This window comes from Gymnoscopelus microlampas (genome assembly GCF_963454915.1).
Source record: "Gymnoscopelus microlampas genome assembly, chromosome: 16".
NCBI lineage: Eukaryota > Metazoa > Chordata > Actinopteri > Myctophiformes > Myctophidae > Gymnoscopelus > Gymnoscopelus microlampas.
In genome coordinates this window covers 8,178,032-8,250,120 of record NC_139953.1, presented here as the reverse complement: position 1 = coordinate 8,250,120, position 72,089 = coordinate 8,178,032, and the positions used below count along the sequence as shown (strand labels likewise).

The 72,089-nt window shown below is 42.2% G+C and overlaps 4 protein-coding genes across 4 annotated transcripts in view; all 4 read right to left on the bottom strand.

Annotated features, from left to right (window-relative positions):
• Positions 1-2,069, bottom strand: part of LOC311062815 (serine/threonine-protein kinase OSR1-like) — a gene marked incomplete at both ends in the record, with an annotated part of 3,694 nt that extends 1,625 nt beyond the window's left edge. The window contains one exon of the mRNA XM_084082034.1: positions 772-2,069. Coding sequence (XP_083938160.1) covers positions 772-2,069 — 1,298 coding nt within the window. The remainder of the gene's footprint in view (positions 1-771) is intronic.
• A 3,348-nt stretch (positions 2,070-5,417) lies between these two features.
• LOC311062814 (serine palmitoyltransferase 2-like) lies at positions 5,418-6,971 on the bottom strand (the record flags this gene model as incomplete). The annotated part of the gene is made up of 1 exon (XM_084082033.1): positions 5,418-6,971. One exon carries the CDS (start codon positions 6,969-6,971, stop codon positions 5,418-5,420), a length of 1,554 nt encoding a protein of 517 aa, XP_083938159.1.
• A 10,255-nt stretch (positions 6,972-17,226) lies between these two features.
• LOC311062589 (uncharacterized protein) lies at positions 17,227-24,316 on the bottom strand. The gene is made up of 3 exons (XM_084081734.1): positions 24,107-24,316; positions 20,755-20,862; positions 17,227-19,419 (listed from the first exon to the last, which is right to left on the bottom strand). Exons 1-3 carry the CDS (start codon positions 24,300-24,302, stop codon positions 17,975-17,977), a joined length of 1,749 nt encoding a protein of 582 aa, XP_083937860.1. The 5' UTR covers positions 24,303-24,316; the 3' UTR covers positions 17,227-17,974.
• Positions 24,317-28,233: 3,917 nt separating this feature from the next.
• On the bottom strand, positions 28,234-69,665 carry arhgap18 (Rho GTPase activating protein 18). The gene is made up of 18 exons (XM_084081733.1): positions 69,302-69,665; positions 49,034-49,277; positions 48,379-48,517; positions 44,627-44,709; positions 43,986-44,132; positions 42,675-42,732; positions 40,221-40,336; positions 38,387-38,458; positions 38,189-38,282; positions 37,562-37,653; positions 36,654-36,731; positions 36,084-36,243; positions 35,388-35,470; positions 34,248-34,454; positions 33,371-33,505; positions 32,914-33,035; positions 32,107-32,162; positions 28,234-31,491 (listed from the first exon to the last, which is right to left on the bottom strand). Exons 1-18 carry the CDS (start codon positions 69,442-69,444, stop codon positions 31,400-31,402), a joined length of 2,121 nt encoding a protein of 706 aa, XP_083937859.1. The 5' UTR covers positions 69,445-69,665; the 3' UTR covers positions 28,234-31,399.
• Positions 69,666-72,089: the final 2,424 nt, after the last annotated feature.

The window sequence follows — 72,089 nt, the reverse complement described above, 5'->3', positions numbered from 1 at the left end:
CTTAGGTCAACAGATAGGGCGTTGCAGAGCTTAGGGGCCCTGACTGCAAAAGCCCTGCCACCCTTTTTTGATGAGCTGGGGTGTGGGGGTCCCCAGGAGGCCCTTATCTGCGGATCTGAGGCTGCGTACAGGCTTGTAGGGTTCCAGCATGTCAGAAATATAACGTCCATTCACAGCTTTGAAGGTCATAAGTAAAATCTTAAAATCAATTCTAAAATTAACGGGCAACCAGTGAAGAGCAGTTAAAATGGGGGTGATATGGTCACGTTTTTTGGAGTTGGTTAAAAGTCTACATATCAAACGGTGTCCTTGAAAGTAGAAAGGATGAGAATCACTCAACTAAACTAACCCCAATCTACAGAGTAAAATCCTCAGTGTTCATTTACCTCTGAGTGTACAAATGGATCTACAAATAAACGTTCCATTTGTAAAGTCTCAGGATTACGGACCAGCAAGGGTCCATTTGGACCCCTGTTGGTCTCCTGGACCAGACGTCAAGCACCTAGTGTGTTAACCAATGCATAGTCTCGCGGGCCAGACTGTTGCCTCCCACATTTTGCAAATTCTCCTGTCATACAGTCTGGAGCAACAGAAGTTCTGAAAGCGATCAGAGGATAAAGTGGATGTGAACCCTCCTTCCCGGTTCCGTTTAGTCTTTACAGTCGTGCAAATGTGTCCTAATATCAATCAGAATAATTAAAGCATATATGTCTCGCTGCTTATCAGAAAAGGACATTCTAAATTAAAATGGAAAGATATTTTAAAATATACTTGATCGTGTGATTCCCCAGCGTCAGCACCAGGCTAATGGGGACACTGGTGCTTGATCGTGCAGCCGGTCCGCGTGAGGGACTCCCGGGCTGAGCAGAGGCAGGGGCCTGTGGTGTAGCCTCTCCACCCGTCTGGCCAGCAGACACCGGGCTCTCTTGGGCTGGAGCAGATGGCTGAACAACTACGGGCTGGAAATTCTCCAAGTTCTGTGGTCCGTACTTCACCACACTGGGTGACCGCGGAGCTGACACCGTGGCCTTTCCCCCCTCACTCTCCTTGTCTGTGGCCTTTCCACCCTCACTCTCCTTGTCACTCCACTCCCATTCTCTGTCCCCCGTCTTGCTGGACCCAGACACACAACCCGACATTGTCGGTCGCTTCTTAAGAAGCTTCTCGAAGTTCTCGTTGTTCTTGGCTTTTGCGAAGAATTCGTGCTTCATCAATTCAGCAGCAGTAGGCCTTTTGTCTGGGTCTTTCTGTAAACACTGCGAGATCATCTCCCTGAAGAACTTGCTGTATTTCGTCACCATCTCTTTGTCTGTGATGCCGGTCTCCAGGCAAGGAGGGTCGTTCTGCAGGGTCAGCATCAGCACCTTCATGGGTGGGTATTGGTGATACGGTGCGGCTCCAGTGGCGAGTTCAATGGCTGTTATACCGAAACTCCAGATGTCGGCTTTGAAGTCGTAGCCCCGTATCTGCTCCATGACCTCTGGGGCCATCCAGAACGGGCTACCGACAAACATCTTCCGCACTTTGTTCCCGGTAATGTCGCCTTCAGCTGCTAAGGAGGCACTCACACCAAAGTCTGCAATTCGCACCGAGCCATCGCCACCAAGAAGAATATTTTCGGCCTTCAGATCCCTGTGAATCTGCCCGTTTTTATGCAGGTATTCCAGTCCCTCCAACACTTTTCCGAGGATGGTGGCAATGCAGGTCTCGTCCAAGACGCCTTTCTTGTGTTCACCGTGCGAGATGGTGTGCCTGATGAGGTCCAGGACAGAGCCACGGCCGAGTAGCTTCATCTTCATCACTAACCAGGATTCATCCTTCACCACAAAGGAGGTATCGTAAGGGACAGAGTTTCGATGGTGACACTGCCTTGTCGCTTGGCTCTCTTTCGAAAGCTCATCAATGCTGGTCTGACACGTTTCCAGGTTGATACGCTTGGTGGCCACCTTCTCCTTTCTGGGCTCACAGTATGCTGCCTGGACCATGGCTGTGGCACCGCTACCTATCACCTCATTGAGAACATGATAATCCTTGTTGATTGACCAGGGTTGAGAGCTCTGGTCCTCCATCCTTTTACTGATTGTACACTGTAAACGGTGTGTTAAACTCAGATAAGTTGTCTTGTTCACTCGATTGAGCGGCAAGGACACCTGCTGGTGCTCACTACTCTATCAATCTTTATATAAATCTCAGACATTATATAAATTGACCAGAAACTCTATGGTCTGATGATACACACAACTCAAACCATAAACATGCATGGTTAACAACACTAATTTATGCCGGCGACCTTGCATTCCATCCATGAGTGCCCTGAATTTGGCATTATCTGGGCCAGCTGACCCAAGTAATGGCAGTAAACGGTGAAGTCATAAACTATATTGCCAGTCATCTTCATATTTGGGCACATTTGGGTGAGGACAGACACGTCATGCTCTGTCTGACGCCAAAATTGACTACAACATTGCTGCATGCCAGTCTGACCGACTTCACATTCAACATGGCACTTCTCATGGGTCGTCAGCAAAATACACACCAGGTTTGATGTTGACTGGTTAAAGCAATGATTCTCATCATTGGGTCCAGGGCCCACCAGGGGGTCCAAAAATGGACCCTTATGGGACTGTAACTCTGAGAATGACACTTAAGACTTTTACAGTATAGATTGGGGTAAAAATAAAAATGAAAAAGGGGTTCCAGTTGTACAGTCTCGGAGTTACAGACCCATAAGGGTCCATTTGGACCCCTGGTCGGCCCGGGACCGGACGTTGAGAAACAGTGGGTTAAACGTTCTCGAGATATGTGACGGACATAAATGCACACTCACATACACACAGAGATTTGTGGAATGCATAGATAGATAAGTAGATAATTTAGATAGATAGATAGTTTTTAGCAGTTACTCATTTTACTAAATCTTTTTAGGTTATATTCAATATAATCTCTGATGCTTTTAAATACTGGCTCTGGGAGAATTCCAATGCATTTGTGCAAATGACAAAGTCTCTTAAATCTTGATGTTGGCTTATGTTGTCTCTGATGTTCTCAGTCACAAAACACACATTTCTCACACAAAAACTGTTGGCTGTCTCATCTTACCCTATAGCTATATCTACTTGAATTACTAACATTAGTGTCTAACATTCCTGTCAAAAAAGGGAAGACCTAGGCATTGTTGTGGAAAATTAAAAAGTATTTTATTGTATGGCTAAATTGGCAAGAATAAAATCAAATAAACTATTATGCACCTATACGTTGCAGCACACAGCCTTAATCAGGGTGACTAAACATGTTTCCTATAGGTGCAATAATAATCAGATAAGCAAGGATGCAGTGCCATCATGTGGGTGGTGGCAGAATGTCATGATGGTCTCATGCAATGATTCTCTTTAGATTTCAAGGACCCCAGTTTGATACAATGTGTTTTTATCTCTAGGACCCCAATATCTAGTGTTATTTAACTCTGACAGTGAAATGTCAGTTACAGACCTGAAAGGTTCCATCTGGAGCCCTGGTGGTCCCCCGGACGTGACACTTGGAGGACGTGACAGCTTTTCTTTTTTGGTATTGGCATTGAATAGAAAATGCATGATGAATCCTGATCATAAAATATTTGATTTCTTAATAAAAATAATTGGAAAATGTGTACATATTTCAGGAGTGAAGGAACTACTCATGCCATAAACCATTGTGCATACCTTTCAAATGCTTCCAATCAAACAATCGTTTAGCTTGCGTCTTAACTTCTGATCATTATAGTATTATAGTATTGTAAAATGTTGTTGTAGAATTTAAAATGATTTGCCATGACATGGGTAGCAGAAACTCACATGACATTTGCGGAGGGAGTAACATTTCCATGGTAATCTTCCACAGATGTCCTTGCTACACAGTGGGTAGTGAAGTATTTCTCCATTACATCGCGAATGAAACGTTTTTCTTGAAACTAGATTGATTGCATAGTGCAGAGGTGGCTTCTACACAAGCGAATAGCATTGTTTTACAACCACGTCGCTCATGGTAAGTCTACATTGGATTATTATCTGCCAATGTTTTAACAATGCAATATAGACTTACCACGAGCCAGTGGCTCTTAAACTGGGGTCCAGGGACCCCCAGGGGTCCTTGAGAAGTTATGGATCTGTACCTGTGAGAGTTAGGAGTTTGTGTAGATTGGGGTCCCAGAGATAGACAATTATATCAAATGGGGGTCCTTGGCCTGATGTTTAGCAAACTGGGGGTCCTTGAAATGCAAGTCTAAGAAACACTGACATGAGTGATATGGTTGTAAAACAATGCTACTGTAGAAGCCACACATCTGTACTGTATGTGTTTATGTGTCTCCCATGCAGACCTCAGACTTCGGCCACTCTATGACGTCACTCATCTATTAAGTAAGACATATCTATGACGTATGACTCCATATTTGAACAAGGCTTTTCTGTTATAGATGGATTAGCTCTGACTGAGACTAACAAAAGTTACAGAAGACAGTCAAACAGTCCCAGTATCTATTATGTCAACATATAGGCTACTGTATGTCATCCGTGTCCAGATTTGGCCAATGTGAGCCCGGTTGACTTCCATTATAATATTATTATATTATAAAAAGTCAAATGTTTTCAGTACAGAACATATTTTTCATTAGTGTGAACAAGAAATTTGGCGTTGATCAGTCCAGTCCAGTAGCTCTGGAGAGAGACAGACAGACGGCTAGATGGCTTGCCTCTTTCACAGCCATGCCGTAAAAATGTAAGGAAAATCAATCACATTTATCTGGTTAGCATAACTGTTCAAGACATAAAGGTCAAGTGTCATTGAGCAGATAGACATTACAATTATATTGGATTTGGACTTCATGTGGCCATGACAGACATCAGTCATCTATGACAGATCTATGACAAATGTATGACTCCATGTTTGGGTGAGGTTTCAACTTGAACCTATTGACTCCCATTATTATTATATATCATATAAGAATTAAAGTTAAACATTTAAAAATAAAAAATCACACCCAGTGTGAAGTGGACGGTGTGTGGTCATCACAACATGACTCACTTAAAAAAAAGGATAAATTACTTTTTTTTAAGTCCATACTGCTATTCATAGGGCTGCACATGTGTCATGTGTTTCGCTAGCCAATCACAGTCCTGAATTTGCAAAGTCAGCCAATCACATTACAGCTATGGTGATGACACTAGCTGTAATGTGATTGGCTGACTTTGAAAAAGTATAGATTTGCATTGACTGTGGAAGGGTTAGGGTTGTAGACTGCGTTGTAGACTATTGGCCAATCACGGTGCAGGATTGGTCAGTGTCCAAAACTCACTTATAGGGGGCGGTTACACCGCCCCAAAAATCTAAACCATAAGTGAAAGAAAATGCATGGAGAGCTACTGACGGAGTGCACAAGTGGCTTAGTGCTGAAGCTGCTTGTCCTCAGAGATCCCCGCCATGACAGACCGTCTGGAATACTTGAGCTGCAAGAGGTCTCCCACCTCGCTGATGGCCTCCAGTGTCCGGTCGAGCATCTCCCTGGTGTGGGCCGCCGACACGCAGAAGCGTGCCCTACCCTCGATGACGGGCGTGGCGGGGAAGCCGACCACCACCGTGGCGATGTTCCTCTTCAGCATCTCCCTGCCGAACGCCGCCATTTTCGCAGGCATGTAGAGCATCAGCGGCACAACGGGGGAGTCGTCGTTGCCGTGGACGATGAAGCCCATGGCGTGGAGTATTCTGCGGAAGTAGGCGGTGTTCTCCGACAGCTGTCTGAGGCGATCGGCGCCCAGCATGGTCCCGTCCTCTCCCATGATGATCTTCATGGAGGCGATGATCTGCTGGGCCACGGGGGGCGACATGGGGGTGGCGTACAGGGCGCTGTGGGAGTTGCTCCGCAAGTAGTCGATCAGCTCCTTCTTTCCTCCGATGTATCCTCCCAGAGCGCTGAAGCTCTTGGTGAACGTTCCCATCATGATGTCCACGTCATTGGGGTCCAGGCCAAAGTAGTCGACTACACCTCTTCCGTTGGGGCCCAGGGCCCCGATGCTGTGGGCCTCATCCAGGTACACATAAGCCTTGTAACGCTTCTTCAGGGCAATTACCTCCGGCAGACGCACAATGGAGCCCTCCATACTGTATATGCCCTCAACAACAATGAGGATTTTCCTCCAGGGTTCGCGAGTTTCCGGCTGGCCGTGCACGATGGCATTCCTCAGTAGCTCCTCCAGGTTTTGCATGTTGTTGTGTTTGAAGACCCGAATGGTGGATCCAGAGAGGCGAGCGCCTAGCACCAAGGACGCGTGACTCAGCTTGTCACTCAGTATAAGACAGCCCTTCCCAGTGAGAGCAGGAATGTTCATGGAATTGGTTGCAAAGCCCATGCCGAAGACCATGGCCGACTCGACACCAAGGAACCTGGCAACCAGGTGTTCCAAGTCTTCATGGATGTCCAAGTTCCCCATCTCGGAGCGGGTGCTGCCAACTCCAACTCCATACTTGTGTGTAGCTTCTATAGCAGCCTCGGCACAGGTCCCGGTGTTCTCGGCAAAGCCGAGGTAGTTATAAGATCCCATGTTGATCACATCCTTTATTACCTTACCGGTATGCTGGAAGGTCCAGTTATTGTCGTGGGAAACTCTCTCCAGTAGGTCCAACTTTGCTCCCGGGACACTACAGACGGGTCGGTTCCAGTTGTCCCTGCACCTCATGTACAGGTTCCTAGTGTAGAAGCTGTCAAAGTCCTTATACAAGGGGACGAAGTCCTTCTGCTCGTCTCTCTCTTGGGCAACGTGACATTTCTCGATGTTCCAGAGGCGCAGGACGTCCCGGAAGTAGCCGAAGACCGTAAGAATGAAGTAACCCATGTAGGTGAGCACCACCACCAGTAGAGGCGTCTTCTCGAACGACTCCGTGAAGGGTCTCTTGTGGGAGCTGGGGTTGCACACACCATTTGTGTTCTCAGCATCTGGCATTTCTTGAGCGCCCTTTAGAGGAATGTCTCTGTCTCTCTGTCTGTTTATGTGATTACATATATAATATCTCTCTCTGTCAACATCTAAATGTGAATGGAATGTAGATTGACCAGAAATGGTCTGACTTCACACAACACAAACAGTCACCATACATGTCTAACAATGCCGATTTGTGCTGGCCCCCATAGAGTTTGTCAGTTGTGGAAAGTAACTACTGTACAGTAAGTATGTAAAACAGATAATCGGCTGGTTGTTTAACCAGATCCGAAAGCCGCTATGAGATTATCCAAGAGGTAGGTAAACCGATATGTAATGCTTTAGGCTGTGAAACCAACTACTGATGAGTTGTATTGATGCTTATTTCTATGGAGGGAGTTCATCTGGGTCTCTGATGGAAGTCAATTAATCAGGGAGTTCCGTTGCCTTTTATACCGTTGGCTGCGGCCCTGGTGTCATTACGGTGATGTCAGGAAACACATCTAGCTCTAACCTTATATTTGTTGCCAGACCCAAGGGGTCTGGCAACAAATATGCTCTGTACCTGTTTTCTTCATACATGGACATGCCCCCTTTGTCCTTAGGTCCCAGCCAGAAAAAGTCTGTCCCCCTTTCGTCCATACATGGGCATGTTTTGTACCCGTTTTCTCCATACATGGGCAAAAAACAGGTTTTGTCCCCTTTGTCCTTAGGTCCCAGCCAGAAAAGACTGTCCCCCTTTCGTCCATACATGGGCATAGACACAGGCTGACACGTCATGTGAAGTCCGGCTTAGCCTGGGTCTGGCAGAACCAGGTCTCCTGGTCTTGTTTAATACATGTGTATGCATTTATTTCATATTTACATGTCGATTTAAGCTCTGAAATTTCTGTCAGACATACTCTGGTATGTGAAGAGTCTAACTGGGCTATAAACTCATTTTGTGTAAAAAAAAAAAATAGTTTTTCACCTGAACAATGGGCACCAGCGAGATGACTGTCCTTCAGTCAAAAATGGTCACATATTATCATGTGCATTAGAGAGGACCAATTGCATGAAGCTATATGGAAAATGGGTGTGGTCCTTTAACTATTTACATTTCTTTGTATTTACATTACTTAATGCATTGATATTTAAAAATAAAATAAAATGTACTTTGTACTTTTGACGTCACTATGACTCAGACATAACCTTAAACAAAGCCGATGGTTCGGACAGGCGGTAGTCCAGAACCGAATATCCGACTTATATGGCCACATATTGGCATGCCATGGGCATATACTGATGACAGGATGTCCATATATGGGCATAAAAGGGACAAGAAATGACAGATACAGAGATCTACGTAAGGGCATAAAAAGGACACAGGTAGACAGATAGATCCAGAGATCTCCATAATGGGCATTAAAGGAACAGACAGGTACAACAGGTACTCTGACACTATGACTCACTCAAAAATTGGTCAGATCGGCAGTGCGGCGTAGATGTGAGGGGCGGCCTGAACTCTAGATGTGAGGGCCGCTACGCAGCCTGAACCTCTAGTATTTTCGAAATAGCGGAAACAGCCGATCTCCAGGATTTGCTACTTCCGCTAATTTTGGAAAATGTTTGAAAATGTATGAAATTCTTTCAACATGGAAACAAATGATTATCTCAAATAATTGTGATCAGGTGATCATGTAATAATTGTGACAGGCCTGCTATGTACACTAGGGCTGTGAATCTTCTGCTATCTCACGATTCGATTCCGATACTTGGGGTCACGATTCGATTAAAAATCTATTTAAGAAAAAAAGATTCTCATAAAATAATTATTCTCAATCAGTGTAATCCAAATTATTTCAGTCATATTGTTTTCATCTGGACTTTAACAACCACGTGTAGCCTAGGTTTTTCCAACAGCTCAAACAAAAAAATGATATAATACCAGAGAGGGTTGTGTAAAAATCATTGACTTTGATGGAATCTTAGATTAGGCATGATATAATGTGTACTGTGGTTATGGTAAGCTTACATTTCATATCACGAACACCGGCATAGAGTAAAAACTCCTGTAACTTTAACAGCAGATTTATTTTTTAATTTAAAATCAATTTTTGGAAATTGTGAATCGTTGATAACACTAAACTACACGACGCTTTTTACAGCTCCATACTACTTTACGGTTAACAGTGAAGGAATAGCTGTTTGTGTACGTTATGTGCGCAGCATGTCAACATTCACGGCAGACTCTGCTCGGCTTCGAACAGTTTGTGGGAGAATCCTGCGATCACACCAGCTTCTGGATATACCACTGAAAGCTTGGGTACTGTCCAGCTGAATTTCAGATGACACTTGTATCTGTAATTTGTACAAACACAATTTCTGTAACAACGTCTAACAAATGGTGTTCTGAATACAGTCCCTTCAGATATATACATATTTTTTTACAATTATCACACTTTTTAAATTTAATTTCCAACATTTATTTCTGCTCGAAAAGCAATGAGGTTACCCTCATTTACAGCGATGACGAGCGAACAAAATAAAACAACAGCAGCAGCAAATAATGAAACAAATAAGACAGGGAAATACTGTACAGAAAAACAATAACTAACAAGAAAGCACCCACAGGTGGGGAGGTCCTTGAGGATTGTTTGAAATATGTTTGTGGTCCAGAGCCCAAAAGGTTTGAGCAGAACTGGTTTACCTGTTACCCTCGTCTGACCAGCCTTCATTCATAAATGTGAAGAACGCACAGCCGGGGTCTTGGGTGCAGTATCTCTGGCACTGCTCATAGTCTGCTGTGAACAGCTGGCGGTAGTCTGCCCCAAAGAAGTCAATATTCTTGTACACCTTAGGCAGACAGACAGAGTTCGTCCCAGGACCTACCACCGCTGTGGGAGGGGGTGCGGTCGCCCGAGCACACTTCGAGGGGCTCTCTTCTGTCTCTGCAGGACATGCAGTACAGTACACACAGAAAGATAATTGTTATTTAATGGTTCTTTAAAAGGCTACATGGTTCCACAAAGAACCATCAACTACTAAAGAACTATTTGATCTAGAGAATGGTTCTTCATGTTCCTCATCTAGTTCTAGAGAACCTTTTTTTGTCAAAGTTCTTTGAGGAACCTTTGAACTCTTAAACCATATCTTAAAGGGTCTACACCATGACTTTAAAAGATAATACTAATATTTAATATCATATTGTTTATGTCCCTCAAACGTTTTTCAAAAGGTTTGAGCCTAAATCAAGCCTCAGATATACTCATTCCAACTAACTTCTCTCTGGCTTATAAAGCACTTTCACCTGCAATACCACATTGTCCTGTTTGGCACAGGGCGCTATTGAGCCACTTTGTATGCATGTTATCTCCTGGTTCTGTTTGGAAAAAGTAAAAAAAAAAAAAAAGAAGAAAAATATAAATATTTTTTAAAATATTTTTGTATTTTTATTTTTTTGGTTGGAACTGAAAAACGGGAGTGATTGTAACGCTAGTGACGTCACTTTCAGGGCCAAATCAGTTTGGCCAATTTACAGAAAACCCCAGATTTGCTGTGAAAGCCTGAGTGTTCAAACTGGGGAATTTTTGAGGATAGAAGGGAGGTAGGGGAGACCAAAAACACACAAAAAAGAAGAAAAAGTTAAAATTCATGGTGAAGACCCTTTAATAGGCGGACATTCAACGAAAATAGCAGATCGACAAGGTCACAACGCGACGCGTTGTGAGCTTGCTATTTTCGACAAACACATTTCAGCCGGTTGATGAAGTTTATACGGTTTAAGGGGTTTAGGTTCTTTATTAGAACCATTAAAATAATTGGTCTGAAAGGTTCTTTCTGGAACCAAAAATGGTTCTTCTATGGCATCACTCTGAAGAACCAGTTTTGGTTCTAGTTGGCACCTTTATTTGTCTGTGTGTGTATATGAAAGCAGGTGCTTGAGCAGGGCAAAAAGAATTACAGTATGAAGGGCAAACATCATCCTAGCAATGGACCATTTGTGATGGCGTGAAATGGAAAGCACCGGAGATGCTTTTACAGCCCAAGGTTCAAGGCTTAGAATTGCAGACAAAGTACACAGACATACGGGACACGTTTTGTGCAGAATAGGACACTGCAGAACATAAAGACTGTAGACTAAACAGCTGGTATAAAACCAATAGCTTAACCTGTTAAATCCTAGCAGTGCTTCCCAACGCGTTGGCCGGGGCCATGAGGATATTGCAAATGGGCCCCCAAATAATTGTCAAAACACAAAGATTTTATAATAAAACATTAATATAAAGAGAAAAAGTTATGGTATTTTCTTCTTAAAAAAATCTGAAAAAAAGAGTTTTCATTGTGATACTGATAAATACAAACTTAAAGTATACTATGTTCCATTGATCCAAGCCGGAACACAATTGATCGATTGATCATTAAAATAAACATTGTGGCTAAAATGGGGCTCACTGGTATAGCTGACCTTAGCGTTTTCACTTCAAGGGAAAGGCACGCTCAACTCAAAGGTCAGTCTTGAGCTATAGTCTTGAGGTTGAACTGGGTGCAGATTCTTGACAACATACACACTTCTCTGAAGACGTTTAGGAGTCTTCAGCGTTTATGACCACTTACCAAGTCCAGGGCCGCAAGGTTTGAGAGAGTAGCCAGAGGTCAGGCCAAGCTTCCTGGACTTCAGGAAGCATTTAAAATGCCTGGAGCATGAAAAGGTTCGCAAATCAAATGTCAAAATCTCCTAGACTAAAAATAAAGCTCTGGTGAGTAAATATCACAAACAGTAATGAGACATTTTTGCAACAACATATAGATTTCACAATGGAACCGAGTATTGCAGACAGTAATGAGTACTGACCATAACATGTAGATCTACAAGTTAATGTGTAATTAGCCTGCACTTTTTCCTCATAAAACACATTTCAGGAACAGAAAAACTTAAAAATACATACTGTAATAGTCTATGTATATAAGCCGTATAGGCTATGTATGAATTATCCCCATCTCTCCAGCTCTTTAGCAAACAGAAAATAAATGTTCAGGTCAGGATGCCAATTTCATACAACCATGACATAAAACTCATACAGGATGATAAAACAAGTGAAATGGGAAGTGATGAAACAAGAAATAAGCAGACACGATTGGAATTGGAATTCTATAACACTGAAGCTGATAAATCAGTACTCTCTCCTGATTGGGTGAAATTGGCAACGCAACTGAAAAGGTATTTGCTGTTTACCAAAGAGCTTGAGAGACGTGGCAGCGCCTGTTACTGAACAAACACTCCATTCCTTTCAGAATATAGGGCTTGAATGTAAAAAAAAAAACGTTTTGTTTTAATGGGTAGGATTTGGGTAGAATCATGAAAATTCAATTTAGCTGTATTTCAAATAATTCTATATTGAATGAATACATTACTTTTCACATTTCCTGCAGTCTAGGTCTAGGTATTTTCATGTAACTTACCTGTTATTGAACTGGATCCGGTCAGGTCGTACGAAGAGGCAGGAAGGATGCTGAGTGCACATCATCTGGCAATGTTCCACACATCAGGAGAAGATACTCCTGATGTGTCTTTTCCTGTGAACTCAGTGTTCTCAAGAAGGGTTCGATCACACTCTGAACACAATGCATAAAAGGTTAATACAGTTTTGACATTGTGCGTTTCATTTTTACTTTGTTTATTAATTTCCGTTAGTTTTAATTAGTTTGTAAATTGAATTTACTAGTTAAGTTTAGTTTTTAAAATTAGTTTTAGTGTTTATTGTAATATGGGGTATTTGTCAGGGGTGAGATTCCAAAAGGTAGCAGATCTACAAGCTCAAAGCTTGTGAGGTTGTAGATCGTCAATTTATTTTTAAACTAAAACTAAGGACATTTTCTCTATGATTTTTGTTTTTCGTAAGCACACAACACCGTTTCATTTTTTTGGTAAAGCCTCTGTGGGTTTTTTTTTTCCCCCAGTTTTGGTTATTTAGAATAACTAGAATAACCCTGACACACACACACAGAGAAACAACAAGAAATGACCAAAGTCATAATAAAGCCGCATGCGGCAGGCTTTTTTTGCCCCAATCTTTTCATAGACCTGATTACTTGTTTTTTGGATTGCTTGTTTCTCTCGCCAAACCTGGCAACATTTAGCGTTGCAGATTAACGCTCTAATGTTTTTTATATAAGTGGTGGCAACATTTTGTGACACCACACGGGTCTTCCCAACAATAGCTAAGATTGAAGTCAGTGTGAACATGGCCAAATAACAACTTAATAGCCAAACTAGGTCTAATGAAGCACGCTAGCATTTAGGCTAACCCTCCTGCCTGAAGCTCTCTCCCTTTCTCTCTCGCTGCTGCAAAGAAGGAGAGGCGGTGCTGCAAAGCGCCGTCTCCCCATTGGCTTAAAGGGGGGGAAGTGTGAAGGACAGCCAGGACAGCCAATGACAAATAGGTGTCAAAGGAGGAGAGGCGGGTGCTGCAAAGGACCGTCTCCCCATTGGCGGGAAGTGTGAAGGACAGCCAGGACAGCCAATGACACTTAGGTGTCACTCAGGTGTCGGACTAGGACTAGTGCTGTCTGTAGAGCCGCAAGCTTTCAGCAGAGACATCCTGACGTCTCTGCTGAAGTCCACCTGAAACCAGTCAAGATGCTTCAAGCTCAGCTGTACTTGGTGTGTTGGTTGAGAGCCAATGCTTATCCAGGTGACAGAGTCCCTGCTCTTTAAAGGCTTTGACTTACTGATCAATGATCATCCTATTGATATACAGATAGTTGCATTTGTTTCCCGTAACAGAGAAGGAGGCGACCAAACAAGATGGTGCAAGCTTGACCTGCACCCCATTTTCTTAACTATGTCTGTATTATACTGATTGATTCAATGATTGTGACCCCATACACTCTACTTTATCAAAGATACTGCTGAGTCAGTGACCCCAGCTGACTGTTTTTCGTTGCTGTCAAGTGGAAACATCGTATCTATCTCCATACTTCAACTTTTATATTTTGTGAATTTATTCCCTACTTTGGCTACTTCTTCATAATACAGTGTGGCACCAAAATAGCATATAGAACTGCTATTTTTTTAAGGGGCCAAGCACTTCAGTGAGAGCATACTGAGAGCACGATATGCTCTCAGTATAACATAACAAGGAGTCATAATTAAACATGCTTACGATGTAAAACTCCACCGTCAATTGCTTGTAATCACAGTAAACACTAAACAGACATGTGTAAATCACTGTAAAAGAGTTCATTCTGATGAGGGCTTGGTGGACAGAATGGACAAACCAAATATTGCAATTATGCAGATTTATTTTCAATAAAGTGTCAAAAATAATGTTCAAAATAGAGTTTAAAAAAATGTCAGCAAGCCCAGGCAAGCAAACGGTCTTGAGTTAAACAGACTCTAACAGACTGGGTGCCCATGTGTGAGGATATGGTAAGTATGTGTATTCATTTAGCAATAACAATGATGAACTTTAAACTTGTGAGATTAATAAAGGTGTATGTTTCAACCAACTATTGTACCTGTGTTGTTTGTAAGATGAATTAATATGAAATGAAATGGATGTGTAAAATGTAAACCGGGTCAAGATGTGAATACAAGCTCCCTGATTACCCACATAGCATAGCATTGTAGCAAACAGGTGTTTGGTGCTGACCATGAGGCTGTGACAAAACATAATGGAGGAGATCTCTAACAAAAGGTAATGGAGATCTGTTGCAATAATAAAACTAGACGCGTCGCAATTGGCAATTGCAAAGTGTGGTTGCGCCGACGCCGGTCGGGACTCGAGTAATACGCCGGGAGGAATACCGTCGGAGACTGCGCCAATTACATTGTCACGTCACTCCTGAGATCGCTTGCGTTTCATTTTGAGAGGATTGATCCCCCAAAAATCATGTTTTTGCAGCAAACGGTTACATTTTGAGCATTTGTGGCGCCCCCTATGGATTAAAGTGGAAATGCTTTTGGGGATTGGTTTAGTATACCACTCTTGACATGTGATTCAAATTTGGGATTGACCGGACGTTTCGTTCGTGATTTATGGCATTTTTGGTCAAACGGGCCCCTCCCGCTAACTTTGGAAGCCATTTACGGACGAACGGTACGGACTATCAAAATGCCGCTTGGATAGGTATATCGCATGGGTCCATAGATCGCGTGTACCGATTTTTGTGAGATTTGGAAAAAAAAAATAGGAAAAGGAGCAAAAAGTGTGTTTTGAAGAAAATTCAAAATGGCGGAAAATTTATACTGACGCAAATGGGCGTGGCCTATATGGGGAGATGCGTTGGGACCCAAGGAATCCAGGGAAAAAGAAATTTTGATATTACGACATACGGTTCAAGAGTTATAGGCCAAAACGTAAAGGGGGCTGTTATAGCGCCACCATGTGGCCGATTGGTGTGATTATTTTTCTAATAATTTTGGACTAAATTATGAACCTCCCCTCCAAATGTGGTAACTCTAGCTCTTACGGTTTCTGAGAAAAAAATACTTGAATGGGAGTTTTTGCAATTCCCATTAAAGTGGATGGGGAAATTTAATGCACAAATAAATCAATATAAAAAAAATCTATCCTGACGCAAATGGGCGTGGCCTATATGGGGAGATGCGTCGGGACCCAAGGAATCCAGGTGAAAAGAAATTTTGATTTTACGACCTACGGTTCAAGAGTTACAGGCCAAAACGTAAAGGGGGCTGTTATAGCGCCACCATGAGGCCGAATGGTGTGATATTTTTTTTTAATAATTTCAGACTAAATTATGAACCTTCCCTCCAAATCTGGTAACTCTAGCTCTTACGGTTTCTGAGAAAAAAATACTTGAATTTGAGTTTTTTCACTTTTACATTAAAGTGGATGGGGAAATTTAATGCACTAATAAATCAATATCAATTAAACTATTTAACCAATCTCTTAGCAAAATACAAGCGCACGATTCCCGGTCAAGACGGTCATTTTGATATATGGCACGACATTGGGGGATAAAAAAACTGTGGGAGGAGATGCGGTTTGAAATAAAGTTTATCCGGAAGAATCTGAAAGTCCAACTATAACAATAGTCTGGTTGCCCTGTTAGGGCAACCACACTAATAAGAGAACGGTGAATATGCTGCAGCATGAAATAATGGTAAATGAGTATGATAAGATGTATGATAAAAAACAAAATAATAAATACATATGTAATCATGAAAATCCTACATTGAATCCCTTTCTCCTGCTCACAGATCAGGTCGTCATTAACGGATAATATCAACAAGTTTGTGTCAAGGGTTATAAGCTGGCTTTGAGACAAACCTATCAACGTAACTGAGAAATAAACAATGATCACAAGAAAACCAAAGTCAATTAAGACTGATCAATCAGTATCATGGCATGAATATATCAGAGAAAATCTGTACTGTGTCGTACCAATATATACAGTATATATACATATATAAGCAGGTCAGATGTAAATGCAGTGGTATGACACAGGCACATGGGTGAAGTTTGCCCTCAATGCTTCCTGGCGTGGCAAGGCCAAGTTCTTACCTGTTCTTCCTTGTAACCAACTTCTTCCTTATGCTTTTGCAACTATGCCGAACCCTAACCGTAACCTCACAAAACTAAGCCTAAACTTAACCTTAGCCTCACAAAAAATATGTATGAACATTTTTCAGCAGATACATTTATACAGAGATGAAGAAACATTATTCTGATGATTATGCAAAATAATTGTGACTATCAAAATAAAATTGCGATTAGGCGATTATGTAATACAGTTGATTACATAATAGTATTATTTAACTATACATATAACTAGAGGTCCTAACTACGCGGCCCTCACAACTACGTCGCACTGCCCATTCGGCCAATATGCCCATATATGGAGATCTATATGGTCATCTCTTGTCCCCTTTAAAGGGTAAGACCACTTTGGTAGAGGTTTGGGTTGTATAGTTACCTTGCCATGATGTAACTCCAAAGGTGGGCAAGAAATAAAAAATAATTGCTCCATTGATTAGAAATTGATAATTCAAAATATGCTCCTCATTGACTTACATTGTACGGTAAAACAGCTCTCAAAGTCACTCTTTTAGCACATAAATGAACCCAAACATAGCTGATTCAGAGAATATAGAACCTCACCAAACCCAGTACTGTTTGTTTTTTTAATAAAATGTTCAACTTCCTGTTGATTTTACTATTTGAAGATCTGGATCCGGATCCGCCGATCCAGTCCGAGTTTTCTACTTATTAAAAATGGCAAAATCAACAGGAAGTTGACATTTTTATTTAAAAAAAAACAGTACTGGGTTTGGTGATGTTCTATATTGTCTGAATCAACTTTGTTTGCGCTCGTTTTTGTGCTAAAAGAGTGACTTTGAGAGCAATTTTACCGTACAATGTAAGTCAATGAGGAGCATATTTTGAATTTCTAATCAATGGAGCAATTATTTTTAATTTCTTGTCCACCTTTGGAGTTACATCATGGCAAGGTAACTACACAACCCAAACCTCTACCAAAGTGGTCTTGCCCTTTAAGCCCATATAGGGAGATCCCTGATCAGTATACGGGTGACGGCATCATGTCTCGGTCATAGTGACGGATCACCGGACGGCCTCTACATATGGTCATGTCTGAGTCATAGTGACAGTGTTATGTCTGAGTCATAGTGACAGGGTTATGTCTGAGTCATAGTGACAGGGTTATGTCTGGGTCATAGGTCCGCCAGCCCTCCCATTGGCCAACATTAATATAGAATTATGACAGGCCTACATGTCGGAGGAGGTACAGAACTAGATCCTTCACCGCCCGGACTGCACGCCACCAATGCAACTTCTATTCCACAACTACACCTCAACCACCGACCAGAAGACAATATTTTCAAATTTTCATCATCACCATCATCATCAGAGTGTGTGTGTGTGTGTGTGTGTGTGTGTGTGTGTGTGTGTGTGTGTGTGTGTGTGACTACATTGCCCAAAGTAGCTTAAGATGCGGTGTGGTGTTGTTAGAGGTGAGACTTTACAGATAAGCTTTTCCCTCAAAATCTCCCACTGTCACTGTTAGGTTCTCTCTCCTGTATGAATTCTCTCATGATTTTGGAGATGAATGCTCTGGCTGAATCCTTTCCCACACTGGTCACAGTGGTACGGCTTCTCTCCTGTATGAATTCTCTGGTGACGTTTGAGTGTACTGCTTTGGCTGAAGCTTGTCCCACACTGGTCACAGGGGTAGGGCTTTTCTCCTGTATGAGTTCTCACATGACATTTGAGCACAATGCTACGGCTGAACCGTTTCCCACACTGGTCACAGCGGTAGGGCTTCTCTCCTGTATGAATTCTCTCATGATTTTGGAGATGAATGCTCTGGCTGAATCCTTTCCCACACTGGTCACAGTGGTACGGCTTCTCTCCTGTATGAATTCTCTGGTGACTTTTGAGATGACCGCTCTGGCTGAACTGTTTCCCACACTGGTCACAGTTGTAGGGCTTCTGTCCTGTATGAATTCTCTGGTGACATATGAGTTCACAGCTCTGGCTGAACCTTTTCCCACACTGGTCACAGTGGTAGGGCCTTTCTCCTGTATGCATTCTCTGGTGACATTTGAGATGACTGCTATGGCTGAACCGTTTCCCACACTGGTCGCAGTGGTACGGCTTCTCTCCTGTATGAATTCTCTGGTGACTTTTGAGATTACTGCTCATGCTGAACCGTTTTCCACACTGGTCACAGTTGTAGGGCTTCTGTCCTGTATGAATTCTCTGGTGACATATGAGTTCACAGCTCCGGCTGAACCTTTTCCCACACTGGTCACAGTGGTAGGGCTTTTCTCCTGTATGAAAAATTCTCTGGTGAAGTTTGAGCTTACTGCTAACGCTGAACCGTTTTCCACACTGGTCACAGTTATAGGGCTTCTGTCCTGTATGAATTCTCTGGTGACATATGAGTTCACAGCTCCGGCTGAACCGTTTCCCACACTGGTCGCAGTGGTACGGCTTCTCTCCTGTATGAATTCTCTGGTGACTTTTGAGACTACTGCTATCGCTGAACCGTTTCCCACACTGGTCACAGTTGTAGGGCTTCTCTTCTGTGTGAATTCTTTGGTGACATTTTAGTGTACTGCTATGGCTGAACCTTTTCCCACACTGGTCACAGTTGTAGGGCTTCTGTCCTGTATGAATTCTCTGGTGACGTATGAGTTCACAGCTCCGGCTGAACCGTTTCCCACACTGGTCGCAGTGGTGCGGCTTCTCTCCTGTATGAATTCTCTGGTGACGTTTTAGTGTACTGCTATGGCTGAACCTTTTCCCACACTGGTCACAGTGGTAGGGCTTTTCTCCTGTATGAATTCTTTGGTGACATTTTAGTGTACTGCTCTGGCTGAACCTTTTCCCACACTGGTCACAGTTGTAGCGCTTTTCTCCTGAATGAATTCTCAGATGATGTTTGAGATGACTGTTACTGCTGTAGATATGTTTCTTCAGCGGTAGTTTGGCAGGAAAGACATCTTGGAATGGAGAATGAGGAGAGAGAAAAAAACAAAATGTATTGAAATAACATGCAAGCTGTGTCGTATTACCAACTGATAATGCTCTAAATTTAGGGCGGCAAGCCGGCAACAGCAAATAACAGAGAGAGAGAGAGAGAGAGAGCCCTTATCTACATTGATTTGCTGGAAGGAGGCATACTGCCAGTGATGGAAGGTGCACTCACATTTTATACGTAAGTAAAAGTAGCAATACCACAATGTAGAAATACTCTGTTACAAGTAAATAAGTCTGGTATCCAAAAAGTGTTTGAGTAAACGTACGAAAGTATTGGAATCAACATATAATTCATGTACCAAAAGTAAAAGTACTCATGCAGAATGTCCAAGTCAAGTTTTCTAATGTATAGAAATCCTTTGAAAATAGCAGATCTACAAGCTCACAACACGTCGCTTCAGGGCACTTGTCTGATTGTAGATCTGCCATTTTCAGATATAAAATATAGGATTAAGTGGGATTAAGTGATTAATGTATGTTTCGTTATATAACCATTTTAATCGGCAAAGTAACTAGTATCTCAAGTTTTCAAATAATTGTAGTGTATTTGCCTCTGAGGTGCGGTGGAGTAGAAGTAAAAGTATTGAAAATTGCTCAAGCAAAGTAAAAGGATACCTTAAAATTGCACTTAAAGGGTCAGTTCGGATTTTTGGACTTAAAGCTGTAGGAAATACTTGCCATGAATGTAGTGGTTGCAAAGGTATTAATTGATTGCCCAAGTCCCGTGGTCAGAGTTCTGGTCCGGTTCTGATGAATATTAAGTAGTTCCGTGATTTGGTGGGGGCCGCTCATTAAAAATAAATTAATCAAAACAACTAGCATCATTTGTATTTTTGACCCATTTCTACCACATAGTGCAGGTTTCGTTCAACTTTGACCCCTCTGTCACATGGTACTATTTTTTGTGTCCAGAATCACTGCACCGCGGCAGCCTACTCTCCCACAAAGAAAGTTGGTCGAAGTTGAACACAAAAATAGTACCATGTGACAGAGGGGTCGAAGTTGAACAAAATAGTTGAACTTAATATTCATCAGAACCGGACCAGAACTCTGACCACGGGACTCGGGCAATCAATTAATACCTTTGCAACCACTACATTCATGGCGAGTATTTCCTACAGCTTTAAGTGCAAAAATCTGAACTTACTTTAACTTTAAGTACGGTACATGAGTACATGTACTGTACGTAGTAACTTAACACCACTGGCATTACTCCATAGAGTACCTACAACATCTCTGTATCTGGTTGGTATTGAAGATGTAATCAAACTGTACAGTGACATAAAAACAGCACACACCTATTCTGTGTAACTTTATCACAGGCTTCAGCATCGCTGCCTTGTAGATCTCTCGATGTCCCTCCTCTGACGCAGTTGAAAACCTGGACGACGTCTCAGGAAAGACATCTTGGAATGGAGAATGAGGAGAGAGAAAAAAACATAAAATGTATTGAAATAACATGCAAGCTGTGTCATATTACCAACTGATAATGTTCTAAATTTGGGGCGGCAAACCGGAAACAGCAACTGCCAGGCACAGGAACGTTACATTTAGGCCGATTCTTGGCCTGCCTCATGAGTGATGTTTTTCTGCAGCTAGTGATTATTTAAAATGCATGAAATTATAATCCTTATAATCCTTATAACTAGGACCAGTATCTGTGCTTCTCAACCACACTTTACTTTACTTGCTGACATTTTATCTTCTTGACTTCAGTAGGATATAGGTTCTATGCACAGCAGCCATATTGGAAAGAAATTGGGCCTCTTCCTTACTTCCTCCACAGGTGTAACCAATGACTCTAATGAAGGCTCTGTTCCATTTAGTGTAGCACAGTGGTTTTCAAACGTTTTAACAACTTGACACCTTTAGCACCTTGACTCTGTTTGACCAGAATGGAACAGAGCCTTCATTTCTATCATTGGTAAGTAACACCTGTGAAGGAAGTACGTACGAGGCCCATGATTTCTTTCCAATCCGGCTGCTGTGCATGGAGCCTATTGGTAATGATGAATGGAATATATTTTGTAAAACAGTGTAATTGTGTAACACCCAGGGGAGTACTGCCAGGGCTAATAGGCTGCACTGGGGGGATGAGCCAATCAGACAACCTTTACTGGACCCCCATCTGAAAATATGTTATGCGAGGGCGGACCCCCATAAAGAAAGAAGCGAAGCCGGAGCATAAAAAAAGGGTTAAAGTGGTAAAAATATTTTGGTTCAATATATGAACTAACTCATTTTGTTGTTGGGGACCCCCTGAATCCCCCCACCCCCCCAAGGACCCCTGGACCACTTTCAGAACCACTGGACTGTCCCCTATCCATGTAGAGTAAAGTCTGCACCAACTCTTTGGCACCCTGGCTCAACGTGTGTGCGTGTGTGCGTGTGTGCGTGCGTGCGTGCGTGCGTGCGTGCGTGCGTGCGTGCGTGCGTGCGTGCGTGCGTACACACACACACACACACAGCTCTTATCTACATTGATCAAAAAGTAAAATCTACAGGAAGTTGACATTTTTATTAAAAAAACAAACAGTACTGGGTTTGGTGATGCTCTATATTGTCTGAATCAACTACGTTTGGGTTCATTTATGTGCTAAAAGAGTGACTTTGAGAGCAGTTTTACCGTACAATGTAAGTCAATGAGGAGCATATTTTGAATTATCAATTTCTAATCAATGGAGCAATTATTTTTTTATTTCTTGCCCACCTTTAGAGTTACATCATGGCAAGGTAACTACACAACCCAAACCTCTACCAAAGTGGTCTTACCCTTTAAGTCAGGGACACAGGAGGGGGGCGGGCAGGGCGGTTTAGACGTATTCAGTTCCACTGGGAGGGGGGGGGGGGGGTGATATCACCCCCACTTTTGGGACGAAGAAAAAAGAAAAAAACTCTGGTGAGCCATTCCACCACTCCGGGTGGAAAACGGAACTCTCGTCCTAAAACACACTGCTCCCATTTTTTTCCGCGGACCGATGCCGGCGGATTACACCCGGGGCGACTCGGGCGAGGGTGTTTTAGGACGACGGTTCTTCTATTCCATTTCTGAATGCAGAGAGGTGCGCATGGAAAGAAGAAGGACCCGAAGGACAACAAAAAAAAAATGTTCTTGCACACGCACTGGGCAGGCACACTCTTGGCACACATGCGCGCACACGTGCATGTGTGCCCCTGGGTTCTAAAAAATGCCCTCTGCGTCCCTGACTTAAGTCAAAGTAGCAATACCACAATGTAGAAATACTCTACAAGTAACAGAGTCTGGTATCTAAAATGTGCTTGAGTAAACGTACAAAAGTATTGGAATCAACATTTAATTCAAGTAGTTGGGTCATCTGTGGCACTTCCGTGACCGTGGAGAGCGAAGGTCCGTTTCTCAATGGATTTGTCATCTAGGAGGGTTATTAAACAAATTTAGCCGGGTTGTCTTTTTTAAAGGGGCGGGAAAAATTTGTGAGAGACCAAAATCCAAAATGGCTACCGTGAAAATGAACTTTCTAATGGTTTTACCTACAAAGATGCACAATACATGGTTTCAGAGCATATTTTCAGAGCATTTGGTCAAGGAATACATATTTGGTGTTTATATAATCATTTGACCTATTGTTGACCTTCAAATGTAAAATGGCTGCCAATTATGAGCTCCAAAGGTTTTTTTTCCCCAAATCGTCACAGAGCCTTCTTATTAGGTTCTAATGAAAGTTCTGCTCATGATGAGTTGAATAATATACAGTATAAGTACACAGACGTAATCTCTGCGGTCAATAAAGTCAATGTTTGTGTGTAAACAACTTTACTGATTTGCAGTTTGTAGGCTACTGAGAATATGGTGTCCAGTTCATCTTTCATAATGAGTTTTGTTCGATAATGAATCGGTTTGTGGCCGATTCTGTCGGAAGTTCCCAATGGGCGGTAGTGACGGGAAGTGAGGGGGCGCATCCGGTGACACCCGGAATTACACTAAATGTAAACAGGAAGTAAACGAGGGTGAAAAAATAGCGTACGGCATTAAAACACTTCTTTGTTGAAAGATATGGATTATTACATTAAACTACTACCCCGTAGAAGTAGTTAACATTTGGGGCTTTCAGGTAAGCACCTTTATTTTCAATTTGTACACGTTTGGAGTACTTTGCGGGGCATAGTGCAGAAAGTCCAGGTCTCCATCGGGCGTGAACCCTACAACTCTCGTAGATTGAAAACGTCAGAATCATAAATACGTCTACGAGGGTTGTATACTACAGCTAGGTCAAATCATTATATAAACACCAAATATGTATTCCTTGACCAAAATAAGCTCTGAAACCATGTACTGTGCATCTTTGTAGGTCAAACCATTAAAAAGTTCATTTTCACGGCAGCCATTTTGGATTTTGGTCTCTCACAAATTTTCCCCGCCCCTTTTAAAAAGACACCCCGGCTAAATTTGTTTAATAACCCTCCTAGATCACCTAGATGACAAATCCATTGAGAAACGGACCTTCGCTCTCCACGGTCACGGAAGTGCCACAGATGACCCAACTAAAAAGTAAAAGTACTCATTATGCAGAATGTCCCATTTTTCAGGTCAAGTTTTCAAATGTATAGGGGGGGGGGGGGGGGAGATGAAATCAAACTGTAGCCTACTAGTGACATAAAAACAGCACACACCTATTCTGTGTAACTTTATCACAGGCTTCCGCTTCAGTATCGCCGCCTGGTAGATCTCTCGCCGTTCCTCCTCTGACGCAGTTGAAAACCTGGACGACGTGTCTCTTTTAAAAACCCGAAATAGTTCATCTTCGGTCCATTTCGAGAGTCGATATTCGAGGCCCGGTTTTACGGATCCGACTTTACTTGCCGACATGTTGTCGTCTCGAGTTCAGTAGATAGGACGTCGGTAATGGTGACTTGATAAACAGTAGACTTACTCCTCTTCTCCGCTTCCTGGTTAAACACTACGCGTAGACTATGGAGTCGCGCCCCAGATCCACACACAGGGTTGCCAGATCTGAATGACAGTTTCCAGCCCAAGCACAACTTAAAACCAGCCCACTTCAATAAAAACCATGCACGCGCGCATGGTTTTTAATTCGGTTATTATTTAATAAAATTAAATTTGGGCTTGTTTTTAACTTAAAAACAAGCCCAAATTTGATGTGCCCGCCCAGTAGTCTAGTTTTAGTTTTATTTATTGGCACAATACATTGTATTGAATACAGTACAAAGGTATTATTAAAAGACACATAAATAAGTGTGAGTGCATTGCCAGGGGCCGCATTGTACAACAAGGTTCTCACCTAAAATAATGAACAAGTACTAAGTTAAACATAGTAATCAAACAAGACACAACAAGTAGATAAGGCCAGCCAGGGGTCTTCAATGTTTTTCAGGCCAAGGACCCCTTAGCTGAGAGGGAGATGAAGCAGGGACCCCCCACTACAATTTTGGATTCATGTTAAATGTGTGTTTTTACTTAAACCCTCAATACTTTGTAAACTTGACCTTTGGCTCGGTACTTGGTCCGCTCTTTTTTCCCTGTACACCAAAACTTTTCACCAACAATAGCCGATGTACAAGCTCATCATGAGGCGTTGTGAGCTTGTAGATCGGCTACTTTCAGCTAATGTTCCCCCCAGAACAGGGATGCGAGGGTTCAAGTGGTTAATACAAAATTACAAAAATAAAGTATATCACACATAGATTTGGCGGCGCCTGTAGTAGTATCTCTGAGGACCCTCTCTAGGGGTCCCGGACCCCCAGTTGAAGAACCCTGATATAGGCTACATTCCTCAAACGGTTGGTTTACTTACCAACCTACTTACAACCTTACTTCTGAGGATCACTTTGGAAGTAAGTGTTTTAAGTAATGCTTTAGTTTAAAGTGTCATCATCTGGATTTTTTTTGTCTCATGTTGCGATGTAGCCATGGTTCACATGACGCTTGGCTAGTTGCGATGATGAGAAGCTGTTTTTTTCCCCTGAATCCAAAATCCAAATAGTCAATCAATCAATACTTAGAACGTAATAGTAGGCCACATAGCAGCTTCTGATTAGCCAATGAAATCAAACATTCACCGGACTTTGGAATTTTAGATTATCCCTCAGTATGTGAATTATTTCATATCGGTCCCTATCACTCTCCTGCACCAACAAATGATAACGGCAGTAGGCAGTGTTGCCAGATTCTGTGAGAGAAACAAGCAACCAGGTCTAGGAAAACCAGCCCAAAAGAAGCGACTATGGCCCACATGAGCACTTTAACTTTAACATATACATCAGATCTACAAGCTCACAACGCGTCGCGTTACGTGAGCTTGTAGATCGGCTATTTTCAAATAAAATCTTGCGGGGAAATTATAATAAGCAGATCTGGCAACCCTGGCAGTAGGCTACATTTTTGTTTTGTTCATATAGACCTGTAACATGTAACCTAGTTCAATCATGTCACCTGAATCGGAAAGATCTGACATGGAAAAGTCAAGACTAGCACATACATTTAAAACAAATTAAATGGTAGGGTAGGTGATATTCTCTTGTTAAAATAAGTGTTAAATATGTCTATATTATGATAGTAATCATTGCTATAGTTTGTTCAGTAACAGGGGTCTCCCTGTCTCTCCAGCTTTTTAGTAAACAGACAATGCATTTTCAGGTCGGCATACCAATTTTATCCAATCAGGATAGAGAACTCATACAGGATACGATACAGGATAAACAAGTGCAACTGGAAGTGATGACACGAAGAAATGAGCAGACAAAATTGGAACCTGAACACCCTTTGAAGAAAAATACCTTCCGTGAACCCAGGGGTAGTCGGAGTGACGTCAGGACTTCGGAACTCTATGGCAGTGGTTCTCAAAGTGGGGTCCGGGAACCCCCAGGGGTCCTTGAGGGGGTCAATTGAGTCCCCTACCGGAGACATCAAATTATTGGCTTAGGAATGCGACAAAAACAAAAAAACGTCATAAATTCAAGGCCTCGTGTTTTCGGGTGAACTAACACAAAATATATTTTTTTGGGTGAACTACTGTACGTGTGAGGACATAATCATTTGTCAAGATTCCAACCCCATGCCAGTTCAATTACTAACATCGATGGACAACATGGATAGATAAAATAGATTAGATTATTTTTTTTCTTCAGTTTTTACATTTCTATTTTTCAAATGAAACTGGCACAATAATCCTATGTATTGAGAGTTCATTCTTTTTATGATTTATTTTTCCTCTCCTTTCAAATTGGTCCCCCGGGCGCCCCCTGGTGGTTGCGGTGCCAACTTTGAAAGCCACAGCACTACCTTGTACGGTCAGAGAGTCTCTGCTCTGACTGTCTTACATATTAGATGTTTTTGTTGGCTATTCAACAATAGCAGATCTACAAGCTCACAGCGCGTCACTTCGAGCCGCGCTGCGAGCTTGTACATCTGCTATTTTTGAACTTTTTAAAAAAAAATCCAGAAAGTGTGAGAACGACTGGTTTAGAAGGCATTTGTAGAATCGGCCTCAGGTCTTAATGAGTTAAAATCAGATTTGGGCAATTGGTTCAGTAAGCGTTATCAGAGTACTTGGAGGCTAGAAGCCAGTCTATGTCCAGCCCAAAAGTACTATGAACACACACACACACACACACACACACACACACACACACACACACACACACACACACGGATACTCGAAACATTTCTAATGTGTGTTCCTAAGGATTAAGGAACAAGGGGCACATGCAATGCCTCTCTAATGTGACGTGTTGCAAGCTTGTAGATTCGGCCATTTTCGCGGCCAGACCATTAACTCGATAGCCTCACAATTGCAGCTTACAGTAATAAATGGCATTGCATATAGTGTACAATAATAAAGTTGCTGTACATGAATTCTGACATTCAATAATCCCATGTTTATTTACAGGCAGTTCTAGTGGTCATTTCATAAGCAGTAATAAGGGCAGGCAAAGATTATTCTTTTTTTTTTGGGGGGGGGAACTTATTCACAGTCATGACAATACAGTACATACAGTAGCAATGAGTGACAACAGTCAGCAAAAAGAAAAAAACCTTGAAATGCAGTTTGGTGTACAAAGAGCTCTATAATAGGCATCCTCCTGTTTTCGCGACACCAAATATCCTCGCCGAAACTAGCCGATCTACAAGCGCGTTAGCTTGTAGATCGGCTATTTTCGCCAAATGTTTGGTCCAGAATGAGGACGCTAGGGTTCCAGTGGTGTAAGTCCATAAGCCTCCACAGGAATAGAAGATGTGATTGAACGTGATGCATTTATGGTACAAATCGTCTGTCAGGTGGAAAAACCTCATATGTGTCCAAGACGGTTACTTTTCAGGATTCAAATTCAAAAGTAGCAAAAAGTAGCAGATCTACTTGTGCATCTGCTGCTTTTTATGTGACGCTGTAGTATGATCAAGTAGGGTATTACATTTACGAAAAAATATGGAGATAAGAGGTTTCTGCCCGACAGCAACGATAGCTGATCATCTATAATAATCTATCGCATCTTTTTGTCCGATTCCAGTTTCGGTGACGCAGAGATCTTCCTTTTTTAACAAAAACATCCTCAGCTGCTACATAAGAAAACCTTTGGTCGGTATCTACTGTATACCAGGGGTCTTCAACAGGGGGTAGGGGACCCCTAGGGGGTCCTCAGAGTTACTACAGGGGGTCTGCCAAATCTTTGTGTGGCGGGGACCATTAGCTGAAAATAGCAGATCTACAAGCACACGACGCATCGCGCTGCGAGGCGTTGTGAGCTTGTAGATCTGCTATTTTCTGAGAGTCGGTGCAGAGGGAAAAAGAGCAGACCAAGTACAGCGCCAACGGTCAACTTGACTAAATATTGAGGGTTTAAAGGTTAACCATCGTAAAATAAACATCAACATGAATCCAATTATCTATGAAATGTATGAAAAAAGTTTAATCTGCAACATAATTTTACACAGTACTTAGTGGGGGGATCCCTGCTTCATCTCTCTCTCAGCTAGGGGGTCCTTGGCCTGAAAACGTTGAAGACCCCTTCTGTATACGCATCAATATTTAAAAAAAGGAAAACTTTGGATGTACAGTACAAACACTTCTAGAGCTTATTTATAAATGAAGACCCTTCAGTCACGTGTCATCGTACATGTCTCAGAGAGTATACAGACTACACAGTTTAACACATAAATCGCAAGTGCAATTACTCCACATATTCTGTGCAAGCTTGCAAAATGGCTGCCAAGACTTTGCACTTTTGCAAAACAAAAAAAATAAAGTTGTAGAAGAAATGTATATTCCGTTAAGAGATTTCACAGGAGCCAACAAGACATCCTGTGAATAGTGGTTATGCAGTTGTTCACATTATGGTATGGGCTATTTGAACGTGTTTAAATTGTGTGAAATGCTGCATTTACATGTACATAAACCAACTAAAACATTAAGAGCTGGTTAGCATGGAATTATTCCATCCTTTGCCGGCTCCAACTTAATACAATATATAATATATATATATTGAAAAAATGATGATAGGGACACCAGATGTAAAGTGGTTCAACTGGCACAATAATCGTATTAATTGAATTGAAATTAAACATGTACTGTGTATATATTTTTTAGTGATTTGTTTTTTTTACACCCCCCGCCCACTTTAAAAACTAGTGGTCTGACAGGTGCAAACAGAGGACTCCTCTACCAAGTGATCTTTGGTTGAATTGCACAACTCTCCTCTGGCAGTGTTTTTCTTAATCATATCATTTTGATCCTTAAACGTTTCTATAAATAAAAAGGTGCAACTCAGTCCTGGTTTCTTGACTTGCGCTTTAGTCCTAATTAATGCTTCGGCAGAAAAGTGTCTTTACCGTTTAGTGTTTTAGTAAATTCCTGTGATGATCCACTTTTTTTTGGAGTACAAGTATTTCTATAAGGCTTCAAATTCTGCTGTTCATTATGGAATGTTCCGCGAATACATTTTCAGGATCCTTCACTGGTTTTAAACTTCAAAGTTCTCAAGGCCAACACTCCTCCAAAAAAATCTCTATTCCATATAATCTCTATTGTTCAATCATTGCCATGAGGCGCAAAGACATCAACACAGCCTTCAAGTCCTCCTCCTTTTTTCCCTCCACAGTCGACACTTATCTCTTCACAGAATGAACGCCTATACTATGATGCCATGCCCAGGATAGGGACGCTGGGGTTCATGTGGTTAAAACTATGTGTCGAAAGAGGCAAACTCGAAATGCCTTTGCCTCTGGTTGCTGTGAAAGCTATTAGCACTGCCACACTTTGGTTACTGTCCACAGATGCAGAAAAGGGTTGAGATTCATTCAGTCCGTCTCCATTTACGGCATAAACATGAACTGCATCCTCCACTAGAGCAGAAAAGTCAGAGGCATTTCATAATTTGACCATTAATAGTATGCATATACATATCGCAAACAGGATTTAGAGGTTCATAAGTGCACCTTTTCTTTTAAACACCCGGTAAGACACCATTTTGACATTTGTACTGCCCGAGCGATTCCAGAAGGGACTCATATTGAAGCACGTCTCGGCCTCGGCTGAAGACTGTAAGCCAGTGATTCTCAAAGTGGGGTCCAGCGACCCCCAGGGGTCATTGAGGGGGTTCCAGGGGGTCCCCAAGCAAAAGTAGTTAATATAGCGTCACAATAATTTTAACCACTTTAACCATATTTTATACTTTGGCTATTCAAAACTAGCAGGTCTACAAGCTCACAGCGTTGCGAGCTTGTAGATCTGCTATTTTTGAAAAAATCATTAGAAATAAAAGAAAATAAGTGAATCATTTTGCTTTTTTTTTAACACAAATCTTCTCATCTGGGGGTCCCTGTGGCACAAAATATTTTTGAGATGGGGGAGGGGGGGCAAATACATATCAATTTGGGGGTCCCTGACATGAAAAAGTTTAAGAACCACTGACGGAATACACCGAGGCCTCGGCTGAAGACTGTAGGCTACAAATTAAACTGTCTAAAGACTTCCTGAACCAGGGTGAAGGGCGCTGTACCGTAGGACTATTTGTCAATAATGATGTAGTGGAGTGTTGTGTCCAGCCGGGGGCGCAGTGTAGCAGCAGCACCAGGATTGACATCACTGTGCATGACTGACAGCTAGGCAGTGGCTCAGGAGCTAGAAACGTCCGCTTGGGAATTCAGAAGGTTCCACGTTCCGATCCCGGGCTCCGCCTGTGTCCTTGAGCAAGACACTGAACCCCTAACTGCCCCCGATGGGGCAGGTTTAGTGTGCCTTGCATGGTTTCCTCTGCCATCGATTGTAAAGCACATCGTAAAGCGCTTATTTTTGTTTTTAATCCAGCCTCTCTTCTGTTCTATTCCCACCAGCGTCAATAAATATCAGACTACTAGGCGGACTTCAAAATAAAACTTGCATCGATTAATACTAGGGGAAACATGTAGTATAACTGTATGATTAGTCAACACAGGTTTTACTTTGACTTCAACCTACTTGGAAGTCCACAAAGTCTCTCTCTCTCTCTCTCTCTCTCTCTTAATGATGGTTGGCAAACAGCTTTTAGGTCCATTACCAAAATGTTTTAAGGGACACTCTTTTTATTTGTATATTTGAAATATTAATTTTAATAATAGAAAAAAGTACAAATTAAAAAATAAAAAGTTCTCCCAAGTCATTTAGGGTTGTGTCCAGGGACGTGCTGGCCCCTGGAAATGTGGGACAATTCCAGAAAGGCCTCTCCATTCCAGGCCAACCAGGCCGGCTGTTTTTTTTTAAACGGCCGAAATTAAGTGAAAAAAACTAAATTAAGTTTTAAAAAAAATCGCACAGGCCTCTCTATCTGAGATTCCCAGGCTGAATTAGGGGCCCAGCACGTCCCTGGTTGTGTCAGTCAGTTTGTACAAGTGGGTGGGCCCAGGCCGGTTAGATACATAGCACGGCACCTGTGGGTGCAGTGAGCAGGCGTCCGGCAGCAGAGGAGACGAGCTCATCTCTGGACCACTTTGATGACCCACTCTGCTGTGGGGTTGAGCTGCAGGAGGTCCTTCATGAACGTCTCCTCATCCAGACATCTCTCCTCTGAGGAAAAAGACAAGAGGTAGAGAAAGAGAAAGAGAGAAAAGTTATCGTGGGGGAAAGCTTTATGTTCTGTGAAAGCTTTCTCCACAATACTGATGCTGGGGTTTAACCCTTTCAAACCGTCAATTGGGTATGGCATTGGTATTGGCTCCAGAGGAAAGAAAATGTTTTTTTTTTTTAAAGTGTATAAAGAAATCATGAATAGTAGCCTCATGCAGGTGTAAGACCATTGTGTTTGTATTGTGTTATAGGTATAATGCATAGTTTTCTATGCATTTCGGGGGTTTTGACCCCCCAAAACATAGGTGTCCCTTATTTTAATCTCTGGGAGTTGCCAACCCTAACCTTGCCATACAGTACCTTAGCTTTTGATGAACTGACACCACTGGCTTTAAGTGGTACCGAACATGCAGCTTGGCAAAAGCGAATTGATCCCAGTGTTATGACGGAGGACAATTTCCACGATACATTAAAATCTCTGCGATACTACTATTGTGAGCGTTTTTTTTAAATCACGATAAACGATAAAACCAGTTATCGTCCCATCCTACTGGAGGATGGGACGATTTACAAAAAAAAAACGTTTGCCGTTTAGTAGAGGAAAGCGACACTCACTGATGTTTCCACCGATCTCAAAGAGGCAAAGCTCTTCTCTCTTCACCAGCACTGAACTGAAGGGCAGAGAGAAACACATTAAAAGCTTTACAGAGACATTATTGTACATTATACAAATATGACAAAACTAATGGTGTGGAAAAAACACAGTATGTATGTGATACATGTCATTCAGTTAGAAATATACAGTATAAGTGGGAGTGCATATTCCTGAATGAAATTACATCCTGATGGTAATCATTGTTAGAGTTTGTTCAGTAACAGGGGTCTCCCCGTCTCTTTATTAAACAGAAAATACATGATCAGGTTGGGATACCAAATATCCAATCAGGAAAGAGAACCCCACAAAGATATATATTTTTTGTTTAACCACTTCCACTTTTCACTTGTTTATCCTGTATGAATTCTCTCTCCCAATGGGATACAATTGATACCCCAACCTGAACATGTATGTTCTTTTCACTGAGGCAGAGGTTCTCAAAGTGGGGTCCGGGGTCCTCTAGGGGGTTCCAGCAAAATGATAGATAGGAACCAAATGGACCGTTACATGTATGTAACTCTGAGAGTGTACACATGTAACCAAATGGACCCGTATGTGTACACTCTCAGAGTTATGAGGGTCCGTGGCCGGATGCATCCCAAACTGGGGGGGGGGGGGGGGGTCCTTGAAATTGAAAAAGTATGGGAACTAAAAGACTAAGATTTTGATATAGACTAAGACAAAAAACGAAGACTAAAACTAAATGGTGTGTTATTCAAAAGACTAAATCAGAATTTGCTGTCAAAATTAACACTGGTATGCCGCACCTGTCCTGACTGATGAAGCGAGCGAGGACGTCAGCGGCCTGCAGCTCAGCAGTCAGCTGAACAGCCATGGACACTTTACTGAACTGGGGAGCCTGGACGCGGATGAAGCCCTGGGAACTCTCCTTCATTTAAAAAAAGCAAAGCGGGAGAGAAAGAGAGAAGGGTTTAATTAAAAGTAGCTCCATTTGTATTGTACGTATTACTGTGACTAAATGGATTAAAGACAAATTAAATCTCATGACTGAAAATGTTTGTATGATGATGTACCAATTCCTAATGTATGATTTGTGAAACAGTGTGAAAATGTCTAATAGCAAGAAAACGTGAGCAAAAAAACAAAACAATGAAGAACGTCACAGGTTCTGGAAAATGTCAGGTTATGGAAGTTTGTGGGTTACACTTCGTAAAATATTAGAATTTTACAATGTGCAGCAATATAATGCATGTCAATTGTTACCTCATATAGTGGTTTCTCCACTGGTTTGTCAGTGGTTATCTTCTTCAGTAGTTTCCGTACAGCTCTCTCTCTATGCTGCTTCTTCTGACTCTCCATGTTGTGTTGTCTGACCTGAGTCAGAATGAACTTGGGGATCTAGATGAGAGCGAGAGTGAAATTTAACACAAACTGTACTTCAGGGGAAATGTCTTATTAGTAGTACTATTCACATTTGTCCGCGGAGAAAAGAGCCAGAAGAACAAGTCTTATTGGTCATTCGACCACGACTACAGATTGGGTGGCCATTGGCATCATTGTACAGCTTCATGGTTGCTGACGCAAAGGACTGATCCAGTCTGTCTGTCTTCTGTGTTGAGAGTGAGATGGGTCAGCCCTGATAGCCACCAGCTGCCACCACCTCCACACGATCTGTAGCCAATCTGCAAGCTACAAACTCTATAGTTTACAAGCCCACCTCCACATGATCAATCCCTAAAACACCTTGGCCTTTAGTAAACGGTCCAAAGCAGTTAACAAGGTAAACACAGGTGTATACATCAAATGCATAGAGAAAATTATCTAGGATCCCAAGAACCTATCAGTCTAAACAGTATAATATAAAAAATAAATAATCTGTACATTGAAACTATACAAACTGTAGGATGCCAGGTCAACACATGAACCTGGCATCCATCTAAATAACGTGCTATCTAAATTACATTTTAACCTTTGCATAAGCCTGCAAGGCTGTTAAGGCTATGGCAAGTGCTACGGGCTAAGGTGGAGTCTGAAGAGGTGTCCTAGACTCTTCTCCTTGATCCTGACCCTGGAATAAACTCACTGTTGCAGTATCTGAAATCTGACTCAAATTGTAACCATGTATACATTGAGTCCTTACCGTCCAGAGCAGGTTCTGGTATCTGATCAGCAGCCTGACGATGTTGGCCGTGCTGGTCGCCATGGAGAACTCCTGCTGCTCGGTGACTTTGGACCGGAAGCCTTTGAACATGAAGATGTTGGGCGCCATGACAACAGCGACATTGTTGAGCGTCATCTTATTCTGGGCCTGGTGGTCGATCACCCGCTCGACGAACTCCACCAGCGCCTGCACATGGAGAAGAGCAATGCACAGCTTTGATTAAAATGCAGCCTGGCATCAATATATGGTTGCTGTTGGGCAGAAACCAGCTATCTCCATTTTCTACTTAAAAAAGAAATATAGTATATAAATCAGTGCTATATATATATATAAATCAGTTCTATAACACCCTTTACGTCTGTGTGTGGGTTTTACAAATATTGAACCAATGAAAAGTATTAAAAAGGGCTTCTGACTAAACCTCCCAACTCCATTGGATACTCAAAAGTGTCGGTCAAACCACCTAACATAAGGACACATTCAAGTATCTGACAATGTATAAAGTATTTTTTCTTTCACTTCCTGATATTTCCTAATATTCTGGACATTGCTGGTTTCTGCCCGACAGCAGAGTTATAGCAGATTGATTGATTGATTGAGCACTTTTAATTTTTTTTTTAATTAACTTTTAAAAAATTAATTAAAAAGGATAAAAACACAAGAAAGGCGGAAGGCTCGTGTCCTTTGGGGGAAGGGAGGCAGGGAGTAACAACAGAACTAAATACAAAAACATAAAAAGAAAGAGACAAAAAACAAGAAAACTAAAAGGTAATTTCACGTTAAAGACAAACAAAAGCAAGAAACATTTATTCTCTCCGTCTTCAAAAAAATAAAATTCGAAATGAAGTCATATTATGGACAATCATCTTTTTAATGAGAATTAAAACATTTAAAAGGAACTGATCAACTTAGGGTTCGAAGGTAAACCATTCTACTGGACTGCTGCCGAGTATTGGATTAAAGGGACAGATAATCTCATCTGATGCATGGTTAGTGTTTCATTAGCATTCATAACACTGAACAGTATTCTGTGTCCGTGAAATATGTCACTGGGATAAAAAATTGTTAATGTGAAAATGACATCCCTTACTTATGTGCGGAGCATGCGTGAGTGCGTACCTTCAGAGTATTCCGATTCACCTCTGGTAAAAGCAGGACAAGCAGATTCAAGGCCTGGAGCTGTTGTTTCTTCGTGGGGAATTCTGGGACCACACACACACACACACACACACACACACACACACACACACACACACACACACACACACACACACACACACACACACACACACAAACACACAAACACACACACACACACACACACACACACACACACACACACACAAAATAAGTAGGACAATGGCTTGTTAAGAGTTTTAATTATTGGGGGAAAAAATCTTTGAATGCCCTCCTCATCCCTACCCATAACCACAACAAAAACATGCCTAAACCTTAATTTATAAACTAAAATGTATTAATTATCTAAATGTAGTAAAGTTCACCAAGACATTATCAGACCAAGAACACTTTTATTACAAACCCCTGATGCTAACACTGCACCATGAGGCACAAAAATATATTTGGCATTTAAAATGAAGAGCTGGTTCAGTATAGGTCATGTGCCTGCAATGGTATACAGCAGTATAAGTTAGTACGTTGGTAGGGTAAGCAGGTGGGTGAGTGGGTAGGCAGGTAGGTAGACAGGCAGGTAAGCAGGTAGGTATGTAGACACTAGTATAGTTTGGTACGTAGGCAGGACAGTAGTAAAGGTTGATAGTAGAGTAGGTTGACTGTAGATAATCACACTCTACTTACTGTTGACAGCAATGAAGGCATTGAGATATTCCACAGTCAGCAGTGAATGAGGCAACTCTCTGATGAACAGCTTCAGAAGGCTAGCGGCGTCGTGCTGTTTAAGCTGCTGCCACGCAAACATGCCGTCGTAGAAAGATGACTCCAGCTCCTGGCACACCGACTGGATATAAGGGACAAAAGAACAAACGCGCCCATTTCTTCCTCAGCCTAGTGGGAATGTGCGTGCAACATTTCACGGAAATTGCATGCCGTGTTCATGTTTTGAGGCGTTTTGTTCAAACCGGACCAATCCTGCAAACTTTGGAAGCCAATGTTAGCCGATCAGAATGGAACATGAAATATCGGACACATCTGTCTTGATCACATGTACCGATTTGCATGATTTTTGGATGGACGGAGGGACAAAACATACTCTCTCTCCATGCCTTTCGGCCTGGCGGAGACAAAAATGGCAATCTACAAGCTCAGTCACTCAGTGCCGCGCCATGAGCTTGTAGATGTGCTATTTTTTGAATAGCCAACGCTAAAATCTAAAACGACACAGATGCTACTGTTGTAGATGTTACTGACCTTGACTCTGGTGGACGCTCCAGGGATCCGTAGCAACCCCTCTGTGTCTAAGCCCTCCTGCTCTATGTGACTGATCAGCTAGACAGAGGAAAACAGAGAAACGCTGAATGATCGATGATAGAAAGATTTACAAAAATCTTCATGAGAGACTTTGACTGACTCATACATCACAAGACACAACGTCACACAATTCATTCTACACACGCTATCAAATCATTGAGTGTTCAGTTAACTCTGAGAGTGTACAGTACACGGCACAATTGTCCACTCTTCTGAGTAACAAATGGATAAATTAACATCAACACACAGATAAAATTGACTGTGTAGGACAGGTGGTCCGTTTTATAATACTGATTGTGATTTTTTTTTTATCAGCCAATATTTCTCAACATACTGTATTTATCAATTTTCTTTTTCATTTTATTTTATAAAAATGTCCCCAATGGTTTTCAGGCTCAAGCTTTCATAAATCAACTTCAATCTGGAGTAACTTCAAATTTAATCTGGAGTAAACGGTTGGCGTAATGTTGATACATAATCTGGAATAAACAATTCCTATAATGTTGATGATGTTATAATATTTTGATGGCGCTGCTTCGTCGCATTCTTGTATTCGGCCAGCAAATAGAGGGATGATGTGATTGGCCGGTTCACTCACTCTCTGCAGTATGAATAGATGTGATTGGCTGGTGTACTCAATCAGTGCAGTATGTATGAATGGTTGTGATTGGCCCGTTTACTCACTCTCTGTAGTATGAATGGTTGTGATTGGCCCGTTTACTCACTCTCTGTAATATGAATGGTTGTGATTGGCCCGTTTACTCACTCTCTGTAATATGAATGGTTGTGATTGGCCCGTTTACTCACTCTCTGTAATATGAATGGTTGTGATTGGCCCGTTTACTCACTCTCTGTAGTATGAATGGCACCTTGGTTCCAGTAGCCCGTCTCTGGTCCTGGTCCAATAATGTGGCGAGTGGAACGCCAAACAGACCACTCTCTACATACACACACACACACACACACACACACACACACAAAATAGCTTCATACACTACTGTTGATGAAGCATGCTCGCTACATGAACCACATCATGGTGATATTAACCCATTAAGATTCTTTTTTAAAACTAGCAGATGTACAAGCTCGCAGCGCTGCACAAAGTGACACGCTGTAAGCTTGTATATCTGCTATTTTCGAATAACAAACACAAAAATCTAAAATGACACAGATGCTTTCCCGGTTTTAATGGGATCAATTATTAAGGACTGTCGTAACTCTCCATTTCAACCGATCTGCCCGTTAAGAGTTCATTTGGTTACATTTGCACACACTCCGAGTTAAAAATGCATACATTAACGAGAACATTTACTGTGTGCACAGGTAAAGTAAGGTATTAGACTTAGAGAGACTGCGTGTGTGTGTGTGTGTGTGTGTGTGTGTGTGTGTGTGTGTGTGTGTGTGTGTGTGTGTGTGTGTGTGTGTGTGTGTGTGTGTGTGTGTGTGTGTGTGTGTGTCTGTCTGTCTGTCTGTACCTTTAGTTTTGACTTTGACGGCTTTGTGAGGTTTGAAGTCGATCCCAGCCGTGTCAAACAGAGCCGTCATCTCTACAAGCACCAGTCTGCGTACCTAACAGACGCCATGAAATAAGACAGAAATATGTTTAAATAGTGCTATGGTTTTATGGAAACATGTTTTTTTTTTAAAGTTATGTTCAGTAAAAAAAATATTACCTTTTTCATATCCAGAGGAGACAGATCCCCTATTCTGGTCTGACCCGTTTTATCCCGGAGCAACTTAAAGTTCTTGACAGACATGGTGAGAGAGAGACAGAGAGAAAGTGAGAGAACGTCTTTTAGTACAATCTATAAATAACCCATTGCAAATGCTTTACTCATTCATTAAAGCAAATATAAAATCTCATGACAGTTTTGTCAGGCCAATCTCTGATTCGTGAAACAGCATGAAAGGAGCCAACCCACACCAGAGTTTCATAAACAATTGGGCGCAAAGTGTACTTTTACAATACTTTAAATACTCTTCAATCTTAAAATAACAAACAACCGAAAATAGCCGAGCTTGTAGATCGACTATTTTCTTTGTATGGAATCCAAATCAAATAGCGACTGAGAACTTGAATCCATGTTTACTGTCAGTTAATGAACCGTGGATTTGATTGAATTCTAAGTGAAATGAGTCCAGCCTTTTTCTAGTCAACGCAATAAAATTAAGCACCACTGTAGGCCACCTAGAGTACCACCTTCAACCACCGGAGGTCACTAGAGGGTTAGCATTGGAGCAACATCATAGAGTCTTCCCTTCAAAACTTCTCTTCTGGGGGTCCCTGGCACAAAGCATTTCCAGATGGGGGCCGGTCTGCTGTCGCATACTTGCAATTTGCGTTAAGTCTAACTGTGTGTTTAATGATTGAACTAATTGAACCAAAACACTTCCTAATTTTGGGGACAGCACAGTGAAAAGAGAGCGGGTTTGTTTTGAACGGCTGCATTTCTCCTATGTACAAAATAAATGCTAATAAATGTCAGCTGACAGCTGAACAGATAGACGGTAAACATTTTGAGTTAAATAAATACACTACAATTAACAGAAGCATTCCTTACAGACAAATTCATACAGAGGACTATGATCTGGCCAATTAGATCATCTGTCATTTTAAGTGCAACCAATCAGAACCTGCTACAGGGGGCTCTCACTTCCTGTTAAAGATCTATGCTGACGTAATGAGGTAAATGGTCCGTTCTTTCTGTTGTGTTTATTTGATGAATAAATACATATAACAGCATTTCGCACCTCGCTAACGAAACCTGCCGAGTGTCACAGCGTGAATGAACAGGAATGACCGACCTGGTTGGATGCATATCAATGCTCCACTATGTGACCTGCTAAGTAGCCTGTAGGTGTCAGATGTTCTGTCTGAAGCAGTCAAAAGAGTTGGATAACAGTGGCTGATGGATTCATGAACCAATTCAATTACAGAGGTGACTGCAAGGTAAATGTTTCCCCATTATGCAAGTAAATAGAATAACATTTGATATACAGTATATTATGGGTTAATAAATAGGCCTACATATTAAAGAGGTTATTTCAATCGCCGATGTAGCGCTCCACTAGCTAAAAAATCCACAGCGCATCCCTGTGTATATCAGTTATCTTTTGCCGAGCAACACTGTCGTACCACAGAGTATACATCAGGCTTCCGTCTACTGCCCTCTGTCAATGATAAACCCAAAGCCTGCAAGACAATTAATAAGTTATCGATGCATTGTCTAATTTCCAAACACTGACGTTATATTATCCCTCACAAACAAGAGCTCCACCTGCAAGGTGAAGGTTTACGAGGCGGCTTTTCAAAAAGGCCTTTGCTTATGTTTGCATGCACACACACAAACACCAGAGCGGGGTGTGTGTGTGTGTGTGTGTGTGTGTGTGTGTGTGTGTGTGTGTGTGTGTGTGTGTGTGTGTGTGTGTGTGTGTGTGTGTGTGTGTGTGTGTGTGTGTGTGTGTGTGTGTGTGTGTGTGTGTGTGTTATTAATGTGCATGTCTCACCGGTAGTTTGTCATCAGGTGATTGTGGACTGTCGGGTTTTAATCTTTGATGGTGATCTCTGTAGTTGAGTGCCTGCTCTGAAAATGACACTTCCACGTTCAACTCTGTCTCTTTTTCTAGGTACACAAACGCACACACACACACACACACACACATACAAACACAAGTCAAGGGTCCACCCTCTGGGGTTGTGTAACTGACACACATGTCTTAAGTGGAAGTGGGACAAATCATACACAGACATGCGTTAACGACATACCGGGAGACACAGTTACAGGTGCTAAAGTGCAGAGGTTTTCGTCTCTGTCGGGTGGAAAGGAAACCTCATATGTCCTAAACTATTACTTTTCAGGATTCAGAAATAACAAAAGTAGCAGATCTACAAGCTCGAAACGCGGCGCGAAGATCTGCTACTTTTCATCCTTGTGTGCGACGCTGTACAGTGTTGATTTCGTCGACTAAAACTATGACGAAAAATGTTCGTCGACTACCTTTTTTCACTGACGAAAACAGAATAAAAACGAAATAAAAACTAAGCTACGATGACTAAAACTTAATATATTGACGATTTCGTCAGCAAATAAAAACTAGATGAAAATGTTAGTGAGGGACTAATCTGAGTTCCCAGAAGTTTTCGCCAGCTCTGGCAAGGAACTTCTGGGCCACAGCCCTGGTATTTGTGGGCGGGATGTACGTCACGCTCTGAATCTGAGCGGACACGCCTCTTACCGGTCTGAGAGCTGTGCAACTCGTCTAAAAAGTCCGACGAGAGGCAAACAGCAGTACACAACAATGGCGGCCGAAATTTCTCAAGGGGAAATTGCTTCCCGTCGATCCTATTTAGATGCATCACCCACTGCATGTGGATCCCGCCCCCTTTTCTTCATTGGCTGTTGATTTGAATCACAACGCAGTGGCCGCACCCCTGCTGTCCAAGCTCCGACGCTAACCCTCCCAGACTAGTGAGGGACTAGTGGAGAAGAGATCCAGTAGAACTAAAAGACAAGTCATTTTATGTTTGGTTGCGCTAAAGTTTTGCGCTCTGAAAATAGCAATCTACAAGCGCACAACGCGTCGCAGCGCGACGCGTTGTGAGCTTGTAGATCTGCTATTTTCAGCATGCAACCAAGTGTAAAATCAAGGCACCGCCAATGTAGATTTAGTCGACTAAAGTCTTATGATATTTAGTCGACTAAAACTAGACAAAAACCAAAACATTTCAGATGACTAAAATATGACTAAAACTAAATCAAAATTTGCTGTTAAAATCAACACTGCGTTGTAATATGATCAAGTAGGGCGTTCATTTACGAAAAAAACACAACAGGTTAGAATATGGAGATAAGAGGTTTCTGCCCGACATCAACGTTTTAAAAAAGAAAGAGGAACAGAAAGAGAGAAGTTTTAGTGTCCACCATATAGATTGTCTACCTTCTATAAATCTGCATTTATCTTCTCTAAATACGTGCACCGAGGCAGAAGTTCATGCCTTCTGCAAATCTGACACTGATGACGCAAATACGATCTAATAAATGACAAAACGCGGATGTCGGGTTGAAAGTGGTTAAATATGTTTTTCTTGGGGTATATAATTGGCCTCTTTATTGGGAAATAAACGCACACAAACTACTGATGTAGTAATTTAAAAGATCATTCATAATTGCTTGTATAGTTGTACTGTTATGTGCAGCGATAACAATGTGTGGTTGTTACATGATCCTTAGTCTCATGACACACCAGTGGGTCTTCAACAGGGGGTCCGGGACCCATATGGGGGGTCATCAGAGTTACTACTGGGGGCCGCCAAATCTTTGTGTGATAGGATCATTTATTTTTTACATCAACCACTTGAATCCTACCATCCATATTCTGAGGAGAACTTCAGCCAAAAACAGCAGAGCTTGTAGATCGGCTAATTTCGGCCAAAGAGGTTTGGTGTATGGGGGGGAAAAGAGCAGACTAAGTACAGAGTGAAAGGGCAAGTTTACTAAGTATTGGCGGTGGAAGTGGTTAAATGTCTCAAAATTCACATTAACATGAATCCAACCTAACACTGATGATAGTGCTGTCAAACAAGTCTATGAAGCTATCTATGAAATCTATTGAAAAGTAGTGGGGGGTCCCTGCTTCATCTCTCTCAGCTAAGGGGTCCTTGGCCTGAAAAATGTTGAAGACCCCTGGTCTAGATGATAATCATATGCACCTCCTCATGCTTGTGGTATTGACAATTTTGACCAAATTGACAAAAACATGTTCTGCAGATTCTTTATTATATTTAGTAGTATTACGTTTTGTATGTATGCATGTACACAATATCGTTTCAGCAAGGTTTAGTTATTAGTGTAGTTTTAATTAACCTGTGTGTGTGTGTGTGTGTGTGTGTGTGTGTGTGTGTGTGTGTGTGTGTGTGTGTGTGTGTGTGTGTGTGTGTGTGTGTGTGTGTGTCAGACATACCAGCTGTATTTACATCTGTTTTGCCGTTCTCAGTTCTCTCTTTGTTAGGCTCCTCCACCTGCAGCACAACACACATGTACACATTAACACACACACACACACACACACACACACACACACACACACACACACACACACACACACACACACACACACACACACACACACACACACACACACACACACACACACACACACACACACACACACACACGTACCCTTAACCCAGCTGAGTGCCTTTATTACACTGTGCTATCACCTCATTTTCATAGTGAGAAACTCTGCTGATTACATTCAGTTACACAGTAACTCAGAGAGAATACAGTAGTTTGGAGAGGTTTATTGTCGGTATCAGCCGAGAACGCGGGAGCCTATCTCCGTTATAATGCGCTAGACCCTCCGGGACATGGATTTCTGAGGTGGAGCGCCACACCTACCACCAGCTCCCTGTACGTACCGCACGACTTGCCACACCCAAGCAGTGCTACTCATGCGCTGAGTTTGACCTATGACCTTGCTTGTGGTCCAAAGGCGAGAGCTCTACCGACTGAGTTACCCGGACACAACAGATGAACCAGTAAATTAACAATAAGGAGGATTTGTAATAATATTAACCGTTTTACAATTACAATTCATGCATTTAGCTGATGGTCTTATCCAGAGTGACTTACAAGCACAAGCTAAACTTAAGCAGAGTAAGAATGAACTGTAATCAATAAACAACAAGGTAAATAGCCACATACTGTAAGTAGAGTGCCTCAAATAAACTAGCATACCAGGTAAACAACGAACCTAGCATCTGTCTAAACAATATGCTATCAAAATAACATTCTGCACATTTGTGGTCAATATTTGTGCTACATATCAACCGTATCATAGACAGAAGAAGATACAGTACTACACTAACTATTCAACAATACAATGTTTTTAAAAGACACCCAGAAATGCATGTGGATGTGAGTACTTCCTCTGGATTGTGTATATTGTTTATGACACAGGATGAGATCATGCTTTATCGTTCTGCATGCTGGCGCAGAAAATCGCTTTGCATCCAATACAGCTTCCCATACTTCACAATAAAAATCACACAAAAAAAACTGCAGTATAGAACTTATATATTATTGCATGGTCTGAACTCTGAATGCAAAATGTTTTCTAAAAACGTACAGACCAATCCATGTGCATGTACAAAATCTGTCTGTGTGTGTGTGTGTGTGTGTGTGTGTGTGTGTGTGTGTGTGTGTGTGTGTGTGTGTGTGTGTGTGTGTGTGTGTGTGTGTGTGTGTGTGTGTGTGTGTGTGTGGCCCTGACCTTTTCGGGTCTGAATATGTCCCTGACGTCGGGGGCGTGCTGTCGGTTCCGTCGTCTCAGTGTCTGCTGCAGTGATGTCACACGCCGCTCTACGGCGGCCGCCTGCGTTCGGGTCAGAGTGGACAGGAACACGGCGCTGTCCTCTTCCTGTCAGTCAGCAGATTGAATTAGATTATTAATGAATAATGAATCCCTATTTTGGGCATGTCATAGGCCAGGGGTCTTCAACAGGGGGTCCGGGACCCCTAGGGGCTCCGCAGAGTTAATACAGGGGGGGCCACCAAATCTTTGTGTGATATGATTTTATTTTAACGTTAACCAGTTGAACCATAGCATCCCCTTTCTGAGGAGAACTTTAGCCAAAAATAGCAGATCTACAAGCTCACAGAGGCGTGAGCTTGTAGTGAGCTTGTCGATCGGCTATTTTTGGCAAAGCGGTATTAGGTGTAGAGGGAAAAAAGAGCAGACCAAGTAAACAAAAAAAGTTGAATCTGAAACACAATTGTATACAATATAGAGGGGGTCCCTGCTTCATCTCTCTCTCAGCTAGGGGGTCCTTGGCCTGAAAAACGTTGAAGACCCCTGTCATAGGCGAAACATACAAAATAAATAAAAGGTTTTATGTTTGATGTGCGTCTCACCTGATCCTGGTCGACTCCCAGCGAATCATCAAACAGCCTGGCTAGACCCGCCTCTGTTAGCCACGCCTCCTCCTGCTCTCCATCTGAAGAAAGAATCAAAGAGAAGGATGAGAGACATTTGTCTTCATTTAGTTCTTTTCAACACCAGCACCATTTTGCCTCCCTAAATAAATTGACCTAAATGTTTACTAGGAGGGACCCAAAATGGTGCCAGGGGCCGCTGTCCCCCCCAGGTGCCTGCTCACAGGGCTCCCTGACCCGTATTGACTGTATATTTGCACAAATGTGTCCTAAGCGTTTAACCCATCCTAAGTATCAGGAGCAGTGGGCACTACGGGGGCAGCGGGCACTACGGGGGCAGTGGGCACTACGGGGGAAGTGGGCACTACGGGGGCAGTGGGCACTACGGGGGCAGTGGGCACTACGGGGGCAGTGGGCACTACGGGGGCAGCGCCCCGGGGAGCAGTTAAGGTTTAAGTGTTTTCTCAGGGAAATTCGACACAGACCAGGGCCGGGACGTCAACCGGGGACCTTCCGTTTCCCAGACTACCCATTAGAGCTATGGCCGCCTCCCCCGCTCCTGATGCTATATATGTAACTATACGGGAGAAGGGGGGCTTCCCATCACCACTGGTCGGGGCTTTCACTCTACAAGAGTTGGGAAACCCCTTCGGTGGGGGCGTCGTCACATTCTAATACAGCCAGAAAACCCCTATTTCAGCACCGGCCCTCGTGGCGTGCCTCGCTAATCATTAGACTACCAACCCCAACCCAATTTTTGTTCGCCGATAAATTATAGTTTGGAGGCACGCCGTCTCAAGTGAACTTGAGCCACGAGAGGCACCGCCGAGCGAGCGAGTCGCCGTGCCGAACGTGGTGGAGTTCGCTTGAGCCGGCTCAACGTGTACCGCTAGGCACAGAATATCAAATTGTGTTGTGGGGAGAGCGTTTGCCACAACATGCCAATGCCACTGGCAGCGATGCCAACTGCCACTCAAAGTGACTACTGGCCAATCACAGCGCGTCTATTCCGGGACTTTCCCCAACTCAACTGATGAGCAGGTTGGTGTCTCGCATGGTTTCCATCGCCAGTGTGAGAATGGGGGATTGTAAATGCGCTTTGGAGGAAGGCGCTACATGAATGCACCGTGTACACACCGGCACACAATGCCAACGTTCTAAATGTCATGTATATCTGCTTTCACATACGCCATCTATATAAAAATGTTTATTTGTTCCATTTAAGCTGTTTTCTATCTCTTTCCCTTTGTGCTCACTCTAACTCTATCCTCTCTCTTGATGCGACAAATAAAACGGACTCCAACTACCATTTTTTACCATTTAAGGTGACAAGGGAAAGAGAAAGACATTGGAGGGGGAGAACGGAGCGGACAAGAGGAGTCTTCATCCTCTCCTAATGAGACACAGTTGACATTGCCCCAGGTGCAGGAAAGGGAAAAGGAGGGACGAGAGAAACATTTGGACGCACAGGATGTGTGTGTTTGTTCCACAGAACAATAGCTATAGTGCACGAACACCGTTAACACACCTCAACACCGTAAGAACCCTCAGTGTCGATTTAACTCTGAGAGTGAACAAATGTAACCAAATGGACCCGCAAGGGTCCATTTGGTTACATTTCTTACACTCTCAATAGTTACAAACGGATGAGCAGTATTTTTACGGCGTATAAACACTATAAAACTGCTGCGACTAACATTTACAACAGAGCTTACAATAGACCTTCCTGTCTGTCTGTCTGCCTGCATCACTCACTTCTTTATACACAGAAGGCTTTTAACGTTTGACAGTTTCAACTTAGTGGACAATCTGGACATTCTGTACCGTTTTGTGATTTAAGATTACACTATAAAATCCTGAAGTGTTTAGTTTAGTTTATTTCGATCCACATCAGCAGTTACACAAAACGTACCACACTGTAATCCAATAATTCATGTGGTTTGATCGAAAAGGCATAGGCTGAAGCGCAAAGCTTATTTATGCCTATCCTTCCTACATGTTGATTTAAGTTAGTTACATTGTTTATAAAGTTCATATTGAATGAACACTCAAAATATTTCGTAATTACATTCAAGACTACTTACATACTTACTCGAAAATATACAATATATACTACATTCATGTCTTAATTTTCATACACATATATACACCCGAATGCGTGCATATACCCATATACACACATTCTAATATACATACAGTTTTATATAAACGCCAACACTACCACATCACACCCCTCAATCCATCAATTGCATTTAAGTCTGAGAGTGTAGCCCAAACGTAACCAAAAGGGTCCATTTGGTTACATTTGTACTCACTCTCGGGAGTTTTAAAATGTTTAAAATTAACACTGAGGATTTTACGGCTTATGCATGACGTTATTCTTTAAATGATTTATTGCCGTTTAATTTGTCATAATATTATAACCACAAATTTCACAAAAGTGAACCCGTCATATTGTTGATTGTGATTATTAGGATTTATTGTGATTCTTAGGGTTATGATTCAAAATAAAAAGCGAGAGTGTGTCAACGCTCTAATAATCTGTATGATAAATGTTAAGACAGTTGTGTTCTATTAGGCAGTAAAGCAGAGAGAGTAAGGAAAAAGAGTCACATTATAATGAACATGCAATTTGATCTTTGTGCCACATTCTGTTGTGTGTCTTCTTAGTGAAATGTGATTGGTTAAGCCACCAGGGGGTGCCGTTTTGCATCCCTGTCTGACTGTAATGAGTTATCCCAGGTTAGATTTGCTGGGGGGAAACACACGCCTCTGCTTTTGATAGGTCACAACATTTTAAGCAAAGTGCCAATTGATCATCACATGATCTCTAATAGAGATTAAAGGATTATCTGTTGAGAACGTAAATAGTTACAACTTTTTAGTTGTTAAGGAAACACTTGGGGTCAGAGGCCTTGAGGCCAAATTATACTTGCTGTTGTCCATGTAGGACAACAGCAAGTATGATAGGATCATAATCATAAACAAACTGCTTCACATGAACAATGTAATAGGCTCTATGCACAGCAGCCATATTGGAAAGAAATTGGGCCTCTTCTTACTTCCTTCACAGGTGTTACCAATGATACTAATGAAGGCTCTGTTCCATTCTGGTCAGGGTGCTGATACCGTGCATGTTGGCGCACTAGTAGAAACACTCCATTTTGGTTCCCAAATGGCCCCTTATGGTGGGTGTGTAACTCAGAGTGTACAAATGGAACCAAATGGACACGTAAGGGTCCATTTGGTTCCATTTGTACACTCTTAGAGTTATGGGGGTCCTTGAAAATAAGACAACCACTATGCCACACTAAATGGAACAGAGCCTTAATTAGTATCATTGGTATCACCGGTGAAGGAAGTAAGGAAGGGGCCCAATTCATTCCCAATATGGCTGCTGTGCATAGAGCCTATATGGGATATATGTTTTACATATACACGAATAAAAGAGCGTCTGAAACGGTCCGGTGTCCCAGTCACAATGTAATTTGTTATTGTTCACCACTTTTCATCTCCCAGTTTAGTCATGCCAATTAACCCTCCCCACACACATGTCTGTGTTGCCACTGCCGTTATACCCTACCGGCTCACCTGCCAGTGAGGAGCCCCCACCGGGAGGACGCAGAGCTGGTGATGATATTGTCATCATACTACTATGGTCATAGCGGACCCTGGCGGCAACGCGAACACGGCAAGTATAATCATTTGTCCTTTTACGGTGTGTCTCCTACCTTCAGGAATCTTCTGCTGCTCCTCGTCTTGCGCCTCCCCCTCTCCGCCTCCCTCGCCCCTTCCCGCTCCTCCTCCCGAGCGATTGATGTTCTCCACCTCCTTCCAGAAGTCGTCCATCGCTAGCTCATCGAGGGAGTCCTGGACGACACAAACGCACAGAGACGCGTGTACAGACACATTCGCAAACACACATGAAGTACAGCATGATGCATAGATGCAGGAAAACATGCAATGGATGGCAGTGGATCAGGAGGCGTCAGGTTTTGATCCCCCGCGGCTCCCCCTGAGTTAGAGTCAAAAGGCCAAATTTAGACTGCAGTCACATCCCATTTATTTCTCAAATCTGATGTTTTGGCCCGATTGTTCACACTGCATTTGCAAGTGACCAGATCTGATCCGTCACAGATCTGTGTGTTCAGACTGATTTAAACAACGTCAACCCAAAGCCGCCCTGCGTCGACATATAGGCTTTCGCTACCGTGGTAACGACATAGGCGTCTACACTTTTATCTCTTTATATGTGAGTTTGTACATCTGCTATTTTTGAACATTTTTGTTTAAATCTTGAAAGTGTGAGAACTACTGATTTAGAAGGCCTTTGTAGAAATCGGGTCCTCAGGTCCAGTTGGTTAACAAATCATCCAGATTCCTAACCTGGGAGTTGCAGCGGTGATACGCAGGCCGCGACCCAGGCCTGGGGCTGCAGTTAGCGTTGAGCCTGGGGCTGGAGCCTGGCTTGGGGCTGGAGCCGCTGGGCAGAGACCTGGGGCACGGGGTGGAGACGACCGGGCGGGGAAGCGATGGTGAAGCGCCGCTGATGGTGGTGGGTCCTCCTCCGGGTCTCTCTCCATGCAGTGGGTTCTGGGTTTGCTGCACGCTGTAATGGCCCGTTTTGCGGCTGTGAGAGAAGACGGTGGACAGAAAAAACAAGGCCCAAACACGTTAAATAGGTGGGTAGACAGCCAGGCAGGCGGGAGATTCAGTGGGTTATTCTGCAAATATATGGTAAACGTCAGGTAGACAGAGAGAGAGAGAGAGATGTGGTCAGTCTGGTAGATAAACAACAGTCAGACTAAACTGTTATGACTAGCAGAGAATGAGACAGACAGGTCAACAACTAAGCCTTCAAGACAGACAGGCAGTTAAGTGTGGTTTGTACTCAGTTGTGCGCTAAAATAGCCGATCTACAAGTATCTATATCTATGAGCCGTTTCCGGCATGACACTGGCACAAAAAACAAAAAAAATCTATCGATTAGTCACCCCATGGAGACTTGAATTCATGGATGTTGTTTTGTTTTCAAGTCTCCATGGGGTGACTAATCGATAGGAAAAAAGTGTCATTTTGGGGGTGGACTATCCCTTTAAGTAAAAATCAAGCTTTAGACAGAGAGGCAGACACGACGAGTAAGTAAAACCCATCTCCTCTAACCATAGAATAGCCAGCAACATGCTGAATTCCCAGCCTGACAACTAATGAGGAAAACACTGCCGGTGAACTATGAATAGCAGCAGTTATTAGGTCGTGTGTCTCACACACACAGAGCCAACACTCTGCCTCCACTGGCCCAGCAGCACTGCACAGCCTAGCCAGGATGAGATGAAGCACAGCTGGCATGAATCAAGTCATAATTTGTGCAATTTGGCTTTAACTCATTAAGACCGGGAATGCATAAGTGTCTTTTTTCGATTTCTTTGGCTATTTAAAAATAGCAGATGTACAAGCTTGTAGATCTGCTATTTTTGAAAAATCATGAACATTTGTGCAAATCTTTGAATATATATATACGTTTTTAAAGCGAACATTTGTAAATCAAAACTTTGCTTCTGGGGGATTCTACAAATGTCTTCTAAATCCTAAACAGTTTTCTGAGAAAAACGTATGTTGCTGTATCAGTGGTGCTTAAAACCTTTTTCATGTCAAGGACCTCCTAAAATGATATGTATTTGGCCGTGGACCCCCATCTGAAAATATTTTGTTCCAAGGACCCCCAGAAGCAAAGATTTGAGTTACAAATGTTTGCTTTAAAAAAAAATATATATATATATATATATATATATATATATATATATATATATATATATTCAAAGATTTGCAAAAAAAAATCACGATTTTTCTAAATAAACAGCAAGGTTTTTTTTTACAGTACAAGCTCATGTGCCGCGCTATGAGCTTATATATCTGCTATTTTTGAATAGCCAAAGAAATCTAAAGATGACACAGATGCGTTCCCGGTCTTAATGGGTTAATCAACAAGTAAGTATTTGAAAAGAACCTTTGCCTTCATGGTTGTGTGTGTGTGTGTGTGTGTGTGTGTGTGTGTGTGTGTGTGTGTGTGTGTGTGTGTGTGTGTGTGTGTGTGTGTGTGTGTGTGTGCGTGCATAGAGACAGAAACACAACAACAACACAGCTGTTTAATTCCCCTTGTCGGTGCCGTTTCCATATTGGGGAAGACTATATACACTAGTGTTTACTGCTGACATTTTGGGGAATGCAAATAGAGGAAAACAAATAGCAAAGTGAGAGACAGATGCACTCTTATGCCAAGGTGGGGCTGCGCTTTCTAAACTCCTGCTAAACAAGGCGGTATTCTAATAACAGCTCGGTGGCATCCCTGTGTAATCTGTAGCCATGGATAGAAAGTTACTGGGTGTGCAGTTTGCGAACGAAGCTGAAAATAGACCTTTTTTCACAGGGACCATTTTGTCATGAAATAGTAGGATAGCCACAAATAATAATAATAATGATAATAACAACTTGAATTTATATAGCCGCCTTTCAGAAACCCAAGGACGCTTTACACAAAATAAACAAAGTAATTGTCAAAAGCCTGAGTAAACAAGTGTCTCTTCAGTGCGGACAAGAAGTGTTGCCAATGATACTAATTAAGGCTGTGTTCCATTCTGGTCAACCAGAGTGCCTGTTGGCTCACTGGAACCTGGTCGGGCATCCCTTATTTATGAGAAAAATATGGGATGTCCCAAAAAATAATAATAAAATATATAATAATAAAATCCAACTGTATATACGTACAGTTTTTGTATATTAAAAACCTCTTGAACCACAGCATCCATATTCAGGTGGGAACATTCGCCAAAAATAGCAGATCTACAAGCTCACAACGTGAGCCATTTTTTGTCAAGGAGATTTGGTGTAGAAAGAAAAAAACATCGTCTCTGTCGGGTGGAAACTTCATATGTCCAAAACTGTTCCTTTTCAGGATTCAAATTCAAAAGTTTCAAAAGTAGAAGATCTACAAGCTCGAAACACGTCGCTTTGTGACACGTTTCGAGCTTGTAGATCTGCTACTTTTGATTATTTTGTGTGACGCTGTAGTATGATCAAGTAGGGCATTCATTTCGAAAAAACACAAAAAGTTAAAATATGGAGAAAAGAGGTTTGTGCCTGACAGCGACGATATGTATATGAGCTGTTTGAACTTGTAAGATGTGTCATTGACTGATTCCCAAACATAAAGGAACAAATTGTGTTCATTGTCAGTAAGGGACATGTCTTTTAGTTTCCAAAGAAGGGACAGTTCCTTATTTTAAGGGACGGTTGGCAATGGCAACCCTACAGGAAAGGCAAACAATAACTTCTAGGAAGTGGACAGAACTTCTCCCCTTTTCATACTCAAAAGCGAAAGAAGATTATTAGGGGTGCAATTGGTTACCCCAAAAAAATAGAATTGTAATATATCCCTATTTCAGGTGTGACATTATGAGCGAAAAGTTTCAAAACATATCAAAAACTTTCTGAACTGATGAAAATAGACGATTTGCCAGCTCACAGCGCATCACATCGTGAGACATTGTGAGCTTGTAGATATGCTATTTTCACCATTTTTGTACTGTAACACCATGGTGTGATGAAGTATAAAATAGGGCATGAGTGGTTAATTGATTCGTTGATATATATACAAAATAATAATAATAATAACATTAAAAAGCACGTCCCGGTTATTTAATTCATCGATAAAGTAATCGATTCCAGTTCCAGTCTTAGAGATTAGAATGTCAGCCTATGTTTTTGTACTGTATGTGTGTGTGTGTCATAAATATAAACTCAACCTAGGTTACTAAAAAGGGTACAGGAAACGCACCATACCCAAACACCTCCATAGCGCCACACACACACACACACACACACACACACACACACACACACACACACACACACACACACACACACACACACACACACACACACACACACACACACACACACACACAGTTAAATATTTAATGCCCTTCCACCTGTAAAGGTGGAAGGGCATTGGAAGAGGTTACACAACAGATAATGACCGACTTCACACAGAAAGCAACAGATAACCCTCATTTACAAAGGCCAATCACTTAATGACTTAGAGCAGTCCAAACTAGAGTCTGACTGAAGTCAGGTCGATGCCAATCCCGATGTTGGAGCGTCCTATAGGCCTAGAATGACTGTGATATTACAAACATTTCTCATATTGCATAAACCAGTGGTTCTCAAACTTTTTCATGTCAAGGACCCCCAAATTGACACTTATTAGCCCCCATTTGAAAAGATATGCCAGGGGCCCCCATAAGAGAAGATTTTTTACGGCTCTAGCAGTGATTCTCAACCATTTTAATTTCAAGGACCCCCCAGTTTGACATGCATTAGGGCTACGGACCCCCATTTAATGGCATCTCTATCTCTGGGACCCCACTTTATATAGTCAAATCTATATTAATTTAACTCTGAGAGTGTACAAATGGAACCAAATTAACCCGTTGATTCCATTTGTACACTCTCAGTTACAGACCCATAAGGGTCCATTTGGTTCCTAATCTATCATTTAGCTGGGGACCCCCTGGAACTCCCTCAAGGACCCCTGGGGGTTCCCGGACCCCACTTTGAGAACCAATAGCATAAACAACACAGCCATAGATCGCTCCCATGCCCTCCCGTGTCGGGGAGTCATCGTGGTGAGTGGTGAACCGCTGCAAATACCAGTTACATTAAAAAAAGTCAAATAATGGCAGATATATCAGCCATGCACACGTCAAATCCTCAACAAAACGACTCGTATAGTCCAGGCCAAGCAAAACTATAGCAGAACAGATGACAAACTCTCTTCTAAAAGGGCTTTCATTCATCAGTCACTATTAGTGGGCAACGCTCCAGGCAAAACACTATCAAAGGAGCCACAGCTATTAATATATTTTCTGGGCCACAGGCTGTTCTCTCTGTGTGTGACGTAGCCATCAGTCACCCAGCGCCTGTCCCGTGTATCACTGCCTCATGCAGCCCGAAACCCCCGATGTCATACTCATACTGTCATGCAGTGGTGGAAAGTAAGTAAGTACAAATTTGAGGTATTTGTACTTTACTGGAGTATTTCCAATTTCCAATACATTCTCTTCTCTCTGTTACTTCTCCTCCACTACATCTCAGAGGCAAATATTGTACTTTTACTCCGCTACAACTATTTGAAAACTTTAGTTACTAGTTACTTTTCAGATATGAATCATGATTTTATGAAACATACATTAACCACTTTAGCCCTATTTTATACATGGGCTATTTGAAAATAGCAGATCTACAAGCTCACAACGCGTCGCCATGCGACGCGTTGTGAGCTTGTAGATCTGCTATTTTCAAATATATCAGTACTCTTACTTTAGGTACTTTAACTACATTTTGATGCCAATGCTTTTGTACTTCTACTCAAGAAATTTTTGAATTGTGGATTTTTACTTGTAACAGAGTATTTCTACATTGCAGTATTGGTACTTTTACTTAAGTAAAGAATTTGAGTACTTTATCCCCAGCGCCTGTCCCGGCGTGTATCACTGCCTCATGCAGCTGAAACCCCCGTCGATGTCATACACACTCATATAGTGTCATGTGAGTGGCAGCTACTCAATAAAAAAACAAAATGAATGGGACCTCATTGTTAACGACCTTCGTCCAAAACAGGATGTCGTCGCGATGGAGTTTTATCTTGTTCTCTGTTCAGCGGACTAAGAAGCCATAGCCCTAAAAGAGGTAGATATTAGAGCGGGAACACCAGGAGAAAAAGGGAATTGGCTCTATTCACAGCAGCCCAATATCACTTCCTTCGCAGGTGCTACCAATGATACTAATGAAGGCTCTGTTCCATTTAGTGTAGAAGTCTACCGTTCATCTTCCCAAGAAAATTGCTTCATGTCATCTTCAAAATTGTTCTCAGTCGAGATAAGACGGGATGAGAAGACCTGAAATAATGAATTAATTCTCTAGTGTGGAACAGCTTCCTGTGTGGCAGCAAGGTGTGAACACACATGTTCCACCTCTTCCCACTTCTTAAAAGGTCACACGTCTTACTGTGACAAATTATGCTACTATAGGACAAAAGAGAAAGACCTCTCTCTCGCTCGTTTGCACGCACGCACGCACGCACGCACACACACACACACACACACACACACACACACACACACACACACACACACACACACACACACACACACACACACACACACACACACACACACACACACACACACACACACACACACACACACACACACACTCCGATATTTTAAGTAAAAGTATCAATACCACAATATAAAAATACTGTGTTACAAGTAAAGGGCCTGTGTTCAAAATGTTACTTGAGTAAAAATACAAATGTACTGGCTGGAATATGTTTAAAGTACCAAAAGTAAAAGTACTCATTATGAAGAATTGAAGTCCCATTTTACAATGTCTAAAAATAACAAATCTTTTGATTGCGATGCGACGCGTTGTGAGCTTGTAGATCTGCTATTTTCAAACAACCAAAGTTGAAATAGGGCTGAAGTGGTTGATGTATGTTTTGTAATAATAAAAATCTACAAAGTAACTAAAGTTTTCAAACAACCGTAGTGGAGTAAAAGTACAATATTTGCCTCTGAGATGTAGGGGAATAGAAGTAAAAGTATAGAAAATTGGATCTCAACATTGTAATGCAATATCTCAGGAACAACTTGGTCGAAACTCAACTTTGGCCATGACTCAAGAATGAATGAGCTCATTAAGACATAATTTCACACAGACGTCTAATTGGAAGAAATGATGAAGTGAAGATTGTGGCTGTTAAAGGTCACCATGAGCCTCACGTCCGCCCCATTCTCGTGAAGGTGATATCTCAGGGAATTTCAGGACATCTGGAACAAACATCCAACTTGGAATTTGCAGGTCAAAGGTCAAGGTCACACTGTGACCAAACAAAACACATTTCATAGTGTACGTCAATAGCGTGACAGCTTACATTTCACCATTAATACACAACAATGGTTAGGCTATTCAATTCCTTCAGGACAGACATGGACATAAACTGCAGAGAGGAGTACAACCATAATGCGGAATTTCTACTTATGTGTCTCTGTCTATGTCTTCATGTTTCCCTACATGAGTGGTTCACAAAGTGGGCTCCTTGAGGGGGTTTAAAAAACGTAGTTAATATAAATAAAAATTAGTTTTACCACTTTAACCTTATTTTATGCTTTAGCTACTAAAAAGAACATGCCAAACTACAAGCTCACAACGCGTCGCAATGCGACACCATTGTGAGCGTATTTTTGAAAACTTTTGACATAATTGTGAGCGAAAAACTCGCCGCACACATTGGTAAGGACTCGAGGGAGTGCGGTACCCGGCCTTGAGTCGTTTGGATAGGTGGTTATGGGGATTATGGGGGTTTTGGGTTTTTCCGCCTTATGAAAATGTTTGAGAACCACTAACCGTCAATCTCTGGGGGTCTCCATTTCTCCGTCCATTGTTGGTCTGGTCTCAGTTAAGTTTGTGCATTCTTGGCATATTGCAGCACACAGCGTAAAGGTGACGAATCAGACAAAAATGAGTGGGTGAAAAAAATCCTCCCTCCTCAGATAAACCGCACACATTCCTGCATCATAAAAAAGTGCACATTTATCTCTGAGTCTGCAAAAAATGGACCGGCTTCTTTCTTTTTTTCCCTCTCTGAATTAAATGATCTATTTAGTTTTTTTTTTGCTGTGTAGACAGAGCAGTAAGCTAATACGCAATACCAACAACATTCACTTTATGTTCATCATCTCAGGATTAAGCGAGAGAGCTTTAACATCAACAGTTAACTCCAAGCAGCCACACATACCACAGCAGACCTCCCAAGACATGTACTAACACGAGTGTGTGCAGACGAATGCATACAGCATGGTCAAGCAGTCATACAATCTTGCTCACACAAGCATATTATACAGATCCAGAAAACCAAATGCACCCACGCACACTCCAGCATTAACCACTTAAGCCCTATTTTATATAGTCAAACATCTAAAAGAAATGGTCTACAACAGGGGTAAGCAACCTTAGGCATGGGTGCCACCATTAGCTCAGGAGATGGTAATTATCACTGGCTCTCTGGCGTAAGTGTGACATAAAGGATTTTTCTTTTAAAATACAAGCCTATAGCTATTTACTTGTGTGTTCACCTTGGATGCTCTAAAGGTGAACAGTGTACGTCACAATGCCAGCTCATAATGATTGCGATCACCCTGTGCTGCAGTTCTTGCTCAGAGAACAAAGGCGAAAAAGGCAAAGAAAGCTTCAATAGATGGTTGGGTATAACAGCCCTAATGGATAAATATGGTTTTGTGTATGAGAGAGAACAACAGCCTCTATTATTATAAGGCGACTGTCAACTTGTTTCGACCTCGGGCTCGAGGCTGAAACAAGTTGGCAGTCGCCTTAGATTGATAGGATTTTACTCCTTTTTACTCCTGAGTGCTCGGATCGTTTCTGTTTTTTCTCATGTTTGATCCCATTTGATCCGTGAGCACCATCGATACTTTATTTTATCTCCTGTGACATCTGGTTGTTCTGTTTTCTCTGACGTTCATTGTTTTGTTTGTGTTCCTGTCTTGAAAATGTTGTTTGCTGCTGACCACCCAGTGTCACTTTGAGACTAAACGTGAATCAAATGTTCAGGTATGCGACCTCCGACCCTTGACTGATGAATAAGATACGGTGGGAGTCTGAGGTGGGGTCTGAGTCTAACGATCATTACAATGTCCTGGTGTGAAACATGATGTTTAAAACAAAAGGCATTGTTATATATTTCAATCATCACAATGATAATATATGTTGGAAATGTTTTATTTTGATGTGGCATCATATTTATATATTTGTAATGTTGGTATGACACACTGACTATCAAGTCAATAAAATCATTTAACCCATTAATACCTGGAACGCATCTGTGTCACTTTAAATTTCTTTGGCTATTCAAAAATAGCAGATATACAAGCTCATAGCGCGGCACCGAGTGCCGCGCTATGAGCTTGTAGATCTGCTATTTTTGAAAAATGTTGGGAAAAAAATAGGATTTAGAAAATGTTTTAAGAATCTCCTCAGGTCTTAATGGGTTAAAAAGGTTGCCGACCCCTGATCAACAAGCTCACAACGTGTGACATTGAGACACGTTGTCAATTCATGAAGATTCTTTGCCTATAAATGACATGCCCAAAACTATGCCAGGTTGAAAGTGGCTAAATGGTAAAATGGTGAACTTCTATAGCACCTATCCAAAGCGCTTTACATTCACCCACTCACACACTGACGGTGGAGGTAACCATGCAAGGCACCAACCTGCTCATCGGGAGCAGTTAAGGGGCCTGGGATCAATGCCTTGCTCAAGGACACTTCGACATGAAGCCAGGAGGAGCCGGGTATATCGAACCGGGGTACCTTCCGTTTCCCGAACGGCCGCTCCACCTCCTGAGACGCAGATGCTGCTCGTTAGGAAGTAACGTTTGGCATTTGGACTGCTATGGAAACCCGTCCTCTACTACTTCCTCTATTATTCGCCCACCACTTCCTCTCAACCTCCTCCTCGCAAGGGACCTCTCTCTCCTCCTCTTCCTCTAAATTCCCCTTTTCTCCTGGTGTTCCCGCTCTAAAATCTACCTCTTTTAGGGCTATGGCTATTGATTATCTTAGCGATTATTCTATGTGTTTTGTTTTTTTAATACTTATAGTTATTTTAAAGTCCTAATCGAAGACCGGGAACGCATCTGTGTCATTTTTTGATTTGAGCTAAAAAGCATAATTTTACACTTTGACTATTAAAAAATAGCAAATATACAAGCTCGTATATCTATTTATATAATTGTTGAGAAATCGTGAAAATGTGTGCAAATCTTTCAATATATTTTTCAAAGCATTTTTTTTTAAACTCATATCTTTATTTCTGGGGGTCCATGGAACAAACAAAGTTTGAGATGGGGGTCCGCGGCAAAATGCATATACATTTTGAGGTCCTTGACATGAAAAAGTTAGAGCACCACTGATATAGTATAGCTTTTTTCCTAAAAACTGTAGGATTTAGAAGACATTGTGTAGAATCGGCCTCAGGTCTTTTATACTTCGTACAACACCAAAATAACCAAAATAGATCACCTACAAGCTCACAAAGCGTTGCGACGCAACATGTAGTGATCTTGTAGATCAGCTATTTTATATTCGTTCCATTCATTGTTGCAGCCCTATGCTCTATTCCAGTGGTTCTCAACCAGTGATCCGGGGACCACCAGTGGTCCTTGGGGGGGATACCAGGTGGTCCCCAGTATTATTTGTTTACATAGCGTCACAATCATTTTAACCACTTAGCTTTGGCTATTCAAAAATAGCAGATATACAAGCTCATAGCGCGGCACCACCGAGTGCCACGCTATGAGCTTGTATATCTTCTATTTTTGAAAAATCTTGAAAATATGTGCATATTTTTGAATATATATATACATTTTTTTAAGCGAACATTTTTAACTCAAATCTTTGCTTCTGGGGGGTCCCTGGAACAAAAAAGGTTGAAAACCACTGCTCTATTCCTCTTGATTCTCTTTCACTCCTCCTGCTCTTCTTGGCTCGCTGTGAGGACAAAAAGGACAAACGCGCTTCCTGATTCTCTGTCTCGAATTTCCTCTTTTCTGTTTACACTGTGATACTAAACTTGTGGTTCGACCTCACATCACATCCAGTGATGGAAGACGTGCTTACGAATCCATTTGTTACACTGAATCCCGGGCTATTTCATGGCAACACAAACACATCTGTTGTGCGTTAACTAATAGAAAAACGACAATAATGGACGAACCCCCCCAAAACACAGAGTATGATGCCCTGTGTTTCAACACATGAAGCAGTATACAGTCATGCTCACTTTTCAGTGCAACCCTTGCTAAATCATTTGAGAGTATATATCGTTGCTGTCAGGCAGAAACCTCCTACAGTATCTCTATATTCTAACTTTTTGTGATTTTCCGTAAATTAGCACCCTACTTGATCACACTACAGCGTCACAGAAAAGCAGCAAAGGAGCAGATCTGCAAGCTTGAAACGCGGCGTGTGTGTGTGTGTGTGATGCTAAAACTAAAAATGCTTTCGCTTCAGTGATTCTTCTCACACACGTGACCAAAAAAAAAAAAAGCTGTTAAAACGAGTGTGTGTTGTTTGTCAATCTTTGATTTACAGTTGTCATCAAAACTGTCTATTTATAACTCTGTTATGAGAGTTAATTATTAACAAGTCTTGCATCTGCACATGTGTGCGTGTGCGTGTGCGTGTGCGTGTGTGTGTGTGCGTGTCTGATGTCAAGGTCCAGATGTCCTCACAAGAAGAAATGAGGTCATTTAATGAGGTCATTTCTTGTGAGAGGCCTTAACGTCTTAGAGACCCTGGTACTGGCCTCCCTCTCTGTGTGTACAGACCCCTAACCCTTGTACACAGACTCCTGGGCTATTTCATGGCAACACAAAGCCATGCACCACTTCCCAGGTTAACCCATTCAACACGGGAACGCATCCGTGTCATTTTAGATTTGAGCTATAACTATTATTTTATACTTTGGCTATTCAAAAATAGCAGATATACAAGCTCATCGCGCGTCACTTCTTTTTTTTTTTGGCACATCTTTAACTCAAATCTTTGCTTCTGGGGGTCCCTGGAATTAAATATATTCAGATGGGGGTCCAAAGCCAAATACATATCATGTTGGGGGTCCTTGACATGAAAAAGCTTGAGCACCACTGATGTAGCAACATACGTTTTTCAGAAAACTGTTACAAATGTTTGCTTTCAAAAATATATATTCAAAGTTTTGCACAAAATTTTCGATTTTTCAAAAATAGCAGATCTACAAGCTCATAGCGCGGCACTTGTTGGTGCGATATGAGCTTGTATATCTGCTATTTTTGAATAGTGGACCAAGGGGCTTCTGGTTGAACTCCACTCTGTCAGACACCCAGCAAACCGCCAAAGATGATTAGAGAGAGGAGGGTGATATTACTGACCGTCTCCAAAGGGCTGCGGAGCAAACCAAACAGCAACTCTACGTCACTGGACTAGATAAATCAGCGCTTCCCAACATGTGGGCCGGAGCACCCTGGAGGGGTCCTGAGGATTTTGCGCCCAAAAAAAGTGGGCCCCCAAATAATTTCATAAACACAAAGATTGTAATCATGATATAACTTAATAAAAAAATAATGTCAAAGAATATTCATATGGGTGGGCCACAAACACTTTTGAGATGTTCAAGTGGGCCCTGATCCAGAAAAGGGTGGGAGCCGCTCGACAGAGTCAACAACACTCTCTGTTACAAGACATTCTACTCACAGCCATGATGTTACAAACAATGTCAAACATGCACAAGTTCCTGTCACATTGCAGCATTCAATCAACCACTCTGATTCAACACTGTGGTTATGTGACCGGGTTGTGCACACACAACACACACACACACTCACACTCACACACACACACACACACACACACACACACACACACACACACACACACACACACACACACACACACACACACAAAGTGGGTGAGTGAGTCAGTGAGTCCAACTGTTGGATACATTGGACTGACTTACATTCCTTTCATATCTCCTTACCTCAACCTCAACCCTATGAAATCCAATAAAACCCAATTAGGTGCACACACACACATGCTGTCCACAATGACAACATTTCCTGACATAGGCCACATGTTTTGTTCCCTAATATGGCTTGAGATGGGAACACACACACACACACACACACACACACACACACACGAGTCACAATGCTTCTCTCCTCAAGGTTATTTTTGCACTGTAGTGTGTGCATGAGAGTGTGTTTGTTTTATTAACAAGGGGAAAGCCACATGACCTGTGTGTGTGTGTGTGTGTGTGTGTGTGTGTGTGTGTGTGTGTGTGTGTGTGTGTGTGTGTGTGTGTGTGTGTGTGTGTGTGTGTGTGTGTGTGTGTGTGTGTGTGCACGTGTTGTGTTCTACTCTTTGTACCCGTGTCCACACACCTTTCTTATCACATCAGCTCAGAGCTGCCAACCTTCCAAGACAGTTCAGATGTGTGTTGAAACACCAATGAAAGCATTCAGACCTGACATTTACATTCAAGCCTGTACATACGCCTGTCAGTCACCATCACTGACATTTAACCCATTAAAAGGGATAGTTCACCCAAAGAAAATTACTTCTTTGACCGGCAGAGTCTCCGGTCATCAAATTAGTGGCTTAGGAATGCGACAAAAACAAAAACATTTCAATGAATTCAAGGCTCCAAAAAAAAAAGACATTTTGGGGGTGAACTATCCCTTTAACCCATTAAGACCTGAAGCCGATTCTACGTGTCTCCTAAATCCCAACAGTATTCTGAAAAAACATATGTTTCTATATCAGTGGTGCTCAAACCTTTTCATGTCAAGGACCCCCAAAATTATATGTATTTGGCCGCCGACCCCCCCCATCTCAAAATATTTTGTTCCAGGGACCCCCAGAAGCAAAGATTTGAGTTAAAATGTTCGCTTTAAAACAATATATATTCCAAGATTTGCACACATTTTCACGATTTCTCAAAAAAAGCAGATCTACAAGCTCGTAGCGCTATGAGCTTGTAGATCTGCTATTTTTGAATAGCCGCAAGTGTAAAAGAATGCCTTTTTAGCTCAAATCAAGAAGTGACACAGATGAGTTCCAGGTCATTAAAGGAAACATGACATTTCTGATCATTTCATACAGATGGAATGGAAAACAACTATGCGTAAAATAACTGGGATTGCCTCAAAGTATTTGCCGGTCCAGCAGTTATGTAATGGCGACAGGCAGGCCCTACAAAGTGCCAGTACAACAACAACAACACTGGCACAAGTAGTGTCCATCCTGCAACATGCGGGCGCTAGGCTAATCAGTAGATGGCTGAGTCAAGTTTCGAGGAAGGAAAGTCAATGGGCTATTTGAGGCCGTGACCTGGGCGTGTGTGTGCGTGTGCATGTGTGTGTGTCCTAGTATCATTCCATTCATGCATGGTTTCGAGCAGTGGTGTAAAGTAACTAAGTACATTTACTCAAGTACTGTACTTAAGTACAATTTTGTAGGTACTTTTACTTTACTGGAGTATTTCCAATTTTCAGTACTTCTACTTCTACTCCACTACATCTCAGAGGCAAATATTGTACTTTTACTCCACTACAATTATTTGAAAACTTTAGGTACTAGTTACTTTGCAGATATAAATCATTATGTTATGAAACACACATTAACCACTTTAGGTCTATTTTATGCATAGGCTATTTTCAAACATGTTTGTACTTTTACTTTTGGTACTTTAAGTACATTTTGGTGCCAATACGTTTGCACTTTTACTCAAGTAACATTTTGAACACATGCCTTTTACTTGTAACAGAGTATTTCTACACTGTGGTATTGCTACTTTTAATTAAGTAAAATATCTGAGTACTTTTTCCACCACTTGTTTTTCCGAGTCACCAAGCGACATTTAACAGCATGGCATGACAGCTCATTTCGGTTTGTTTAAGATTCATTGCAAACAAACAGACAGAGACGGATGGAGCGTCTGATTTATCATGTTAATAACGATATAGCAGCATGATGCAACCACAGCCTGCCGAGGATGTCCACTCAGCCAGTTTTAGCACATGGAAAGTGGGGAGAGGAACTGTCTTGTGTTGTCTGTGTGTGTGTGTGTGTGTGTGTGTGTGTGTGTGTGTGTGTGTGTGTGTGTGTGTGTGTGTGTGTGTGTGTCTTGAGGAACTGTGTGTAGTGTGCATGAAGGAGAGGAACAGTGTGTGTGTGTGTGTGTGTGTGTGTGTGTGTGTGTCTTGAGGAACTGTGTGTAGTGTGCATGAAGGAGAGGAACAGTGTGTGTGTGTGTGTGTGTGTGTGTGTGTGTGTGTGTGTGTGTGTGTGTGTGTGTGTGTGTGTGTGTGTGTTGTATTCCATTCAGATCAACAGGTGCCAGCTGCCATCTGTAAGAGACAGCTTGCCTCTGTTCTCCCTCTCTCTCTCTCTCTCTCACACACACACACACACACACACACACAGAGTTACAGTTACCGACCTCAGCTGTGACGTGCTGTTTGAATGGATAAACGATCTGCCTCTCTCTGCCCGACACATCAAACTAGGTGAAGCACACACACACACACACACACACACACACACACACACACACACACACACACACACACACACACACACACACACACACACACACACACACACACACACACACACACAGTCCCATCGGGGCCTTAATGGGTACACACCTAAATTCTTCAGTGTTCATTTAGCCATTTGCACTTCTGAGAGTGTACGAAATGTGACCAAATGGACCAGAAAGGGTCCATTTGGTTACATTCGTACACTCTCATTAACACTGTGGATTTTACAGAGAGCTAGCTGGCAAAGACAAACATCCTCATTAGAATTGAGCCTACCCGTCCGTCTGTCTGCCTGTCTGTGCTTTAAATGTTTAAAGCGAACATTTGTAACTTTAATCTTTGCTTCATGGGGGTCCCTGGAATAAAACATTTTGAGATGGGGGTCCGCGGCCAAATCTAAAAATGTTTTCTAAATCCTAACAGTATGTTGCTATATCAGTGGTGCTCCAACCGTTCCATGCCAAGGACCCCCAAAAAGATATGTATTTGGTCACGGACCCCCCATCTCAAAATGTTTTTGTTCCAGGGACCCTCCCCAGAAGCAAAGATTTGAGTTAGAAATGTTCGCTTAAAAAATGTATATATTCAAAGATTTGCACGGATTTTCAACGATTTTTCGAAAAACAAAATGCAGATCTACAAGCTATGAGCTTGTAGATCTGCTATTTGTGAAAAGAAATGTTAAAATGACACAGATGCGTTCGCGGTCTTAATGGATATTAAGCCACTGATCCCTCTCTGTGTTTGCCTCTGTCTCCCGTTCTCTCCGTGTCTGTGTGTCGCTTACTGATTTATGGACGCCATCGGAAAATTCATTCCGCGCCAGTGACAAATGTCAGGAAAACAAACTACAACGGCTAACGAACACAGACAACAACCACGGTCACACACACAAGACAACAACAATCAAAATGCCACACAGAATAATAATGATGATTGAGAGGCTCTATGCACAGCAGCCATATTATCACTTCCTTCACAGGTGTTACCAGTGATACTAATGAAGGCTCTGTTCCATTTAGTGTACTGTAGCACAGTAGTTCTCAGATTTTTCAATTTCCACGACCCCCATAACTCTGACGGTGCGTTTTAACAGCGGGCAACTCTGGGCGATGCCGGGCGATATCGCCCAAAAAGATAAAGAAAATCCATCTTTCATCGCCCCCCCCGCCCACTTCGCCCGATCGCCGGCTCTCATAGACTTTCATTATATTTTGGGCGATGTTGCCCGGCATCGCCCGAGAGTTGCCCGCTGTTAAAACGCAGGGTGAGTGTACAAATGGAACCAAATGTACCCTTACCCTTACGGTTCCATTTGTGTACAAATCCTCCCAGCTCTCCATTTGTACACTCTCAGAGTTACACACCCGTAAAGGGCCATTTGGGAGTGTTTCCAGTGAGCCAACACGCACAATATCAGCACCCTGACTCAGTCTGACCAGAATGGAACAGAGCCTTCATTAGTATCATTGGTAACACCTGTGAATGTCTTACCATATGGCTGCTGTGCATAGAGCCTATAGATGATTGTTATTGTTGATGGGCATAGGAATGCATATAAGACCACAATGGAAACAAATCCCCGTGACTTTTTTTGTCTAATAAAGTATTCAATCAAAAAATATGATATGATTATTGGACCGACATGTATCTGCTCGACCCAGTACATACATACACACATGTGCTGAATGCGTTGACTTGACGCCATGACCATACTTTATCAGATAGACTGAAGTCTGTGCACAATGATAGGAGATGCATGTTCTACTCCTACTCATTCTGTTCTTTTCCACGTCTCATATCTTCTGGTCACGTCATCTGTCCAGTACTGAGCATCGTCTCTTTTGGGTGTAAAAACCTCATTATGTCCAAAACCTTTCAGGATTCAAGTTCAAAAACGGCAAAAGTAGCAGATCTACATGCTCAACAAAACAGTTTTGAGCTTGCAGATCTGCTACTTTTGACACTGAACTGAACCCCTAATTGCTGCCTGCCTTGTATGGTTCCCTCTGCTGTCGGTGTGTGAATGTGTGCCTGAATGGGTGAAAGTAATGCGCCTTGGATAAAGGCGCAATATAAATGCACCATATTTACCATTTACAGTGCAGTGCTCAGGGACCAGCTGTAATGCCAGTACCTTGGTCAAGGGCACTGGCAGGACTATGTACCCAAGCAACCCACTTCAAAAAGGCTGGGCGCGCTCAACTTCCAACAACTGGAGGTCAAACTCGGGTGCAGATTCTTGACAACATAGACAACAAAGGAATGTCATCCGCACTCGCGAATAAATTAGACAAGTCTTTAATTAGCCGCAGCATCCTTTAAATGACGGACGTGTTTCGGTCTGTTGGCCTTCTCCGTGAAAGCGCTGACGAAGACCAACAGGCTGAAACGCGACTAATAGAATACTTTTCTAATTTATTTGTGAGTGCGGATGTTTCCTTTGTTGTCCAGGAATACTGTGTACCTAACATGCATGTCTTTTGGTGTGGTTAGAAACCGGAGTACCCGGAGGAAAGGAAACCCAAGGCAAACAGGGGTAGAACATGTAAACTCCATGACCAACTGAGTTGACAGGAAGTGTACACTACTTGCACAGTACACTGCAAATGTCATTTCATCTGCGTAAATAAGTGTTAAAAAATGGAGCCATACGTGGCAGCTGGATGATATAGCCTCAATATCAATATGACATTTCTTCTACATTATGAAGGAAACCTTAGGGGCATAATTCTTGTCTTATGTGTGATATTTGACAGGGTGTTTAAATACAAATCTGACCGTAACAGTGTGCAACATGGGTTTGTGAGCATCTAGGCGCGGGGTAGATACATCATTTAAGCATAAGTTAACCTTAAGGCTCCTTGGGTTGCATGAGTAGCAGCAAGCCACTCCGCTGCTCTGTCTCTGTCTCCCTGTGTGTCTAACTAACCAACGGTGTCTCTGTCTCTCATTTCCTGGCTGGGGGAAACAATGACCATAACACTAAGCCCACAAGTCAACCTAGACGGGGAACGCACACGCACAAACATGCACGCACGCACGCGCGTACACTCACACGCACACACACACACACAGAGGACTGTGGGAAGCGAGACAAAGGTTGGTTGTAACGTGATGCTGTTTTTCTCTAGCTAGCTGGACAAGCCATCTGGAACACACACACACGCGCACGTACGCAGGCACACACACACACACACACACACACACACACACACACACACACACACACACACACACACACACACACACACACACACACACACACACACACACACACACACACACACACACACACACACACACACACAGGTGTGTCTGTATACCAGCTGTACCGTACATGAGCAGTATGTCGTTTACTTCTGTTGTTAACCCACGCCATGGTTGTTGACAGCAGTTCTTTGATGTTTGCTGTTCTAAATGAGCATAGAACACACACGCAGATAGATAGATGGATAGATAGATAGATAGATCTATCAAATTCTGTTGTTAAAGAAGGAGTCCTAACCCTTCACCAGAACAGCAGAGATAATATAGGCATAAACTCAGGGATCGCCTAAAGCAGGCCCCACAGCACGAGGGCCCCCGTTTTGGCGCGCACACACACACACACACACACACACACACACACACACACACACACACACACACACACACACACACACACACACACACACACACACACACACACACACACACACACACACACACACAAACAGGTGTGTCTGTATACCAGCTGTACCGTACATGAGCAGTATGTCGTTAACTTCTGTTGTTAACCGACGCCATGGTTGTTGACAGCAGTTATTTGATGTTTGCTGTTCTAAATGAGCATAGAACACACACGCAGATAGATAGATAGATAGATGGATAGATAGATAGATCTATCAAATTCTGTTGTTAACCCTGTTAAAGAAGGAGTCCTAACCCTTCACCAGAACAGTAGATAATATAGGCATAAACTCAGGGATCGCCTAAAGCAGGCCCCACAGCACGAGGGCCCCCGCTTTGGCACGCGCGCACACACACACACACACACACACACACACACACACACACACACACACACACACACACACACACACACACACACACACACACACACACACACACACACACACACACACACACACACACACACACACACACACACAGAGCGAACAATAGCCCTTCAAAACAGGCCATTTAACCCAAGGATATAAGAAATGTTTCTAGAAAGAAGGCATATTTGAACCAGGTGGTGAATGAATAGAATTCCAGAATGCATTGAACAGCACTTGGGCATGTTGTGTCATGGCAGAAGCGGTGCATGCATACACATATACAGCCCTGTTGTTGCTTCCTAGTTTACAAGTTCAGCCTGGAAAAAAAATAATAACCAACCAACCACACCATCACGGTCTGTATTTGACCTTTGTTCTCTGGCTCACCCTACAGTGCTTCTGCTTCTCTCTCTCTCCCTCTCTCTGCCTGTTATTACTCACACACCACAGCACAAAACAAACAAACACATTCAATATGAAGTGTTTTAAAGACATGTGAAAGTGGTGTGGTCAACAGCAACACATAACTGTAGTAGACTAGAGCCATGGCAACAACAACATCATATTATAAACACAAGTTACAGGATATTTCAACAAATACATCAGTATGCCCTCTGCACCTTGGAGAGTATCAGTGAGTGAGAGAGTGACCCTTTATAGGGAGCCCAAATGGACCCTATAGACCCCCTTGTAAGTCTGAAAGGGAGAAGCATATAGTGTAGTAGGCTAGAGCCATGGCAACAATAACAACAACAACATATTATAATAAACACAAGTTATAGGATATTTAAACAATCCGTATGCCCTCTGCACCTTGGAGAGTATCAGTGAGTGAGAGGGTGACCCTCCAGAGAGTGCTCCATGCACAGCAGCGATATTGTAAGACATTCACAGGTGTTATCAATGATACTAATGAAGGCTCTGTTCCATTCTGAGTCAGGGTGCTGATATTGTGCATGTTGGCTCACTGGAAACAAATGGCCCTTTACGGGCGTGTAACTCTGAGAGTGTACAAATGGACCCGTAAGTGGAAATTGAAAAATCTGAGAACTACTGTGCTACACTACACTAAATGGAACAGAGCCTTCATTAGTATCACTGGTAACACCTGTGAAGGAAGTGATAATATGGCTGCTGTGCATAGGGACCCTAGACCCCTTGTAAGTCTGAGAGGGATGCAAATGGACCCTTGTCAGTGAGTGAAAGTGACCATTTGGGGTCCCAAAATGGCCCTTGTCAGAGAGTGAAAGTGACCATTTGGGGTCCCCAAAGGAACTCCTGGACCCCTTGTAACTTTGAGAGGAAAGCAAATGGAACCAAATTACCCATTGGGTCCATTTGGTTCCATTTGAACCCCTCTCAGAGTTAAATGAACAGTCTCTCTCTCTTACCTCAACAGGGTGGATTCTGGGTCCTGGGCAGGGGGTCCGCCTCCTCCTCCTCCAGCTAGTCCGTTTTTTTGGGGTAAAACTTCCGCGTTGCTATGGTAACCCGTCAGGACCACTCCCTTGGAATCCTGCTGCTGACGACTCATAATCTTATATATATATATATATAAATATGTTATATTGATCTCGTGTTGTCGGCGCCGCGATAACGTTAGGTTTTTATTTATAACAGCTGATCTCGGATCGGCCGACCACCATGCTATTATTGCTGCTTTCTCCTATCATCTGTCTATGATCTATCTTTATATCTATTCATCCATCCATTGTTTTCTTGTTGTCTTCCAACGCATCTCTCTCTCTCTCCTTCTCTCTCTTCTTGTTCTTCTCCTCTTTTCAACTTCTCTTCCCTCTGTCCCAGTCAGAGAATGACGGGGGGGGCGGGGCCACGCACAGAATGATAACCCCGGCGATTGGATGAAAGGAGGCGAGGGCGGGGTATGAGGCGGAGCCACAGACAGAATATTATGACTCAAGTACAGTTACTTAAAGTGACATATTTGGCCTTTTACCTTTTACTCCACTAAATCTCAGAGGCAAATATTGTACTTTTAATCCACTATAATTATTTGAAAACTTTAGTTTACTAGTTACTTTGTAGATTTTGATTGTTATGAGTTATGACAAAACATACATTAACCACTTTAGCCACTTGAAAATAGCAGATCTACAAGCTCAATGTGTCGCAATGCGACAAATTGTGAGCTTGGAGATTTGCTATTTTCAAAAGATTTTTAAACATTGTATACATTTGAAAACTTTTCAAACGGAACAATCTGCATAATGAGTAATTTTACTTTTGGTACTTTAAGACTTAAAGTACCAAAAGTAAAAGTACTCATTATGCAGATTGTACTTAAAGTCTTTAAGTACATTTTGATAGCAATACTTTTGTACTTTCACTCGAGTACATTTTGAATAGGCTCTATGCTCAGCAGCCATATTGGAAAGACATTGGACCTCTTCTTACTTCCTTCACAGGTGTTACCAATGATACTAATGAAGGCTCTGTTCCATTCTGGTCAGGGTGCTGATATTTATTGTGCATGTTGGCTCCATAGAGTTAAGGTTGGCTCACTAGAAACACTCCATTTTGGTTCCCAAATGGCCCCTTATGGTGGGTGTGTAACACTGAGAGTGTACAAAAGGAACCAAATGGACCCGTAAGGGTCCATTTTGTTCCATTTTGTTCCATTTGTACACTCTCAGAGTTATGGGGGTCCTTGAAAATAAGACAACCACTATGCCACACTAAATGGAACAGAGCCCTAATTAGTATTATTGGTAACATCTGTAAAGGAAGTAAGGAAGGGGCCCAATTCATCCCCAATATGGGTGCTGTGTGCATAGAGCCTATTCCGGATTTATTTGCGACAGATTATTTCACATTTCAGTATTAATACTTTTACTTCTACTTTTTCCACCACTGCAGAATATTAACTCTGGGATTGGATGAAAGGAGACGAAGGCGGGGCATAGGATTTCCCGTGAGGATTTTTACACACCCGGATCGATTTGGCTTTGCAGTTTGAAACATCCGGTCTAGAGCAGATACGGAAACGCCCTTGTGAATGTGTGTGCAAACAACCGGATACAGCAGGCCGGCTCTAGACCAGATGTGAGCGCTGAACGGTAAATAGAAACCACAGGGTTGTGAAAGCCTGCGTGACGCGAGGATAGACTGCAGGGGTTCTGAAAGTGGGGTCCGGGGACCCTCAGGGGGTCCTTGATGGGTTTTCAGGGGGTCCCCCGTGAAAATGAGGAACAGTTTCACCACTTTAACCATATTTTACCCTCTGGATATTCGAAGAATACTTACAAATCTTGAATAATTTAGAAAATGTTTAACACAAATATTTTCTGGGGGTCCCTGACACAAAATATTTTCAGATGGGGGTTCGCAGCCAAATACCAGTGGTGGAGAATGTACTGAAATGTTTTACTTAAATGAAAGTATCAATACATTGTAAAAAATACTCTGTAAAGTAAAGTAAAAGTCTGTTGTTTAAAATTAACTTGAGTAAAAGTACAAACGTTTTGGCATCAAAATATACTTAAAGTACCAAAAGTAAAAAAGTATTCATTCATTATGTAGAAGTTTTAAAAAATGCATAGAAATCATTTGAAAATAGCAGATCTACAAGCTCACAACGCATTGCGACACATTGAGCTTGTAGATTAGCCATTTTCAAATAGCAAGTGTAGGCATACATGCCACCTCAGACCGTCCGATTACAGGAGATTCTTTTCCCCAGGGGGGGCTCTTGACCACGCTGGGGGTCCCCCCCAGGAAATGTTAAACAGTGATGTAATTTCCAGTATTCTGTTGGATTTTGGGAGTTTGACACTTTTATCAGGCTTTACTTGTATAGTAGTATAGTGTAATAATAATTCAAATATATAAGTAACTAGTAAAGTTTTCAAATAGTGGAATAAAAGTACTATATTTGTTTCCGAGATGTAGTGGAGGAGCGGTAGAAGTATTGAAATTTGGAAAAACTCCAGCAAATTAAAAGTACCTCAAAAGTGTACTTAAGTACAGTACTTGAGTAAATGTACTTAGTTACTTTACACCACTCACTGGTCCCTGACATGAACATGTTTGAGAATCAACCATAGAGGTATAATAGGCTCTATGCACAGCAGCCATATTATCACTTCCTTCACAGGTGTTACCAATGATACTAATGAAGGCTCTGTTCCATTTAGTGTACCACAGTGGTTTCCACGACCC

Coding starts and splice junctions, on each gene's coding strand:
- LOC311062589 (XM_084081734.1), bottom strand. CDS start 24,302: ATGTCGGCAAGTAAAGTCGGATCCGTAAAACCGGGCCTCGAATATCGA. Junction 20,863..24,106: donor GATAAAGTTACACAGAATAG/GTGTGTGCTGTT, acceptor CTCCATTCCAAG/ATGTCTTTCCTGAGACGTCG. Junction 19,420..20,754: donor GATAAAGTTACACAGAATAG/GTGTGTGCTGTT, acceptor CTCCATTCCAAG/ATGTCTTTCCTGCCAAACTA.
- arhgap18 (XM_084081733.1), bottom strand. CDS start 69,444: ATGAGTCGTCAGCAGCAGGATTCCAAGGGAGTGGTCCTGACGGGTTAC. Junction 44,133..44,626: donor TGGGAGTCGACCAGGATCAG/GTGAGACGCACA, acceptor GCTGACTGACAG/GAAGAGGACAGCGCCGTGTT. Junction 31,492..32,106: donor TGAGATCGGTGGAAACATCA/GTGAGTGTCGCT, acceptor CTTTTTCCTCAG/AGGAGAGATGTCTGGATGAG.